Source organism: Petaurus breviceps, unplaced genomic scaffold (assembly GCF_028583685.1).
Source record: "Petaurus breviceps papuanus isolate PSGF00001 unplaced genomic scaffold, PetGlider_PUasm1.0 90784, whole genome shotgun sequence".
Lineage (NCBI taxonomy): Eukaryota > Metazoa > Chordata > Mammalia > Diprotodontia > Petauridae > Petaurus > Petaurus breviceps.
In genome coordinates, this window is record NW_027187345.1 from 12,761,207 (window position 1) to 12,826,199 (window position 64,993).

The 64,993-nt window shown below is 38.7% G+C and overlaps 1 protein-coding gene across 1 annotated transcript; it reads right to left on the reverse strand.

Moving 5' to 3' along the window:
• Positions 1–5,568: 5,568 nt before the first annotated feature.
• Positions 5,569–54,261, reverse strand: RAB32 (RAB32, member RAS oncogene family). The gene is made up of 3 exons (XM_069069730.1): positions 53,891–54,261; positions 13,099–13,376; positions 5,569–10,330 (listed from the first exon to the last, which is right to left on the reverse strand). The coding sequence occupies exons 1-3, from the start codon at positions 54,141–54,143 to the stop codon at positions 10,184–10,186; spliced, it is 678 nt and encodes a 225-aa protein (XP_068925831.1). The 5' UTR covers positions 54,144–54,261; the 3' UTR covers positions 5,569–10,183.
• Between the last annotated feature and the right edge of the window lie 10,732 nt (positions 54,262–64,993).

Sequence of the window (64,993 nt, forward strand, 5' to 3'; positions counted from 1 at the left end):
CCTCCCCCATTTACCACTCCCCTCTCTCCAGGGATTTACATAGTCCACATGGCTAACAGGAAGGCTGCTCCTTTGTGCATGTTTTCCTGCTACAGCAATCTCCTTAGCAGCACCAAGGGCAAGATCTGTGGGTTCTCTCCTCCTCAGGACACTCTTGCCGTTTTAGCTTTCCTTCTGACTCTTGAAATTGATAGGGAAGGGTAGCAGAAAGACAAGTAGGAGCTTAATATAAAGAGACATGATCTCCTTTGTGGAACCAGAAATATCAGTCTAAAATATTACACAATACTTAATATTTGGGGAAATTTATCCCAGCTAACTAAGAAATTTAGAGTCATTAGGAAGAAGCTACACATTAAATAAGAACCTTAAAGAAGTCAAAAGACAATTTCTCTCTTTTTTTTTCTCTACCATGAAGTTAACTGCTAATTAAGAAAAGCATCAGGGTGTGGCTAGGTGGTACAGTGAATAGAGCACAGGCCCTGGAGTCAGGAGGACCTGAGTTCAAATCCAGCCTCAGACACTTCACACACACACACACACACACACACACACACACACACACACACAAAACCTAGCCATGTGACCTTGGGCAAGTCGCTTAACCCCAATTGCCTTACCTTTCCCCCCCACAAAAAAAAGCAAAAAAAAAAAATTAAGAAAAGCATCAGTATCTATAGCACAAGGATATAGGAAACATCTTTTTTCCCTGTAACCTTGAGTCCTTGTATCCAAGCCAAGTGACTATTAGATCTTATCTCATTTGCATTTCAGCAATGGTTACCAGAAAGAAGGCAAAGATTCATTCTCCAGGGATTTTTTTTAACATGATTCATAAGGTTATAGTATATGCTGAAGTGGCTGGGCTGTCAAAATTCTGAGCTCATTCACGGAATAAATATTTCTTGAGCTACCTCTATGTGAGAGGAACTAGGAGGGTAACACAGGAGTATGGAGACAAACTCCTGCTTGAAAGGAAGATATAGCCTCATAGTTCTTCACTAACAGTTATGGTACAACAGTCTCTTCAGAGTCTCATACAGCATAAAGATGATTTAGAGTTATCCCACAGTGTAACACCAATGTGGCCAAATTTGTAAATACAGCACTTCTTGTCTTCCTCCTCCAAGAGGCGAATTTATAATAATTCTCAAACTTTGGAAAAGTGAAGAGTGCTTTCAAAGACCCCTAAGTTTTTCCCTTCTCCTAAATACCCTAAAAAAACCATGAGCATTCTTCCAGTGATACTACATGGCTACAAAGCATGGAATACTGATGGGGTACCTGGAGTCTAGGTCAGTTTGTGGAACCAATCTGTAAAACCAGTCTGTGCAGTTGTAACTGCAATTTGTATTGTAAAATTGTAATCTGTGAAATCCCTTTCCCCAGCCTCCTGCTCTGCCCCTTCCCCCTATCTGCACTAGGCCTAGGCAACACCTTGTGACTCCTTTGTTCTTACTTAATCTCTTCATGTCTCCGGTCTGGCCCAAATCTCATCTAAACTATCTATGTACTAAAGTCACAAGTTCCTCTCAGTCAGCTCTAACCTTTATCTATGCACTGAGGTCCCTTCCATCGGTCAGCCCTGACAATTGCAGCCCTACCCTTTAAAAGTAAAAGCCTGTACCCCTCTCACTTGCAGGTCCCCTAAAGGACTCTTGCCCACTTCTTATAGAAGTGTAACAATAAATTTCTACAACTCTCACTCCAATTAAGCCTGAGACCTTGAATTCTTTCCAGACGCTATAGCAGGTTTTCTGGTCTTAGAAAAGATCAGAATTCCTGCTGAACCTAGAGGGAGCCATCCATCATCAATACCATGGTCTCCAAAGTTTCCCCTATCCACCGCCCCAAAATAGCAGTCCCACAGGATATCCCCTCCTCCAATCTCCTCTCTCCCATATCTTCTCCCATACCCCCTTAGACTTTTCCAGTAGGGCAGTGTGGATCTCTAGGCCCCAGTGCCTGTATATCTTATTTCCCAATTACACATAAAATAGTCGCCAATCACTTGACCCCTGGGCTTTTTGCCACAGGTTAGTCTAAGGGTAACAAGATTTGGGTATAGATATTTTGGGACGATCAAGGGTGGAGGCTAGCTGGACAGAGGAGAGCTAGACTAGTAACATTTTGCCTTTGCCTAAATTATCCTCCCCGAAAACCTGGAATAGTCACCCTAACTTCTCCTTCTTGGAATCTGTTCTGGAATGCTTCTGGATCAAGTGCCAGCTCCTAAACAAGGCCTTTTCTGATTCCTCTTATCCCCTCCAATGATTAGTGGTGCCTTATCTTCCTTTACTTTTTATTTATCCATGGATGTATTTCCTCCTCAATTATATTGTAAACTCCTTGAAATCAGGGATGATTTTATTTTTGTATCTAAAGTGCCCAGTATTGTTTGGCACATTTAAAAGTAATTAAATGCTTCTTGAATTGAATGACTTGTCCGCTTTCCCAAAAGAGATATTTAGTCACCAATTCTAGGGGCTTTCTTTCTCGTTTAACTATCTGAAAGTTATAACAAAGCATTATACATCTGTCTAGCAGCAGCTATCTACTACTCTCACCTAAATGCATAAGGTGTTTTGCCACAAAAGTTCATCCAAATTGACATAGATCCTCTCCAATGAGAAATCAAACAATAGTTAGCATATATATAGTGCTTTTAATATCTGCAAAGTGCTTTACAACTATTATCTCACTTTATGCTTCACAACAAGCCAATTTTAATCCCCATTTTACAAAGATTTAGAAAAGTAGGGCAGTCAGAAGTCAAGCAATTAGCTTAGAATCACAAAGATAAGGTCTAGCAGACTCTAAACTAGGGCAGAATTCAACTCTTGGTCCAGTGCTCTATCCAGTGGGTCACCTGACTACTTGCTACTTAGATACCACCAAGATGGACACATGCAAATACAAGAGGGAAAAAAGAGAAAGATATGCTTTTAATTTTAGCAACATGCTGTGGTGCATTGCTTTAATAAAGGGCCATGTTCCTTTTGGAATTTTCCATTCTGGAAGGCATTCGGAATGAATGAATTTTAAACTTTCTGGAATGTCAGGAGAATGAATAAGACTTATAAGGTTTATGCTTGCTTGAGTGAGAACATCTCCCTGAAGGGTCATTGACACAACTGCATGAAAACCAGCAAGTTTCATTATGAAGCAAAGGGTATTTCCCCTTACGGAAAACGGTGAAAGATGAGTGTAATAAAGAGTTATATTCTACAAAGCGGTTTAGGGTATAGTCTGGAAAGAAATATTTAGTCATAGGAAATCGGTAGGATGGAAACAGCAATGATCAGAGAACTAGGGTTCAGATCTGTAATATAATGCCAAAAGAAAGGCAACTTCCCAGGTTCAAAATACCAGCATAGGTGCTCTCTATTTTATTTAGGACAAACCAAGAACAGAGAAGATCAAAACATGACATCATTCCAAACACAGCATTTACTAAGTGTGATTAAATAATCTCCAAATACTACCCCACCCCAGGACCTTCCAATCATTCAATCAATTACAAAGTCTCTGTTCTAAATACTTCTCCACCCCTAGGCTATACCTTAATTAAGTCCACCACAAAGCCCCTTTTCTCAAATGGAGATTAGTTTCCAAACATAAGGTCAAAAGTTCCCCACCCCTGGATCACAATTGAATCTACCCCAGAGTTACATCAAGTTTAAACACAGCACTTAATACCCAAATGGAGGTCTTTTCTTCATCTTGACACGAGGCAAGTTCTCAGCAATCTTAGTTCCTGGGGAGACAAGGCTTAGCAAAGCCACAAGATACATTGCCAGTCCCTTCATGAATTTATCCTCTGTCTGTAGAACAGTCCTAGAACCCCTGAACACATTAGCAAAGCCCTCTCCCAGGATTTCTGTAAACATACAACAAGAAAATCCTTCTTCAGGGCTTCTGAACCAACAGAAAGGCTCCCAGACCCCTGCAACAACAGCACTGTCCCTCACCAGTGGACAGTATTCACTCTGTCTGCAGGACAGTCTCCAGACCCCTGCAACAACAGCACTGTCCCTCACCAGTGGACAGTATTCACTCTGTCTGCAGGACAGTCTCCAGACCCCTGCAACAACAGTACTGTCCCTCACCAGTGGACAGTATTCACTCTCTGTCTGCAGGACAGTCGCAGGCCTTCTTAGCGAACAGCCAGGTTCCAGGACTTCTTCAACAAAAGGACAGTCTTTCACCAGTGGACAAATCTGGCAAAATAACATCAAAACAGACAGACAAAGTACCAGCAAAACAGCCATGTCTCCTCAGTCCTTGGCAGCTCAGGGGGCAGGTCTCAAAAGTCCAGGGCAATTCAAAGCGGCCACCAGCAATTCTCTTAGTCTCTCTCTCTCCACGAGGTGCTGCTTCCAAAAAGATCTTCCGCCTCTCTCCTATCTCTCCAAATCTACATCACCAGCTCCTCCCAGTTCAGGACTTCCTTTTCACATCAAAAAGTCCATCCCACAGGTGGGATTAACAAGCTCTGGGTTTTAATACAATCAATTTGAAAACCAAGCCCAATACAGGGGAATCTCCACATTCCATTACTATCACAAGATCTTAACTTTGGGCAACTCATTTCACTTCTAAGCCTCTGTTTACTCATCTGTAAAAGGGTTTGGATTAGACTTCTACCGTGTTTCCCCAATAATAAGACACTGTCTTATTATTTTTTTTGGACAGAAAAACACCAGAGGGCTTATTTTCAGGGGAGGGCTTATTTTAATGAACATTGACAGCAATTTTAATAAACAGGTAAATGTGAACAAAAAAATGTACCTTTATTCAATAAGCAAATCACTGGGGAAGAACAGGATGAGGCGCTCACTGCTGCAGCTCTGATTGGATGCAGCTCAGAGCACGGCGTGCGTTTCAGGGGGTGGGGGGGAACGGTGCATACAGAGGGTACCATAATGGCGCAGGGGATCACCTTCACTACAGTAGCAATCTCAATAGGGCTTATTTTCGGGGGAGGGCTTATTTTAGAGGAATCTTACACAGTAAGGGGACAGCTTATTTTCGGGATAGGTCTTATTATCGGGGAAACACGGTAAGGTCTTTTTCAGCCTTAAATCTATGATCCTATGAGCCCAGAATACATGTAATACAGGAAAGACCCTAAATTCAACTACTTTCTTTATGAAACAAAACATTTCTGATTCCCCTTAGAATATGACATGTCATCCAACAAAATATTTAGTAAGCCCTTACCGGGCTATGCTAAATTCTGGTGATACAAAGAAAGCAAAAACAATCCTTCAGTCTTGAGGAGTTCACATTCTAACAGGGAGAACAACATGCAAATAAATAACTATGCGCATACAAGATCCACACCAAGCAAAAGGAAGGTAATCTTAGAGCAAACGGAAGGGGGAAGGGAAATTCAAGGTCTCCCTACAAGAAGGTGGGATTTGGGTTGACCATTGTCGACCAAATGGTGATTCCTCACCCCTGTCCCCCATTCACCCAACCTTTTTTATAAGTAACTCAGAAGTATTATTTGGGTCAGTACCTAAAATTAAAATGGTTCAAGAATAACCCCAACAAAATTAATAGTGAAGTGAGAAGTCATTTCATATTTTATTAATGAACAATGTATTTATTTTTAAAGAATGTGGTTTTATCATACATCAAAACAAAAATTGAGACTTTTATTATGTTTTCTCTCACATACATTTTCAAGCTTCTTGCTTGGGCTCATTCCATAATTAGTATTTATTTATTAGCTTCTTTAGTCCTACTTCAGAAATAGCAAAGGTAACTTGGTAATTCTCTTTAAAAGGGTATGTGGAGCAAAGATGGAGGGATGAAAGAGGTGGTGAAAGACTTGTCTCAAAAGACTCGATATTTCTCCCTTTTTCCTAGGGTAAAATATACAGGTGAGTATAGAACTGTACAGATAGGTTATGCCCAAGATTATTTTTTCCTGAATTCATAAATTAACCTATGTTTCAAAAGACAAGTACAATTCTTTAGTCATAGCATACTGTCCCAGAATTCCCACCTCAGAAGTTTAAAGAACTGCCCAACTTTGGCTTCATGAAATGGCAATTTAACATCACAAGTGTTTACAGAGATACAGCATTTCAGAGAGCAGTGGGAGAGGGTGCATGGCTGGGGAGTCAGGGATACCCAAACTAAGATCTGACCTCTAACACATATGAGACATGTATAACATGGCCTTATTAGGACAGGATCACAGGTCTAGAACTGGAAAGGGTCTCAGGGGCCATCTAGTCTGACCTCATTTTAGAGATGAAGAAAATGAGTCCCTGGGAGTCACTTAACAGTGACCTGCCCAAGGTCACAAAGGTAATATCAAGGTTGGATCTGAACCCCAGACTCTGACTCAAAAGCCAGGTCTCTGTTATATTTCATTGCAACCCTTTAGTTGACTGGAATCTTTAAGCTGCTTATGAAATATAGACATGGTTATTGTGAGGAAAAAATGAGAAAATATTTGTAAAGACTCTTGTAAACTTTAAAGTGCTATATAAATTCTTTCTATTAATCAATGAACATTAAGTGCCGATGATGATGATGATGGTGCATTGATAGGGAGATACACTCATTTTCACTTGGCTAGTTGATCTGTGTTTCTTAGTGGGTTTCAGTGCCTTAAGTGATATAAAGGCAGCATGATGTAGGAGAAACAGCCTGGGAATCCAGGAAGAACTGAGTTCAAAATTATTAGCTGTGAGACAATAAGCAAGGTTCTTGACCTCTTGGTCTTAGTTTCTTGCTCTATAAAAGAGGGATAATAACTGGTAATACTTTAAAAGGTACTGGTGAAATTCAAATGAAAATGCATGTTAAAAAAAACAAACCTCTTTGTAAAGCCGAACAAATGCTTCTCCTTTTGAAACAGAACAAGGAAGCAATAAAATGCATTCCTTCTCTTTATGAATGCTTGACAACACCTACTTTAAATTCAGGTCTCCAGTTATAAAAATTACACAGAAGGAAAAAAACAAAGTCTTGGGGACCTTTGCTCATACTTTTCATCCTAAAATGCCTCCCTATGATCAGTTCCGACCCTCAGAGCTCCACCTGTGGAACAACAAGCAGGCACTGAAGACCCAATTCAAATATATGTAATCTCTATATTTTCAGAGGCTTCTCCATTCCCTCAGGCTGTGATTAACATCTTCCTCTGGTGAACTGTCATGTTACTTTTTACCTCTGCTTAGCACTACCTCAAATTATAGTATAGCCCATAATAATAGTTAATAGCTAGCATTTGTTGTTGTAGACCACACTATTCATGGGGACTTTCTTGGTAAAGATACTGAAGAGGTTTGAAATTTCCTCCTCCAGTGGATGAAAGCAAACAGAGGCTAAAGTGACTTGCCCAAGGTCATACAGCTAATAAGTGTCTGAGGTTGGATTTGAATTCAGATCTTCCCGACTTCAGGCCTAGCACTCTATCCAACGAGTTGAGAGATCTAGCTGCCCAGGTAGCAGTGACATAGAGCTTTTAAGGTTTTCAAAGTGCTTTACCTAAGGCAAGTGGGAGCTATTACTATCATAATCATTTTACAAAGGAGAAAACAGAGGCAAACATACATTAAATGAATTGCCTGGGGTCACACAATAAGTATCTGATACAGAATTTGAACACAGGCCTACCCTGATTTCAAGTCCAGCACTTTATCCCCCATACCACCCAGGTGCCCACATGCCTTACTTCCCTACTTATGTTAGGCACTGCAAGAGCAAGGCGTAATCTTATTTACTATATTCTTCAGAAGGTCTTGCATAAAAAAGTATACAAAGAATGAAAACACTCAAAAACACAGACATTTCTAAATGCTGTAGCCCTGAAAAGACTGTATCACACACTCTGTTGTATTCACCCAATGTATAAAAACACAATAAAGCAAATATGAAGTAAATTCAACCTCAAGCTCCAGGAGGATTGCTGTCATTTTCATATAGGCACAGAAAAAGTAGAATGCTCAAACTGACAAAAATAAAGTAAGGATCTGGAAAGATCACAGATCCCTTGATTCTCAAGCCGGTATCAATACTGTAGTCATGATGAATCTTTCTTAGATAGTAACATACACACTTGAAGCAATAAATATATAGGGTGACTGTATTTAATAAGATGATTGAAGTCATATAGTTATCCAGGTCACTATCAACATTTCCAATTGGGTAATACCCACTTCAGAGCTCATCCTAACACATTTCTTGTCTAGTGTGGGCAGAAAGTACAAATGTATTTAAGACTCACTCAAGATCCCTATTCTAAAGACAGGTTTTGAAAAACTGAAAAACTAAAAAACTATACAGGAAAGCAGTGGTGGCTTACTGTTAAAATGGCAAACGTCAGTTGGTTAATACCCTAAGATTCTCTTCTATTGTGTTAACTTGAAAATCAATTTCGATATCATGGATACAGGCCTAAAAAAGTTCAATATTTTTCATTTGTGCTTGATTTTCTTAAATAAGAACCTTAAGTCTATACTAATGACAAAGGCTGTAAGACATTTATAAGGTATTTCATGGCCTCTGACAATTGAATCCTTTTCCCATGAAAACTAAGGCAATGCTAAAGCCATTTTTTTCTTCTGTTCCTAATTATTCATATACACACAATAAAAAGCACAGTAGTTGGAGGCTTTTCAATCCTAGATGCTTATACACACACACACCCCTCCTCTAAGTGTTCTCTCTAAAAATAATGACTTGCCAATATCCATATCAGGTTTGCAAAACACTTCATATATTTCCTCATAATAGCCCTATGAGGTAGGTTCTAGTATCACCATTGACAGTTGAAGAAACAGGCTAATAGTGGCTAACTGACCTTGTCCATGGTTATATTCCCCAATTAAGTATATGAGGCAGGATTTGAATTCAACTCCTAACTGTAATTGCAGCATCATATCTAATATATTATATTACCTATCTGCCTATGGGTACACTTTAAGTAGTAATTAGGAAATAGTTAGGTTATAAGAATTTAACTACTGCACAGTATTTAAACTTCTCTTAAATAAGGCAGAAGACATGTCTATCTGAAGCCAGTGAATCCTTTAAAACAAGATATTTTAACGTACCAAAAAATTTAAAAACTTTCCTTGTTACCCAACAACCATATTAATCTTGTCAAAACATGTACTCTTTTCCAATAAGTGACAATTTCACTCAAAAAATAGGTGTGTATAACAAGGTACTTTGGCCTTGAGTTTCTAAACTACTGTGTTTTAAATGACAACAAAATATTTAAGGTAGGGCTTACATGAAAGCTTATAATGCAGAACAATTTAGTCCTTTTGCTTGTCAATTCATTCTCCACTGACCACAATTTTTAATTTTGTCATCTGAGTTCACCAGGATGTCATTAGTGGTACGGCTTATACCATTGATCAAATCTGAAATGAGACCTCCTTGGTAAGAACACACACACACACACACACACACACACACACACGATATAGGAGAATAAAGAAAAGGCTGTCTAAGCTTACCTATCAAAGTTATCCCCTGGAAAAGACTAGATCCCTAGGAAGTCTCCCATGATCAAACCCAAATTAAGGGAGTAATGAATGCTTTAAATGGATTAGAAGCTTCAATACAGAATCACCATCACAACGTTAAAATTATAGACCTTTAAAAGGTTTAATATGGAATGCAAAACGTTTGAATATATGTTTAAAAAACCTAAACACTGTCAAACAAGGAAAATGCCCTCTTTTGTGACTAATGGTAGTTATAATACCTAAATCAATGGGATAAACTACCAGAATATCCTTCAAGAAAAAAAACAAATTATATATAAACACTGTTAGCAGTCAGGATTGTAAAGTTTTCTTCTGTAGTAGTAATCTTAATAAAATAATTCAACTTTTAAATCTTTCCAAACATGAAAGAATTGTCTGCTTATTTTTTTAAAAAGGAGTTTTAAAAAAGCATAAACATTTTGACATTGTTTAAAGAAGACGAGCTTTGAACACATGTTCTCGACCCAAGGCATGGAAAAATTTACTATAAGTTCCATTTCCAACCAAGTTCAGGCACCCTGGGGTACCACCATTTTAAAGAACTACCCACACATAAAGTCCCGATATAGCAGTTCATCTGGAATCCAGTCACAGTTTAAGTCTTGATAGGTATAAAGTCAGCCATCATTTTATAACCAAAAAAGTAGTAAGGGAAACAATTAACAGCACTGGGATTTACTCTCTGCTCTCAAAGTGTCCTGGTCCAGCTTTATTTTGCCCATGTCATCTTCATTAGGAAAATTTTTATGGTTTGCAAGAATATTCTCCACCAAGAATCGAACTGCTTCATCTATGTTGATATTATCCTAAAACGAAGAAAAATAAAATCAATGCTGTATCCTTCAAAGAGTACTAAAGTGATTTAGGAAAATCAGAGAAATGACTTCAAGAACAGGATTAAATGCATTCTAGAAAATTAAGACTTTGTTGAATGCTCCAAGGGCTCCTTGTTTTAAACATGTCTTAAGTGCTTGATTACTACAGGGAATAAATACTGTGCTCTGTCTCCCTAAGGAAGAAACCAAGTTTTGTTAAGACATAATCCTGCCCTCATGGAATTTACAGTTTAAAAGAGGGATAAAATACACACACACAGAGTAAAATAAATATTCTTTTAATAGTAAAATGCATTTTATCATTGGCCCCAAACACTCATTAAGTTTTCCCATTCATGTTATTCTGGGAACTTTAGGACAATCTTCCTTTTTCCAGACTTCCCAGTTCAACTATTACCCATGTGTCTTAAAGTCCTTGAAAGAGGCAATGTGGTATGGAAGAAAGGCATGTGATATAAAGACAAAGTTTGTATTCATATCTTACATCTTTTGTTTTCTCTTTGCATAACTTAATAAATCACTTTTAACTCTCAGTTCACAACCAGAAAAGAAATACTTGCCATTTCAAGAAACCTATGCTGCATTGTAGATCAATTATTAACAACCCTACCATGCCAGGTGCCTCTGGAGATCTTTAATTGTTTTCTGAGGTTTACTCGGTTTTACAACAATAGTTTGTAAGTTCTTGATTTTCCTGGACTCCCCAACCTCTTTATTTTCCTTAGCACTTCTGTGCACCTGACTCTCCCTTCATGGTAGGCTTGAAGATGGCTGAAATTCTTTAATTCTCCACAAGTACTCTAATATTCATTGAAATGTACTTTTTAAAAAGCTAAAACTTTTATATCTTTGGATTAATGCTGTTCTATGGTTAAAACATAGCAAAAAATAGCCTTTTAGTGGAACAAAATTTATCAAGACTAACTAAAGATTGGGCAAACAAGCTCAGTCTGGTTTCATCTGGTCATGATCGTATGTTCCAAGTCATTGGTAGGAGCACATGAATATGAATGAGTGTTAATGACACAAAAATAAAAGCATGTCAAACTACAGTCTGTCCCAATTAAATTCACATACTACTGTAGCTCTTAAATTCTATGATCTAAAAGAAGTCAACATCACACTGTTACTAATCTTGTTTCAGTCGTGTCCAACTCTGAGACCCCATTTTGAAGGTTTTCTTGGCAAAGATATTGGAGTAGTTTGCCATTTCCTTCCTTCTCCAGGTCATTTTATAGATGAGGAAACTGAGGCAAACAAGGTTAAGGTCATACAGCTAGTAAGTATCTGAGGTCAGATTTGAACTTAGGAAGATGAGTCTTCCGGACTCCAAGTCTGGCATTCTTTCTAGCCACTCTACCACTTAGCTGCCCACTCCTCTAAGAGACTCACTTAAACTAAAGGAAAACGTTCAGACAAATGTTTTATTGTGAGACCCCCTTTTCCCCAAACATTGAGTATACAAGGTGAGCTGGTGGTGATAATATTTCTAATGGTCTCTTCACTGAAGCATATAACAAATTCTACACACACAATCACTTTTATTTTTCCTCCTTAGTACAGATTGTTGTTTTTGGGTATCATGCACAAATGAGTTAATTTTGAACAGTATGATACCTGTGGAGCTTTGTTAAAAAACATCCTAAGGAATCAGTAGCTATCACAACATTCTCCTCTGTGATTTATAAGTTGTCATTAGATACACAATGGGTAGCACAGAACAGAAGCAATGCTTTTCATCCTTAGGTACCCCTCACAGCGCAACAACACCAATTAATTTTACTCATTCCTCTAGTTGCGAGAAGTGGATAGTTTTGACTTAAGTAATATGCTTGGAAAACATGCTCTCAAAATGTTTAGCTCAATGTAATGGATGTGTTCCAATAACACAATAACAAATATTTTATTTTAAATTTGGCATTTCAAATATCTATTACTCTCACAGACTAATAACTAATTTCTAAAGGCAATTTTTATTCATAACCTTCACTCTAGAGAAATCATTCATTGATAATCAATTTCTACAACAACTGATGCAATAACAACCTTTTAAGTGGCTTCCAAGATGGATATTCCTCTTTTCAATATCTCCCACCACTGAAGTTTCAGGAGAAATGGAGACTAAATTCCTCATGCTTATGTTTTGGCCCAGTGATTCTATTAATCAAGTGCCTATTCAGAAACTGAACTGAAATCTATGGAGATGAATTATTTTATTATAGCCTTACCATCTAAAATTGGTCAATAAAACCATTCTGCATCATGAATATTATGCCAAGAAGAAAAGATCTCCTTTCCTCCATTTGTTAGAACAGTGGGTTTTACGAAAGCATCATATATATTTGTGAGTTTACAGAATCTCAGAAAAGGGATCTCAAATGCCATCTAGTCAAATATATACCTGAAAAAGTATTCCCTCTACAAGCCATCTGGCTTCTGCTTTTGAATAGCTCCAATAGTTTTTTTATAAATTATATTTAATATTAATTAAAAACAAAATTTGAGTTCCAAATTCTCTCTTCCTCCCACCTCTCACCCCCACCTATCGAGAAGACAAGCAATGTATCAATTAAACATGTGAAATTTTGCAAAACATTTTTCGATAGTAGCCATATTGCAAAAAAGATAAAAATAAAAAGCAAGAAACATAAAGAAAGTGACAAAAGAAGGCTTTAATCTATACTCAGAGTTTGTCAGTTCTCTTTCCTTGATAGCCACATGAAGATCCAGTTTCTCACCTTTGCAGATGTTTCAAACCATCCTGTAAAGCCATTTTCTTTGCAGAACTGGTCCATCTGAGAAGGGCTATGGCCACTGTCCTTGTTCTGATCACATTTATTGGCTAGAAGAACTGCAGGGATTGGGACACCATTTGGAAGCTGAACCTTACTGTCCAAATCATTTTTCCATTTGAGAACTGCCTCAAATGTTGACCCTCTTGAGATGTCAAAGACCACAAACGCACCCATGGCTTCTTTGTAGTATACTCTTGTCATGTTTCCAAACCGTTCTTGACCTAAAAAATACATTTACAAGAGAGAATCTTCAGGATGAAAGAAAAATAAATCCACGATTCAAATGTCTGTTTTTTTTTTAAGATATCCAAATCAAACATTTATGGAGTATCTCATATATCCAAGGGTTTTTTCTAGGTATACCAAAATAAAAACCAAAATAATGCTTGCCTTCAAGTAGCCTATACTCTACAGGGAGGATAAAAACATGTACACAGATAAGTAAATGCTAGGTACTCTGAAAAGGGAGAGAGCAGAAATAAATGGGAGATAGGGTGGGGGGTAGGGTGGAATGGGGATAGAAGGGTGGGTGGTGGTAGAATGCAGAGCTGGGGAAGGTTGGAAAGAAAATTCAGCAAAGGCTTCCACAGGAGGCAGACCTGAGCCCTGAAGATAGCTACAGATTCCAAGAGGCACGGGACTCATTCTAGTCATGGGAAACAGCATATGAACTAAAGGGATAGACAGAAGTGGGAGATAGGGTTGTCGCAAGCAGACAACAGCAGACTATTAGGGCTAGAATGTTCAGAAGGGGAAGGGGAAGGAGTAAGTATTTATATAATGCCTACTGTGTGCCCAATACTGTGCCAAAAACTTCACAGATATTTCATCTGATCCTCAGTGCTATTATTATTCTTATTTTATAGATGAGGAAACTGAGTTCGATAAAAGTTAAGTGACTTGTCCAGGTTTATACAACTAGAAAGTGTCTGACATCAAATTTAAATTCAGGTCTTCTTATTCTCCAGGCCCAGAGTTCTATCTTCTGAACCATCTAGTTGCCTCAGTTAGCAAAGGGGAATAATATAAAATAAGTTTGGAAAGGTAGGCAAAAGTCAGATCGATGACACTTTTAGATGACAGGCTAAATTTATATTTCATATTAGATAATCACTAAAAAGATTTCTCCCACTGGAACATAAGCTTCTTAGGGGCAGGGATGATTTCAGCTCTGTCTCTGTATCTCCTACACTTAGCACACTGCCTACCACATAGTATTAATCAAGCAATCAAATTTATTAAGCACCTCTATGAGCTAAGTGAAGGCAAGACAAAAAGAGGCTAAAGACAACCCCTACCCTCAAGGAGTTTACAATCTAATGGGGGAGATATATAGAAGATAGGATTTTAGTTGGGTCTTAAAGAAGCCTAAGGTAGCTAGGTGGGTAGAGTGCTGGGCCTAGAGTCAGGAAGACTCATCTTCCTGAGTTCAAATCTGGCATCAGATATTAGCTGTGTGACCTTAGACAAGTCACTCAACCCTGTTCGTATCAGTTTCCTCATCTGTAAAATGAGCTAGAGAAGAAAATGGCAAACCCACTCCAGTATCTGCCAAGAAAACCCCAAATGGGGTCAGAAAGAGTTAGACATGACTGAAAAGCAACTGAACAACATATGGTACCACATGGTCTTTGGATTCCCTTCCAATTCAGACTTACCATACCACATACCATACTGAAGTATATATTCATGATTCCATAAGCCCTGGTGGTAAGGTAGGTTTGAATTCTGCCTCGGACACTTACTAACCATGTGATAAGTCACTTATCTGCTGCTTGCCTCAGTTTCCTTAAATGCAAAATGGGAAAAATAACAACCCTTACCTCCTAGATTTGTTGTGAGGATAAAATTACATATGTATATATACACATACACAAATATAAAATAAATGCATGCTACCCCATAATCACTTTAAGTATCTAATCTAATCTGAGCACATGGAACAAGAAGATTCAAATCATACATGCCCTACACAGTGTTGGGGAAAAAAGCAAATGAGAACTGCCTTTTTTAAGACTAAGAGACAAGAGGGCCAGGTTAAAAATGAAGAGAGCTCCAATAATAGCAACAAATGATTGTTTCAGAAAGATGATAAAAGTAAGAGACTGATAAAGCTCATCAGAAGATTAGAGAAGGAAATTTTGAAAGAAAAAAAAAGATATGATTTCTCCCCTTTTAGCCCATATTCTTTAGTCATCTTCCCTTCACATCTTGGCCTAGGCCTCTGGGGTTTTGTGTATTTGGTTTTCTGAAACGATGGCATAGCTGTTCTTTTACTGCAGAAGTCGAGGTGAAAAGCATATATTAGGGAGCTATATTTGCATTTCAAAGTGAATCACTGCTTAGTCTCTCTAAGCAATAAGAGTCTGTCATACAGTAAAAAAAAAAAAAAGGAATGTACAGGGGGCAAGAGCTCTGTAGCACCTACAGCACAATAAACAAAGACCTTGATTTTTTAAACAGTGCTTTGGACATCTTTCCTATCAATTACCTCATGGGATCTTCACTCTGAGATAGAGAGTTATCTTCATTTAGAGGAAAAGAAGTTAAGTCATCTCAAGTCACCAGGCTGGTAGGTGGGATCATAGCTTGAGCCCAGGGTAACTCTCAAGCAGGGTATTTCTCTAGTGGCAGTGCTCAGAGTGCTGGGGTCTGGAATCTGGAAGATCTGAATTCAAATCTTTATTCAGGCACTTGTTAGTTACCCTGGTCAATTCTCTTAACCTTTGCTTGCCTCAGTTTCCTGGGCTGTAAAATGTGAATAAGAAGAGTCTCCATCTCTCAAAAGAGCCTGGCACAAAGCAGGCTCTCAATAAATGACTGTTTTCTTCCTTCTCCATTAGAGAATGTTATCTTATGGATTTAAACTTATATTTTTCCTTTTTAATCTTATGAACTTTTTACTACAAAATCTGTTGGCAAAACATCACTAGAGACACTGTAGTAATGCCAAAACTGCTTATGGTCTAAATCTGGGGTCCTTAACCTGGGGTCTATGACCTTGTTTTTAAAAAATATTTTCATGATTGTATTTTATTATAATAAGTTTCCTTTGCAATCCTAATAATTGTAATCCTATGTATTTATGCACTCACAATTACTCTCAGAAAAGGTCCACAGACTTCAGACTGCCAAAAAGGTCCACGATACAAAAAAAGGTAAGAACTACTGGTCTAAATGGTATCTGAAACACACACTGTCCATAGGGCCTTAGGTAAAAAAAGCCTTCAAAAAATAAAGAGTACCAAAACAGCTCAGATTCTTTAACAATCATCCAGGCTAATAAAATCTGGCTACCAAGAATTACCTTTTTAATTGAACATCTGAATCAAAGTGCTACAAATAGGTTATAGATCAAGCAGGCTAGGACAATAACAGTTGTTGAAGATGATGGAAGACCAAGATCAATGCAAAGTTAAGATGATAATAAAGGGGCAGCTAGGTGGTGAAGTGAACAGAGTCAGGAGGAACTGAGTTCAAATTTAGCCTCAGACACTGATTGGCCCTGTGAACCTGGGTAAGTCACTTACCCCTGACTGCTTTAAAACAAAACAAGATGATAATAAAGCCTGATCCTGCGCTGTTAGCACAGCCAAGCAATTCCAAAATGTGTAGATGCCCCAAATTTATAAACCTCTATACATAACTTTAATACTCTTAAAAGTATTTCATAGTGGAAGAGTAGATAAAGAGGAAAAATACTAATCAAGCTAAGATGGCTGATTTTAATTACCTTTTGACAAGTCCCTCCTTCCAGAATCATTTGAAGCTTGGCTTGCCACAGTAGGAGTCAAACTTATTACAGTAATTGGTCAAATATGTCTAATCCCTATACATGAGTATGGTCTCATTTTCATGTTCATATTTTATTACTAACTTAAATCTGGGCAGCCAACTGTTTAGTGTGTGATTTCACTACATATGCTGACATTTTAAAATGGTGGCATCATTCCATTTTCCATTAACATTTAATATGCACCCATAGCGTATGCTGAGCTTGACACAGAACACAGCCCTCAGATCAAAAGCAACTTGACTGCTTTGCAAAAATGGTCTTATTGGTATTCACTTCCATTTTGTTTTGAAAAGGCTTTCCCTATTTCACTTCATTATTAGGGCTATGTTTTTGAACCTCTAATAAAGATAAGAATGAGATTTAAACTTGCCTCACTGAGACACTGTTTAAAAATATTAGCTATACAAAAGGTTTACTTTTGGCTTAGCCATTTAATTTGAGAGTGACATAATAAAAGAATCTAGAAAACAGGGATAAACATGGACCACAGAAGATATCCAAAGAGATTAAGGCTGCATCCAATGACTACCATTTTGTCCCTTTAGTAAATCACATGATTGGCCTTCATACAGATGCTTTTGAACAAATTATTACGGCCATTCAACCATCACTTAAAAAGGGTAAAATACTGTTTTAGGTAATGGCAGAGAAAGAAAGATAATTATGATATAGGTCCTGCCTTCATTGAGCTTACTGGTTATGTTATACATGGTTTAAAAGAAGACAATGTGGTAGGCACAAAACACCATGAAAATAACGAGAATGGTATTTTAGACTGAGGAGATTAATAAACTGATTCCTGGAGGATGTAGGAGTTAAATTAGGCTTTGAAGGATGGGTAGGATTTGGAACAGCATGAAGGGGGGAAAGCCCTATAAACAGTTGATAGTATGGGAGAAAGGGTTGGATTTTTAGTTGGAGAGTAAAACCCATATAGAAGTGGTTAGTGAGAGAAATTTGAAAAATCTAGGTGACATGTGGACCCAGTTAGGAAGAACTGAATTCAGATCTTGCCTCAGAGGTACTAACTCTATGACTCTTACGGAAGTCACTTTGTCTCTATCCGCTTCAGTTTTCTCATCTGTAAAATGGGTGGTAATGAACTCTGCTAGGGTGGTAGCAGTTGGGGTTGAAAAGTTTGTATAGCTTTGAGAGATACTGGGAGGTGGAATGGAAGAGAATTTAGAAACATTTGTACTTGATACTCTCATATTCACTGAAAAAATGGTTACAGAGAAGGCAATTTTATTACCAGTTATGAATGATTAACATTAGAGTCGGCAACTGGTTACCATCTTAATGAGTGGCAATAATTTTTCTAAATGTATGCTTTCAAAAACATGCCTTCTTAAAATTAAATTGTTATATTTTATCTGGATATTTTACAGGTGAGAAAGGCAAGACAGCGAGAGAGTAAGCTATAGTATGGTCAGTAGCAGAGCCAGGATTTATACTTTGTCCTCTGGTTCCAAGCTCAGCATTCTGGACAATAAAATACCCCTATACACCTACAGCTTCCTCAGTCTGCCCTTTGGGGCTAAAGCAAAAAAGTCTTTTACGTAACTATCAATGGCCGTGGCTGTCACTCTGCCTCCCCCCTCAACCCACCAAAATTCTCTTTTCTAGACTGTATCATCCCCAGTTCTTTCAAAAATATCCACCAACCATTAGCAAATGAGTTACTTGGGAACAGTTTACAAGTGGAATCAAATGGTTTCATTGATACAGTTAATGTTTTCATTATAGGCTGCTGGCAAAACAGGATGATTGTGAAGTCTGGTAGATACTGTTCAGTATAGATAGTAAAAACAGGTAACTGTTGAGAGTAACTTTCCTGTTTCCTCTAATCGTTTATTCCTCTAATCATTAACCTCTGATAGCTCCCTATTGCCTAAAGAATAAATTGCCTATTTTGAACCTCCGGAATCCTGCTCCAGCCCATCTATCCAGCCTTGATCAGTGCTACTCCCCCTCATGCATTCTGTATTCTCCCCAGCCTGAAAAAACCCAACCCACCATTTGTGGTCCTTAGTCTCCTCCTAACATTTCCTAATCTTTGCTCAAGTCATGCCCTACAGCTAGAATAGACCGTTAAAGCTAGAATACGACTGACCTGGGTCTGTTGAAGTCCCTTCCTTGCTTTAAATCTCAGCTTGGATCCCACATAATTAAAGACACATTGAAATTTAAAAAAAAATTCACTAACCATCTCTTTAATATGTTCTATTCTGCCAGGAATCAAAGTCTAGCACACTGGATTATAGTTTGATTCCATTATCTTCCATTTTTAGGAACATTGCCATTCTCTAGTCCTATGGTATGTCTGATTCTCCATGATCCTTTTTAAATTTGTAATTCAATTTTATTTTGTTTTCAGTTCTATATTCTTTCCCTCCCCCATCTACTGAGAAAGCAAGGAAAATAAAACTCATTACAAATGTGTATATCATATTTCAACATGAGTCCTCTGAATCACATTTCCTTGACATTATTTCCTCTCCATCTCAAAACAAAGGAGTGTTTTCTCCCTTCAAATTTCTCAGCAATTTGCCTGGACCTATCTTCTGTACTTTGCTCTCCCTGGGATCAATTACTGGTGTATGGATCCCTACTCCCCTATTAGACTATAAACTTTGAAAGCATGGACTGTATTTTGCCTATCATAATCCATCAGGGCATAGAACAGTCCTTGTACATAATACTTAAAAAATTCCACAGAGTTAAACAGGACACTCTGACTGACAACAGCACCAGGTAAAAGATGGTGGGCATAAAATGTCCCAATCTGTGTGAGTCTGGGAAAAAGGGAGGGAGGGAGCTACTGTTTCCTGGAATGGGATTCACATCATGGTTGTGCTACTATACCTGTGGGGGCCCAGTTTCCTCATCTATGAAATGAAAGAATTGGACTAAATCATCAAGGTCCCCTCTAAACCTAAACCCTTTAAGTCTATTTCAATTAAGTCCAAGATGATATTTATAAAAACCGAATTTATAACCTCTGCTATAAAAGCATTGTGTGTGTGTCTGTGTGTGTTTTAAAATTTTATAGCACATATGTACTGTACAAGGTGCCAGAGAAGTTAAAGGTTAGAACTGTACAGCAAATGGCTAATATAGGACAGTTCTGATAACTAATGCCTTGTTGGGAAGAGTATGGTAGAGTCAACTGGAAAAAAGTAATCTTTTAATATGGATTATGTTTTAAGTAGAGCAATTTTCCCCGTGAATTATAGATGCTAATTGTTTATTTTCAGTGGTAATCCACTTAGAATATAGAAATAGAGAGCATTGGACTTGAGTCAAAAGACCAGAATTTGGATTATGTTCCAGACACTACTTCACCCTCAGGGTCTTCATCTGTAAAATACAGATAAATTACAGCACCAAACTCACAGGCTGTTGTAAAGATCAAATTGGGGGCAGGGGGAGGAGGGGAAAAGAAAGAAATAAGCATTAACACTATGTACCAGGCACTGTGCTAAGTGCTTTACAAATACCTCCTTTGATTCTCACAACTCTGTGAGGTACTTGCTGTTATTATTCCCATTTTATAGCTGAGAAAACTGAGGTAGATAGTAGTTAAGTAACTTGACCAGGGTCCCACAGCTACTAAGTGTCTGAGTCCACATTTGAATTCAAGTTTGTTTGATTCCAGGTTCAGCATTCTAGCCACTGTACCACCTAGAAAAGGAATGAAATTAAGCAGACCCAGGAGCAACTAAACCAGTAATCAAGAGCCTTTAATAAATGATAATAATAGCTAATACTTATATACCACCTACTGTGTGCTGAGCACTGGCCTAAGCACTTTACAAAGATTATCACATCTCACACTAATCCTTACAACAACCTTGGGAGGCAGATGTCATTATGATTCTCATTTTACAGGTAAGAAAACTGAGACTAACAGAGATAATCTGACTTGCTGGGATCCCCCAGGCAGTAAGTTCTAAGGCTGGCTTTGAACTCATGTCTTCCTAAATACAGGCCCAGTTTACATCTACTATGCCACCTAGAAAATGGAAGGCACTTGAGCTGACTTGGGAGTACCTGAGCCAGGAATCAAGAGCTTTTAGTCCTACTTCCAATTCAAGTGACAAATACTCTTTCCCCAAAAGTGGGGGGCTTATGGCGCCAGAAAGGCTGATTGTTCTAAACAAAAGCTAACAGTAACACATCTGCTATGCTCTATTTCACTGAAATAGGCCAAGGGCTATAGCTTAAAAGAAAAAAGTCAAAAGAAAGAAGGAAAAAGATATTTATACTAAATTCAGCTTATCTAGCCAGTTTAAAAAAACAACAAAGCATTTATTAAGTACCTACTATGTGCCAGAAAATATGCTAAGTGCTGGGGACACAAAGAAAGGTAAAAGATAAAAAAAAAATCGAGGGAGGTTGGGAAAGGTTTCCTGTATATAGAAGGGAGGATTTTAGCTTGAAGGACTTGAAGGAAGTCAGGGAAGCCAAAAGATACAGATGAGGAAGGGCAGTGCATTCCAGGCATGGATGGAGGCCAGTGAAATGCCTGGAGTGGAGAGATAGTGTGTCTTATGTTAGAAACAAGGAGGCCACTGTCACTGGACCTAAAACTACAACTTACCACAAAGACCCCTATACTTCACTATGTATTTTTGGAGGCAGGCTGACTAGTTTTTGGAGTTAAATATTTTTATTTTGATCCAGTTCTATTGGACCATATAATTTAAAGCTGGATCTAGTCTACTCTATTCATTTTACAGGTAAGTAAACTGAGGCCCAGAGAAATGACTTTCCCAAGGTCACAGGAGAAACTGCCTGCCTGATGGGGGACTAGCAGGTGGGGAGGGAGATGATGTAAGTTGTACACAAGCTTGTCCGATAGCTAATGGCAGGCCAAGGAACCAAATGCTATCCACAGCAGGAAGCCCCTAAATTTTCTATTTCGGACTTTAATTACCAAGCCTATTTTTGTAAACTTAGAGCTTCTGCCTAGGTTACAGGCTACTGCCAAACGAAACTTGTTTGGATGCCACAAGAACAGTACTGGGTCATGACTAACAAATCCACTTTCACAGCATCAACTATTCTGTGGGCAACTTCCCAATCTCTCCATATCCATGAACCCCTAGTTTTGAACCTCCAAATGCCAAGAGGACACTAAATGTCTCATCAGCTCAAAATTAACCCAATAGAAACTGCAATCTACCCTCCCATCCCTCTCTATTTAGGAAAGAAGTATGCCTGGGATACAGACATAAAAGAGAGATACTTCCTATCTTCCGGGAACCTACATTCTATTAAGGGGAGACTACACTAAGCAGAAAGAGTTTGCTTTGTTATTGTTCAGTCATATTTCAGTCTGTCCAACTCTCTGTGACTCCATTTAGGGTTTTCTTGGCAAAGATACCAGACTGCTTTGTCATTTCCTTTTCCAGTTCATTTTACAGATGAGGAAACTGAGACAAACAGGGTTAAATGACTTGCTCAAGGTCACACAGATAAGTAAGTGTCTTGAGGCCAGATTTGAACTCAAGGAGATGAGTCTTTGTAACTCCAGGCCTGGCATTCTATCCACTATGCCATCTAGCTGCCCAAGTATTTGCTAGGAAAGGGTGAAGTCAGTGCAATTGAGTGATACAGAAGAAAGGGTAGGGTTGAGTTGATTCTGTTCCCAGATTGATCAATTTGTTCCCAAAACAAGGGGAGGGGACAGGGACAAGGGGAGAAAATATGGCACTTTCATGGCAGCATGAGAAAAAGCTATAGACCTACCTGGTAGTATGAGGAGGGTCAGTATTATGACAGAAGGAGACGGATAGTATTACTGTCCATGACTAATGTTCTGTCTTGAAATCTGACTCATCTTTACTTCTCCCTCCTTATCTAGTCACCAATTCCCTCTTTACAATGACATTTTTACCCATTTGTTTTTTTTTTTCTATTGCTGCTGGTCCATTTTCCCCATATTTTCATCATAGTTGGACTTACTTTTCAATGACTTTCTAACCAGCCTCACTCTCTGCTTTCCAATCTATCCTATTTATATATACCATGGGGATTAGTTTCCCCAAAACGCTGCTTTCATTATAATCAATTCTTCTGCTTAAAAGCCTTGAATAGTTTCCTATTACCTACAGGATAAAAGGTCTCTAGATCCTGATCCATACTATTTTTTCATTACTCAAAAGTGCCTTTGGTTCTAGCTTGGTAGGCCTACTTATTTGTTATCTTTATTTTTTCTTTCGCTTTTTTGGAGGGGGGAAGGTTGGGCAATTGGGGTTAAATGACTTGCCCAAGATCACATGGTTAGTTTTTTGTGTTAAGTGTCTGAGGCTGGATTTGAACTCAGGTCTTCCCGACTCCAGGGCCAGTGCTCTATTCACTGCACCACCTAGCCAGCCCCATTTGTTATCTTTAGCTGACCCACACCTCCCAGACACCTCCAAGTCCTTTGCATTAGTTTACTTCTAGTCTTCTACCCAGGAATGCCTACCCACTCCTCTCCAACCAAGTACACCAATCTTCTAAGGCCCAACTCAAGTCTAACATCTTCCCCAAAATCTCCTACTGATCATGGCAGCCAGTGTTCTTCCTCTCCTCTACATGCCATGCCTGCTTTTCCTCACTTTTGGTTTTGCCACTTTACTCATTTGCTGCTACCTAATAATCACCAAAATTTCAAGCGGGTGATATAATTTGCTAGAAACAAACAAATACAGTTGTAAATATTTGCTAGACCTCATTTAGCAGTTTCTAAGAACATTTTTTAACATCTCATATTATTATTTAACTTCTTAGTCATAAGGCAGAACAATATAGCATCCATAAAAGAGAGGCAACAGGGCTGGAGACAAAAGAAGTAGGCTTGAATACTGGCTTACTCTGTTTTACTAGCTCAGTGGCATGGTCAGGCCTCTTAACCATTCTGGTCCTTTGCTTTCTCTTCTGCAAGACAGATTTATACTCATACTACCTACTCTGACAAAATTTGTGAGACTCAAGTAAGAGAATTGCTCAAGCTGTGGGAGCCCTTCAGGGTTCTGTCCTGGGCCCTTTTCTCTTCTCTCTATTCTATTCCTCTTGGTGATCTCATCTGCTCCCACTGATTTAAAGACCATTTCTACTCTGATGATTTTCAAATCGACTTCTCCTCTTTCCTTAACCTCTCTGCTGAACTCCCATCTCACATCTCCAACTACCTTTCAGACATCTCCAATTGGATACCCAGTAGACATCTTAAACTGTTATGTCCAAAATGAAACTCATTATTCTTCCTTCTAAACCTTACTCCCTTCCTACTTTCTCTATTATTATAGAGGGCAATCCCATCTTCTGAGGCCCTCTGGCCCACAACCTCAACCACTCATTATCTCTCACCCTCCATATCCAAGTCATTGCCAGGGCCTGTCAATTTCATCTTGGTAATGTCTCTCGAATATGCCCCCTTCTCTCCTCTGACACTCTGGTGTGGGCCCTCATCACCTCAAATTATGGCAGTAGCCATAATGGGTCAGCTTGCCTCAAGTCTCTCCCTATTCCAATCCATTTGTTATTCAGTCACCAACATGATTCTCCTAAAGCACAGGTCCAACCACAGGTCATTTCCCTACTCAATAAATTCCAGTGGTTCCCTTTTGCCTCTAGGACCAAATACAAAAGGCTGTTTGGCATTCAAAGCCCCTCATAGCCTAGCCCCTTCCTGCCTTTCCAGCCTTGTTATATCTTACATTCTGGACTTCTTGCTGTCCCACAAATAACCCCCTCCATCTCTCAACTGCCGGCATTTTCATGGGCTGTCCCCAATGCCTGGAAGGCTCTTCTTCTTTTACTCCAACTACTGTCTTTTCTGGCTTCCTTTAAGTCCCAACTAAAACCCCACCTTCTACAGAAAGCCTTCCCCAACTCACCTTAATTCTAGTCCTTTCCCTCTCTTAATTATTTCCTATTTATCTTATGTATAGATTGTGTGTACACATTTGTTTGCTTGTGGTTTGCCCAATTAGATTATAAGCTGCTTGAGGCCTGGCATGGTCTGTCTTTTGCCTCTTAATAACACCAGCATTTAGCACAGGGTCTGGCACATAGCAAGCAATTAATAAATGTTGACTGAGAATGCATGTAGCCAAAACAGTGCTGTATGAATGTTAAATATCATAACAGATACTCAGGGTCTAGTCTATTTTTTCAGAATTATAAGCATGGACAGTAGTAATGGACCTTCAAATTCTAGTCCAAATACCCTTATTTTATAAATTTGGAAACTGCCTCATAATTGTTAAGTGACTTGGCCAAGGTCAGAGAGCTGGTTAAGTGGCAGATACTAACTCCTAATTCAGATCTTCTGGTATTGTTCTCTGTGCAACAGTGTGAGATTGGTGCCAGACAGAATACAATGAAGAATGTCATATGGGACTCACCCTCAAAGAGCTTACATTCTAGTAGAGACAAGACATGTCTACTTCTTCAGTTTTAAAGGATCTATGATTCTGTTGAAGTAGGTTCAGTGATCATAGTCTCTTCCAACTTCATAGATGGTCTTGGAGAGTTGCGAGGATCCGTAAACAAGGCACTCATAAGATGTCTGACAACAATCCTCTCTAAACCTGGGTAGGCTGATCCATCACACCAACTCTACTCTTACTCTTACCCCTTTTCAGTTTGGTAAGGATGGCCATGTCATGATGCCATAGCCTTGATGAACCCAGGGGCCACTTCCTTTCCATGAAGAGGTATAGAAACAAGACATAAGACAGCCATGTGGTAAAATGGATAGCACGCTAGCTTTGGAGTCAGGAAGCCCAGAGTTCAAATCCTATTTCAGACAATCACTTTGGGCAAGTTACATAATTTCTCTCAATCTCAGTTCTCTCACCTGTAAAATGGGGATAATAATAGCACCTACCACACAGAGTTGTCATAAGGATCAAATGAGATAACATATGTAGAGCATTTTGCAAATCTTAGAACACTATACATATGCTTGCTATTATTGTCCAAATACTAAGTACTGAAATATAATTACCTATGTATAAGAACACCTGAGTTTTAACTCTAGCTCTGTTACTCTGAGCATGCACTTTTACATATGAGGAAACTGAGGCTAAGCTGTTTGTCTAGGTTAGCCTTTCCCAAGCTAAATTTAGCCATAAAACATTGTGGGGCTTTAAACGAAATGTTGAAAGCTGGGAGAATTACTCTGAGTCTAAAAGGAAACTGGGGGGAGGGGAGGAAGACCAGGAAGGTTGCTTTGGAAAATATTGGTACAAAATATGAAAACAGGTTTAGTTTTCTCTAGACCTGCAAAGGTGGGGGGCAAGACAATGGAGGAGGCTACCTTTATGTTTCAAATTCATATGACTTACATTGAACACCACGAAGCCAAAACTGGGTCAATATTTTTTTTTTTTTGCCAAAGGGCAATTATATTTAAGCGACTTGCCCAAGGTCACACGGCTAGTTTTGCTTGTATGTTAAGTGTCTGAGTTTGGATTTGAACTCAGGTCCTCCCGACTCCAGGGCCGGTGCTCTATTCACTGCACCACCTAGCTGTCCCCAATATTTTGTTAACACCACTGATTACAGTAAAATGCCAGGCTAAGGTATTTGGACTTTGAGTAGGGAGCAGGAAGTAAGAGAGTAAGTCATGATTTAGTTCTAATGGTAGCACAGGTTGAATCAGAAGGTTGGGGAGGCTAGAGGAAAGGAGACCAGCTAAGGAGGTTATTTCTGTTCCAAGATAATGAAAGCCTTCCCATACTTTGCTCACTGTTAAGAATTGAAAGGGATAAACACCAAGGACAGAAGGGGTGAGGATGCATTGTTATTGTTGTTTTTAACTATCCCCCACTGTTTTGTGTATTGCTGGAAAAATATACATATCATTATCTTTTCAAGTTTAACATAGAAAGTCAGCAAACTATGGTCCATGGTCCAAAATATGGCCCACCACCTATTTTTGAACATTTTAAAATGAAATGTACTCATTCTACTGTATTGTAAAAACCATTCTTAGTTCATGGGCACATGATCTAAAAACAGGTGGCAGGCCATATTCTGAGCCTGCAGTTTGCTGACCCCTAATCTGACAAACAGGAACTTCTATTGTAAAGATATAATTTCAAGTGCACAGTATACTCTTAGAGAAGGGCCTTGCTTAAATCCAATTCATGCAAGAGTCAAGACACCACCCTATGATGTCACTGGTCCTCTTCTAAAATAAAGGACAAAACAACAACTGAGTAAATGCCATCTGAATAAACTAAACTTTTGCAAAGGTGGGGGCAAGACAATGGAGGAGGCTTACATGACTTACCTGCACAACACAAAACTGAAGCTGGACCAATATTTTGTTAACACCACTGATTACAGTAAAATTCTTTCTCCTTAAGTAGTTTTGAGAACAGGGATAAGCAAAAAAATAACTCATGATTTTATTACACATTCTTACCTTCAGCAGCCCTTGTACATAAAAAAAGAACTGAAATCTCCAAAAGCCAGACCATCCATCCTAGGAGAACCCTGGCTGACACAGTACTTAGATAAGTTACTGCATCAATCTGAGTCAAACATGGACAAAGAAATGGGATAGATGTGCTAACAGTACTACAATTATTCAGAATAAAAAGGAAAGGGGCAGAAGGTGGACTCCCAAATCCACAGAGGAGACTACTAGTTCAAGACAACTTCAGTGTCTTGGAGCATAAGCAAGCCTACTGCAAGTTAGAGATCACTGAGACAGAATGAATGCCCAGTGATTTTTGACAGTTTGTCTTTCAGTGAATATGTACTCATTATATTTAACAGCCATGTGACAAAAGGAACCTACTTCTGCCCAAACTTTCAAGTACTTTTGATTTCAACTCATTTAACCCAGATGAGAAGTAGGTCATGTGTTAAGTAGGTTTCAAACAATTCTGAGTTATTAAGTAATTTTTAATCTAAATAATTACAAAGTTATAACCAGCTATCACAGTGCTATACAAATCATCAGTATATCACTAGAATGATTGTTTTAATCTAATTATGAGATCTGGAGGAAGGTAGATGTAGAAGGGAAAAAAGAATAAAATCTAGCTTTTCCTGAAGCACAATAACTTTCAAATTTCAATAGCTTGATCTGGGCAATACATCCCAAAGAAAGATATTTTTATCCCTAAAAGCAGGGGAGCAAAGTTTTTTTTTTTTTCAGTGTCCCACATTCCCGAGGAGTCAAGCTCATGAACAAATGATTTATCTCGACAATGAAATTGGGTAGGAAGAAGGGGCTTTTGCTTAATTTAATCCAAATTAGTAGAAGAAAGAACTATTATGCCAATAACAGGCACCTATTGGGTGTTCAGCAGTCTGTGCAAATATCTCATTAATATGTGCTCTCTAACCATATAGAACTTCCAATCCATTAGGCTGGAGAATGTGACACATATAGTTAACCACGATATACAACATTACACTATGGATACAAAAAAGGGGAGCTAACTTGTGGGGTATAAAGGTCATTACCAATCTAAGTGGAGTGGGGGAAGATAGAAAATTAGGGAAAAGAGGCAGCATTTGAGCTGGGTAGGAGGAATTCAACAGGTAAAACTGGGGGAAGGAAAACATTTCAACTATATGGAATAGCATGAGAAAAGGCAGGGAGGTAGGATAGTAGGAAAGAAGAAAGAAAGGTAACAGGCTTTTATTAAGCTCCTACTACTATGTGCTGGGTACTGTGCTAAGCATTTTATAAATGCTATCTCACTCAATCCTTATACCAACCCGGGAAGGTAGTTGCTATTATTATACCCATGTCACAGATGGGTTGTTTTTGGTGGTCTTCATTCTCAAAGCGGACTAATGCCATGAGGTGTTGTCTTGACTTGCATGAGAATTGGGTGTAAGTGAGGCAGAACTAAGCAAAGTCATCAGCTTCACTCTTTCCTCCGAGCCATCAGGGCTGAGTAGCAAGACAAAAGTCAAGAAGACTGGTGATGGCCCAGGATGCAGTGCATGACCTTAGTCTTTTAAAATTAAGGTCTTTCCCAGTTCTCAATCTGTCTGAAGTAATGTACATTCAATGACAAAGGACTAGGTAAGAACTGAGACAAAAAATAGAGTATACAGAACACAAAAAAGAATTCTAAGAAATAAAACAAGATATAAACAGCAGACTTTGGGGTTAGTTTTGCTCAATTTTTTTTTCTTTTCTTCCTTTTTATTTATTATTAAGGATGACTCTCTTGGGGAGAAGGGAGAGAGATACACTGAGAAATGGAGGTCATGTAAAAACAGCAACAAAAATCTTTTTTTTTTTTTAAGAGAAAGCTACAATGTTAAGTTGATACCAAATTACAGAGGGCAGTGATGGTTTGATAAAGGAGTTTGTACTTATCAGGCAATAGGCAGACAACCATGGCCAAATCGATGTAGAAAGATTGGTTTGAGAAAAGTTAAGAGGGGGTGGAAAAAGGAAACCCTAATGAGACAGTTCAGATCATTGATAATGAGGAACTCTATTAAGCTGATGGCAATGGGAATGAATAAGAGGGAGAGGATGCATGTGAAAGATACTATGGAAACATCATTAATGGGAAGTATTACTTTATTGAATATCATAGGTAAGGGAGAGAAAAGTGTCAGAGATGAGCTAAAGACATACAGATTTGGTAGTCATCTGGGTAGAGGTGATATGCAAAGCCATCAGAATGAAAGACTATTGATCACCATCATCATCACCAAGAGAAAAGGCTGATATTAAAGAGTCAAAGAGGATGAGGGTGGGGGACCGAAGGGAAGAGGAACAATAGAACAAGTGATAAGAGAACCAGGAGAACCTAGTACAAATCCTGCATCAAATACCTGGTGACCCTGATAACTTTTATCACCCTCAATTTCCTCATCTGCAAAATGGGCACAAAAAATAGCCTTTGTTTTCCAAGGTTGTTGTAAGGACAGAAGAAGATAAAATATTATAAAGAGTTTTGCAAACTTTAATGCCCCCGCTGTTATTACTGTTGTTGTATGACCATTACATTACATGACATTACATTAGAGGCAACTAGAGTGCTGGGCCTGAAGTCAGGAAGCCTCATCTTTCTCAGTTCAAATCTGACCTCAGCACTTATTAGCTGTGTGACCCTGGGCAATAACCCTATCTACCTTAGTTTCCTCTTCTGTAAAATGAGTGCTGGAGAAGGAAATAGCAAACTACTCTATTATCTTTGTGAAGAATACTCTAAATGGGGTCGTGAAGAGTCGGACACAACTGAAAACAAATAAAAAAGTTATTATTTCACAAGGGAAGGAAGAATATCCAAAAGAAGGGGTGGTCATGTTTTAATATTAATACAAAGACAATGAGGACCAGAGTAGGGAGGTTGGGAAGGCCATTCGATTTGATGGATTACAGATTTTCTGGTAATCACTGTTACATCAGCTGAGACAGAGAAAAAGCTATCACAAAAGATGTTGAAAAGATAAGAGATAATGAAATACAGTCAACTTTTCCCCTCAAAAACTACCAATGAGAGAAGAGGGAGACAAGGTTGTAACTGGACAGGAAAAGAGGCCAAAAGACTTTTTAAAACAGAATTTGAGAAAACTACACATGCTGACTGAGAGATGGAAAAGGACCCAGTAGAGAAAGATGAGATGACTGACAGAATGAGATTCTGGAGGAGGCAGGAAGACATGAAGTCAATGGCATAGACAAAAGGAGCTTAAGATGAAGTAGTGATGAAGGTGTGGGTAGCTAGGGAATTCAGAGGATAGAGCACAGGGTTTGGAATGAGGAAGACATCCTTCTGAATTCAAATCCAGCCTCAGATACATATTAGCTGTGTGACCCTGGGCAAGTCGCTTAACCCTGTCTGCCTCAATTTCCTCATCTGTAAAGTGAACTGGAAAAGGAAATGACCAACCACTCTAGTATCTTTGCCAAGAAAACCCCAAATGGAGTCACAAAGAGTCAGACACAACTAAAACAACAAAATAAGAAGTGATAATGTTGAGAAGTGCTAAAGCCCAGGGGAGGGGAGATGAAAGCATCAAATTATCTGCAAGGGTTACGGCTGAGGACTACAAGAGAGAGGAAAAGATAGGGACCAGTTATTTGTAGAGAGTAAGATAGGAAACTGATAAGAGCATCAGAGAAAAATGATCAAGAAGGATCAAAAAATTATCTTAAGAGACTCACTATGGTGACTACAGTGCTACTTATTACATTGGAAAAGCTTTGGTCAGTGTCCTAGAGGTCATCCAAAAAGCAAGTGTGAATAGGCTGCAAAAATGACAGAGATTTTGCAGGAGTAGTATAAAGGAGGCCAGAGAAATGTAGGACCAGCAAAAAAAAAATGGGCTAGTTATATAGGAGAGTAAGGGACAACTAAGGGTCAAGCTTGCATGCTCCCCAGGATGCACGCAATAAAAAACAAACAAGGTGCCCGATGGCAAACTGATAGGAAGACGCAGAAGGGAGTCACACAGGACTGCCATGCATGGAAAAATTATCATCCGTATCATCAGAGAGCTTTCCAACCTTAATGAGATCCAAAATCCCTGCAAGGACTGAAGTCCTCCAGCATGGACTGACCTTTATTTCCAAATATATCCTTCTCCATCCCCAGTGAACCATCCTTTGACACGAAGATTAAAAAAAGAAAAATAATTCTGTGAAATTAATTCATACATCAGTAGAGTCTGAAAGCGTAAGCAACTGTCCCCCACCTCGCTGAAAAGGGGAAGGAAGCATCACATAGTTTTCAAATAGGATCTTTGGCTATGATGCTACAAGGAACAATTCCCAACCCAGAATACTACAGCAGAGAGAGTGAAATCCTGAGACAAAGGACCCAATTTCAAATCCTGCCTTTCATACCGGGGTATCAGTTTATTTCCAAAGTGAATGAGGCTGGACTAGCTCTCTCCTCAGGATTGCTTTCCATCCTTAGATCCACGATCTTAAAGAGTCTCAAACAAATATTTTCTCATTTGATCCTCACAACAACCCAGGGAGATAGGTACTAGTATTATCCCATTTTAACAGCTGAGGAAACTCAAGCAAGCGAAGAGGTCGAGTGACTTGCCCGAGGTCATACAGTTAGAAAGTGGCTGTATAACTTGGGGCCTTCCAGACTCCAGGTCTAGCATTCAATCCACTGCATCACCAACTGCCCCAACCTGACAGGGTTATTGTGAAGAATAAATGAGGAAAATAAAAATTTAGAAACCATAAATCTTGAAACATTTGCTATTATTGTTTTTGGAATAAGAAATAGAGATCGAGAGTCAGTCAATTTGGCTGGAACACTGAGTACATAGAAGGAAAGTAGTTTGAGGAAAAACAGGAAAGGTGAGTCTTGAAAGACAAGATAAGGAACTTATAATTCATGGAAATCAGAGAGGATCCACCAAGAGTTCCTTGAAAGAGGGGCATGATATGATCATGGTAACACAGTAGGAAACTGCCAGGATCAGGAAAGGTACTAAACGATGGAAGGGGGGGCTCATCCAGTCCAGCCTCCCTTCCAATTTCATGCTTGGGGAAACTGAGGCCCAAAGTGGTTAAATGATTGCTCAAGGTCACACAGGTTTTAAATGGCAGAGCCACAATTTTAAATTAGTTCTTTCAACTTCAAATCCAGTGTTCCTTCCACAGTGCCATGAAATTCTGTGCCACTAATAAAAGCAGACGAAATTACTGCTGCTTGAAATATAATTTGCTGGGGTAGCTAGGTGGCGCAGTGAATGGAGCACCGGCCCCAAAGTCACAAAGACCTGAGTTCAAATCCGACCTCAGACACTTAACACACAAAAAAAAAAACTAGACGTGTGACCTTGGCCAAGTCATTTAACCCCAACTGCCCTCCAAAAAAAGCAAAAGAAAAAAAAAGAAATATTATTTGCTCTCTTTTGGGGGAGAAAAAATGAAATAGCTTTGAACCAGTCCTACCAGATATTAAGGCACTCTAAGATCTTCTAATTAACAAGGCATTCGTTTTTAAGTCCAAAAAGGCACTTTAATAATATACTGTCAATTTAGAATTTGAGTTACAAGTTGTCAATGACAATGCTAAGGATTTATCTTAATATTTTTGTACTGAGGCAGGGTTGAGAAGGGAATAAGCATTTATTAAGCCCCTATTATGTACCAGGCATGGTGCTAAGTGCTATATAAATGTCATTTCATTTGACTACTATGCTTTATGTGAACAGTTTTTAATATAAGCAATTTTTAGATTTATGAATGGTAACCAACTAAAAAATGATTAGAAAGTAAGATATAGTGTTAGAAAGGGAATACTATAGACAGCTAAGACATTTCTTCTTCTGTAGGTACTGGAAAAAGAGTCAAGATTCCCAAACATCAGCAAGGATATGTAAGCAAGGATGGGGATTTTCTGTTATCTATATGCCAACTTCAGAGACGATATGGCATCGTAGTTGGTATACTAAACTTCCTGCCACAGGTGCAGGCTGCATGACCACGGGAAATTGCGCTGGCTTGAGGCACTATCTGAATACTTTCAGCCCTCTTAAGGGGGCCCTATACAGGAAGATGTGGCTTTCTAGCATTTGCTTATAAATTTACAACCAATTTTTCACTGAAATTCTGTCTCTGAAAACAGTCATGTCATGGCTAAAAAGGTCATGAAAGAGCCTTCAATGGAGCAGTGTGATTATTTGAAATAAATAAAAATTATCCAATGTTCATCCTTTAGGTTTTATAGGTGCACATGTAAAGACGTGCTAACAAATTCATAGTAGTTATTGAATTAAATTTATAAGTTCCTCCAACAGACATGGTGGTGACACAGCAGACCTTTCAGTCTGGACAGACAGAGTGGAAAGACTATTGAGTCTGGAGTCTGATGATCTGGGTTCAAATCCCCGCTTTGACACTTTGCAATGTTGGACATATCACTTGACCTCTCTGAGGCTTAGTTTCCTCATCTGTCCAATCTGATGTGTTGGATTAGATGATTTCTGGAGTCTCTTGGCACTCACATAATCACATAACCATGGCTGGAAGGGATTCAGCAGCCATCTACTCTGACATATACAGAAAAGGAATCTCTGATTTAATATCTGACAGGTGGTAGTCCAGACTTTGTTTGAAGACTTCCAAGGAAGGGAAACCCAATACCTCCAATGACAGCCCATTCCACAGTTTCAAAAACTCTGTTAGGAAGTTTTCCCCAATATCAAGCATGAGTTTATTTTTTTGCAACTTCCACTCACTGTTCTTGGTTCTGCCTTAGGGGCCAAACAGAACATGTCCAAACCCTGCACATGACAGCCCCTCAAAGAACTGAAGATAGTTATTACCATACACACCACACCCCCAGTCTTCTCTAGGTTAAATAGGCTCACTTCCTTCAGAGCCTTCACTTCCCTCATATATACTTGGGTAAAGGCTTGGATGGATCTTCATCATCCTGCCAAGCCTCCTCTGTCCAGCTTATCAATATCCTTCATAAACTGTGGAGTCCCATAAATAGTCCAGATGAAAAATGAAGGGGGAAGAATACAGGGAGACTGTTGTCTCATTATTTCTGAAAGCTATGCTACTCTAGCTTAGAAGCAGCCAGACGGTGTGGGTCTGGAGTCAGGAAAGTGAGTTCAAATTCAGTCTCAGACACTTACTAACACTGTGTGACCCTAGGTGAAAGTCACTTAACTTCTGCTCAAGTTTTCTAATCTGTAAAATGGAGTTAATAATAGCAATCACCTCCCAGAGCTGTTGTGAGGATAAAATGATACAATAATCATAAAGCATTTTTTGTACAAGGCCTGTGTATAAATATTAAAATATTTATGTGAACATATAAACATTAAAAATATATGTATAGGGGCGGTTAGGTGGCACAATGAATAGAGTACCGACCCTGGAGTCAGGAGGACCTGAGTTCAAATCCGGCCTCAGACATTTAACACAAATACTAGCTGTGTGACCTTGGGCAAGTCACTTAACCCTAATTGCCCTCCAAAAAGCCCAAATATATATATGTATAAACAAATATTAAAATATTTGTATAAATACAAAATATTTAATATTATAAATATGTAAAATATATAAATATTGTTAATTATTTTAAAAAATCTTAATATAGTCTAAGATTAACTTTTTTGGCTTCTATATCATAATGTAGACTCACATTGATTGAGCTTATCAACTTTGTTCCATATCTGTTTTCAGACAAACTGTCATCTAACTATGCCTTTCCTATCTTGTTCTTATAAAGATTTTTTTATACCTATGTGTAAGACTTTACATTTATCCCTAATTCTTTTTTTTAGATTCAGTCCAATGTTCTCATTTGTCAAGATCATTTTTGGATCCTTATACCACTAATCCAGGTTTAGTTATTTCTCTCAGTTCATAAGATTTGCAAGACACATCAAGGCCTTTACCCAAGTAATTGATAAAAATGTTAAATCCCAGCATAGATCACAATGGTAAAGAACCATGAATAACGATTGGTTGAGTCAGGCCTTCCAATCCAATGCTGGATCCATCTAATTATTATCACCAATCCTCTTTTCTATAAGAATTGTATGAACTACTTTATCAAAAGGTTTGCTGAAATCTAGGTAAGCTATATCAATGTCATTACCCTCATGTACTAATAATCCAGAAGGGGAAAAAAGAAGGCAATGAGATTAGTCTGGTATGACCGATTTTGAATGAAGCCATGGCGGGTCTATGAAATCACTGCTTCATTTTCTATCTATTCATCAACCATCTTTTTAATGATGTGGTCAAGATTTTCCCCAGGAAATAAAAGTCAAGTTCATTGGTCTATAATTTGCAGAATTGGTTATTTTTCCCGTTTTCTTTTTTTTCCCATTTCTCTAATCTCATGGCACCTCTCCCATTTTCCAGGATTTTGCAATGGTTTTCGGTGGTTTATCACAATGACCTGTTCTTTCAGGACCCATCTGATCCAGTTAACCTGACTTCATCAATAGCGGCTAGATAATCTCTTTATCATCTATTCAATTATCTTGGATAACAACTCCCCATCATTTTTGCTGTTATACTTAATATAAAGGCCATTCTCCTTTGCATAGAAGAGCAAAATAAGAATTAAGCAGCTTATCAGTTATCATTCCATCTGCTCTAAGCAAAGGTCCTGTTCCTTCTTCAATCCCTTTTCTCTCAACATGTCTTTAAAAAAGATCCAAACCCGTTTTTGTTCCTGTACCAGCTTTAGCATTCCTGACACTATTTTTACACAATGATGATGATTATAGACGATAATATTAGCTAACATTTATACAGCACCTACTATGTGCCAGGCACTGGGCTAAGTGCTTTACAATTATTTCCTTTGATCCTCGCAACAATCCTTGGAGGTAGGTACTATTATTATTCCCACTTTACAGATGAGGAAACTGAGGCTAACAGGGCTTTAATGATTTGACTGGAATCACACAGCTAATAAATGTCTTAGGTCACATTAGAACTCAGGTCTTCCTGACTCCAGGAGAATGGCTCTATCTGCTGAACCACCTAGCAGTCCAGGATGACCAAGTCAACATGCCTCAGAGCAGGGGTAGGGAACTTGCAGCCCCAAGGTCACATGTGGCCCTTCAGATCCTCAAGTATGGCCCTTTAACTGAATCCAAACTTCATAGAATAAATCCCCTTTGAAAAAGGATCTGGGGGCGGCCAGGTAGCACAGCGAGTAAGAGCACCGGCCCCAGTGTTGGGATGACCTGGGGGATTGAATCCGGGCTCAGATACTTAACACCACACCCAGAAATAACTGGCCGTGTAACCTTGAGCAAGTTACTTAACCCCAACTGCTTAAAAAAAAAGAAAAGAAAAAAAAAAAAGAAAAAGGATCTGCTCTGTGAAACTTAGACTCGGTCATAGGCTGCACCCAAGGACCTGGAAAGCCACATGTGGCCTTGAGGCCTCAGGTTCCCCACCCCTGCCTTAGAGTTATCCCCTATTGTTACCTAATCTTGTTTATAATATCTATACATTCCTTTCGGTAAATCAAAGTTGGTGTCTGAGTGGCTTGTGTATCCACATGGTATCTTCAGACAAATCTCTTTTTTTCCTCCTCACTGGAATTGTTTCCTTTTCTGTCTTCATAATTCTATTGGTATCTCCCATTCTTGAAAAGGAATTGTTTATTAATTTCCTACTATGTTCCAAGCATTTTACAAATATTATCTTATTTGATTTTCACAGCAATTGTGGGAAGTAGATGTTAATGTTAACCCCACTTTACCACTGAGGAAAGTGAGGCAAACAGGTTAAATGACTTGCCCAGGATCACACAGAACATTTCTGCTGCCAGATAGGAATTCAATTCTTATTAATTCCAGGTCCAGAGGTCTACCCACCAGAATACCCAGCTGCCTCTTGGGCTAAATTTCCTGATACATTTTACTCCACAGGATGCTACCAATTTTTCCTCTGAGCTCTCTAAAGTCTACTTTCCTGAAATCTAGGGCACATGACAGACTAAGCCCATACTACTTGTCCTCCAACATAAACTTTAGGATGGAGTGCTCATCTCCCACCAAGATTCCCAGCATTGCTGCCCCAGCAATCAGTTTCTCTCTATGAAAAAGAATCACACCTAGAATAGAATTTCATCTTTTTTCCACCCTGTGAAGGCTTAAATCAGCACTAAGACAAATCAGGAAGTTATTAGTTGCTCTGCTTCTAGCAGAGAGCTCCAGAAGATGCCCAAATAACTGAGGTCCCCCACCCCTACTATATTTAGAATTTCATCTTTTTTTCCACCCTGTGAAGGCTTAAATCAGCACTAAGACAAATCAGGAAGTTATTAGTTGCTCTGCTTCTGGCAGAGAGCTCCAGAAGATGCCCAAATAACTGAGGTCCCCCATCCCTACTATATTATGTTATACTATTGTGCCTGGCTTGTAATGTTTCTCAAATTCCATTTGCTCTTTCTGTCCAAGTGGTTTATAATATATGCCACTGTAAAAATTACTCATGTCTCTCCCTGTCTCTGCTATCTCCTTCTGGGTTCTGAATTTCCTCATGAGTCTAAAATCTTAAATTTATGCTATACTACTTTACCATTCATCTATTCTATTTTAAATTTTTTTTTTCAAAAAATAAGGTATATCCATTCATAGCACAGTCCTATTATGGGTATTGTCCTACCAACTCTGAGAACACTTCCTTCTTCCTTTTGCTTTTCTGCTTGTTTCCAAAGTTCCCCTTAAAAATAACCTCTAAATGAGAACTGTTCTGATCACCCAGTTGTTAGTAAGTGAGCTTGTAAAGTCTAGGGATCAGTTCATTTTTGGTCTTTGTATAACCAGTGCCTAACACAGTGTAGGTTCTTAAGAAATACTTGTGAAAACTAAAAAGAAATTAATAAAAAGAAAAAAAATTACTTGTCAATTGATTACCCTTGTTCCTTAGAGATGGCACCCCAAATTGGCTGTGTTCCTATTCCCTCTGATTATGTAAAGGGAAAAAAGATCAAAGGAAAAATTAATTTAATTTGGTTTAAAAATACATTAAATGTTATGCTTAGTTTTAATAGAAACCACAATAGAATACATGCATGTAGAATTGAAACTTGACCTCGATATGGAAGATTTGGCTGGCTGAACTAGATTAGACAAACCAGAGCTGCTAATCATGTCTCCAGAAGGCAGAACCATTCATTCATTGTAACAAAACTTGAGGGAACCCTTTGATCAGAAGCCTCGGGCCTTCTGTCCTAATTTTTCATGTTTGGAACACTGTCATTGCTTAAGAAATACAATATAAAATACCAAGTCCACAATGTCGCCTATTTTAGCTGTGCATTCTAAAATGATCAGTGATACTTGGGATGTCAGAGGGAAAGACAGAAATTTGCTTAGTAAACATTCTAGAAACAAGGGCATACAGTATTAAAGACAGTAAGCTAGCTTGCATCAAAAGCACACATTCAAAACTTGGGTTGACAGTTCAGTACTCCCCAGTGGCTACTTAAAAAAGGACTGTCCCATCCTCCAAATTAGCAGGGCCATCTTACTTTGTGCAAACTAGAACTACTAAATAACATGGTACGGACCTGGGTACTGTCTGCCTAATTACTCCCCTCCCCCATAAACTTGTATCCTTGGTACTTTAGTAAGGATCAGAAACTAAAGAAGGGAAGGGAGAGAGGAAGGGAGGAAGGAAGAGAAAGAGAGAGAAGATTGAGTGCTAAATAAATGAATGAATAAATAAATGTGCTAGCCAAAGACTATTAAACTAGTAAAAGATACTTCTACCCGTAGGGTTTAAACTGACATTTAAATATTTTAAAATGCTTAAATCCTAATTATAAAATGACTTATAATGGTTTGAACAGCCTGGATTAGAATAATTTGATCAAATTATATGTGTAAAATTTGTTATATGTTAATTTGATCAAATTACTCTAATACTGACTGATCAAACCACTATAAGTTATTTCTTTTTTTTTCTATTTTGTTTTTGGATTTAATAATAACATCCTTAATTTCAAGGAGTAAATGAGTCATTTTGACTATTAAAAATACCCAAATTAACTACAAAGGACATATGAAAGATGCTATCTGCATCCAGAGAAAGAACTGCTAAACAGAAGTATATATAGAATGCTTTTACATATGTACACACATACACATTTTTGTCTAATGGTAGCCATCTTGGTGGGGGGGTGGCAAGGGAAAAAAGTGGAAAAAATCTGCATGATAACTTTATTATATATTTAAAAGGAATAGCAATTGTATATAATTTGCAGTTTTATGTGCACTTATCCTTTTTATTATACTGTGTTATGGAAATGTTCATTTTCTTCCATAAATTATAAATAAAATAAATAAAAATTAAAAAAAATAATATATCATGTAAAATAAAAGCAACCTGATCCCTGATCAATGCTGAGTGCAGAGTAAGGCATAACCTTACTCTCCATTTTGAGTGTTTCAGAGGAGACACTGAGAACTACATCCTGGCAAGTCTCATTTCCTTAGAAAAGTCCTAGAATCTACAATTAAAAAGGCTCTTTGAACACATGTATAAGTCATTTCACAATATTTATATCTATCTCTCTCTCTCTCTCTATATATATATATCTTGATCAAATTATATTATTCATAATTTGGCATAATTATATATAACAAATATAAATGTGTAAAACATACATATATATAATTTGATCAAATTTTCTAATTAAAATTGATCAGACCACTATGTCATTTCATAGCAAGTATAACAATTTAAATATAGATAATTTGATCAAATTATCCTAATCCCAGCTGATCAGACCACTAGAAATCATTTCATAATGAGAATATAAACATTTTAAAGTATTTAAATATTGCTTTAAACTTTATGGATAGCAGTATCTTCTACTAGTTTAATATGGTCTGTAGTCAGTACAAAAATAATTAGCACCTATTTGTCATGGGTGTTTTCTAAATTAAAAAGCAAAGCAGTCAGATATTCTAAGAGGATAGTATTTATTTACTAAGATAGATATTTTTTGTCCACACTGGAATAAAATGTGCTGTCAGAAGAGACCATGGGGCTCACATTAAAGATTATACTGAAAGGTTTCCCTTGCATAGGTTTTGCTATTTTTAAAGTACCAAGTTAATAAGACATCACATCTAGAATATCAAGGGAAATGATGAAAAAAAAGAAATAGAGCTGAAGGAGGGATAGCAGCACTTCTAGGCCTCAAACTATATTATAAAGGAAGAAAGGAAAGAGGGAATAAAGGAATGAAGGGATAAATATTTATATAGCACCTGCTAAGCGATAAGCACTGTACTAAGAGTTTTTTATAAATATTTTCTTACTTTATCCTCACAACCCTGTGAAATAGGCATTATTATTATTATTATCTCCATTTCATAGTTGAAGAAACTGAAACAGAGGTTAAGTGACTTGCCCAGGGTCACACAGCTTTCACGTGTCTGAACCCACATTTGAATGCAAGTATTTAGGAATCTAGCTCCAAAGGTCTACTACTACATCACCAGCTGTCTCTATGGGAGCAGTAATTGAAACCATTCGGTGTTAATTAAAAAACAGAGAGACCTACAGATGAGTGGAACAGACCAGAGAAGGAAAAGTCAAAAACAATGGAACTCAATAACCCAGTATTTGATAAAATGGAAAACAAACTATTTAGGAAAAAAACTTCTTATTTCATAAAAATTGCTGAGAAAACTGCAAAGTAGGCTGGCAAAAAAAAAACAAAACAGACTTAGACTAATACTTTACGCTATATCCCACAATATAGTGGACACTGGGAATACTATGATGATGTAAGAAACAGAGGACATAAATAAAAACTTACTTAAAAAAGACATTATGTTTCTATTTTCTGAAGCTTTTTTCTTTAATTCGGCAGGACACTTAGATATTTAGCATGCCAAAATTATACAGGTTGTTAGAATGAAAACAAGTATCTTAAGCTTTAAGGTGCCATGGCATTTCAACGGGTCTGGTATCTCATCAGTGAGGATGCCCCCTTCATTGGGACAGATCTGATCCTGTCCACACCTTTCTCATAACATCCAAATTCTTACAGGCATCCATCCAATAAAGTGCCTTCCACGTTCCTCTCATCAAGCAGACGGCAAGTCGTTATCTCTCAGGTCAGAAAAACAAGTCCTGCCAAAGAATATTTTTTTTTTCTTAAAAGAGATTCATTTTCTACCATGAATATTTAAAAGATAATGCCTGCATCAACACTATCTTCCATTTTAACTTGCCTCCTACAAATTTATTAAACATCATCTACTTGAACTGCAGCAGTTCAGGTTAAGAGATGAACACATTTTAACATTGCAATCACAAATACAATGAAATGGAAAGGGAATGATCATTTATTAAGTGCTTATTATGTTCCAGGCACTGTGCTAAATGCTCAACAAATATTATCTCATTTTATCTTCCCAATAACCCCAGAAAACAATTGCTATTATTATCCCTATTTGACAGTTGAAGGAAACTGAGGCAGACAGAGGTTAAGTAACTTTCACAGGGTCAAAAAGCCGTGCCACCTGAATTCTAAACCAAGGCCTGAAGAGTTAGGAAGCTAGATGGCACAAGTATAGGGCCTGGAGTCAGGATGATGAGTTCAAATCCCATCTCAGACACTTATTAACTATGTGACTTGGGCAAGTCATCAACCTTTGTTTGCCTCAGTCTCCTCAACTGTAAAATGGGAAAATAAGAGTACTCATCTCATAGGGTTGCTGTGAGCCTCCACTAAAATAATATTTGTAAAGCTAAGACCCAGCCTACCACATTATCAGTGCTATCTAAATGTTAGTTATTATTATTATTCCCTCATCAAGGTAGACCTTGACATTATAAAATTACAATCTTATTCAGGTCAATCTGTTCTGGATTGTTCCTTACTAATTTGAGAGTCAGATTTTATGGGGTTTTTTTCCTATATTTCCATGGCTTAAATTCTACTGTATGCAACCATTTATGTCTTTCAGGTTGAATGTGGAAGGAAAACTAGATTTGAAAAATATGATTAGAAACGGGGTGAAAATTGGGTTACTGCCTTGATTAGTGTGTCCAAATTCACAATCTTCAAAGGGATTTACTTGTTGAAAACATCAAATAAAAGCTGACAAGAGGCTTCCCACACCCCATGAGTAACAGTGGCACAGCCTTCTCATATTAGGAAGTCAAACACACCAGGTATATGTCCACAAGCCATGCTCACAAAGTAAGGCACTGAGATAACTATGCATACAAGGAAGACGTAATCACCACTGTTGGTAAGTGATATGCGTAAAGACCTGGAAATGGGAACTTGTGGGGGGCCAGGGGCTTGTTCAGTTAAAGGGCTAACACTATTGCTGGAGAGAGATGATGGGGCAGTTGGCAGAAGGCCTTACAGTAGATAACTAGGGATTTTACTTTGGCTGAAGAAGCACCAGTTTTTAAAGTTCAAAATAATATTCTCCTTGTGTTATAGAAGAAAAGATCACTGAGTATGTATATGGGGGAGGGGGCAGGTAGGTGGCACAGTGGATGGATTACTGGAAGACTTATCTTCTTGAGTTCAAATTCGGCCTCAGACACTTATAGGTGTGTGACTCTGGGCAAGTCACTGAAATGCAAACCACTCCATTGTCACAAAGGATCAAACATGACTCTTAACAACAAATTATTTGGGGGAAGGGCAGGAAAGACTTGGGGAGGAATAAAAATTGTAAAAAGAAAGGCATGGAATATTATAATTTTTAGACGTGAGGATATTATAACTTTTGCAGACTTGTAGAAAATAGACACAGAAGTGTAGCTATGAAAACATGGTGGGAGAACTGGAGTGCGGCAATTCTAGAGGACTCATGATAAAACAAGGCAGTCCATTGCCCAAAAGAGAAGTGATAGACTCAAGATGCAGACTGAAACATATGTTTTATGATCATGGCCAATGCAAAAAATGTTTTACTTAACTATGCATACTTACTATAAGAACTTCCTTCTTTCTTTCCTTTTCTCTTTATTTTTCAATATTGGGCAAAACAAGAAGTGGGGAAAAAAAGAAAGTGGATTTTATTAAATGAAAAAAATGAATTTAAATCTTCCAAAAGAAAGAAAAAAAATTAGTCAGAAATCCAGACTGCTAGATCATTTGCTTTCAGAGTTGGAAAGGGCCTTAGAGACCCTCTAGTCCAATCCCCTCATGTTTACAGACTTGGAAAAGGGAAGTCCAGTGAAATAGAATTACTAACACATGTTAAGAAAATTCTTGGAGAATGCAGATTTTTCTGACTCATCATTCAGTGTTCTCACTAAAATTTATTTAACCACATTTAGGTGTAGTGGTAGAGTGCTATGCCTGTAGTCAGGGAAATCCTGAGTTTAAATTCAACCTCAGACACTTCCTGGGTATGTGACCTTGGGCAAGTCACTTCACCCTTTTTGGCTCAGTTTCCTCATCTGCAAAATGAGCTAGAGAAGGAAATGACCAACCCCTACAATATCTCTGCCAAGAAAACCCCAAATGGAGCCACAGAGAGTTGGACAGGACTTAAAAAAAGACTGAACAAAATGCAATTAGCTGAAAGAAAGGGAAGACAAAGTTCTGGTTGACATTAATAGGGCATGTCAAAGGAAGGACTTTACAACGGGCTCTGAGTTTTAGGTGTTAGACTTTACACACACTAAGAAATTCAGTACTAGAATGACACTCAAGGGAGACCTTTTCCTGATTTCTTCAAGATAGTTATGTTCTCTCCTTAGAATTTTCAGAGTGTCAGTCAATACGTGGCAGAATTGGCTATCTGCACCCATCTCCTCTCTTGTTAGATTGTAAGTTCCTTTAGGGTAGGAGCGTATGTCTTATTAATGTCTGGCTACCATGGAGTTTTCTCCACCGGTCTCCTTTAAAGCTGACATTCAAAAAGTCTGTGGAATGAGTGAAAGTAAGTTCTAGAGATGTTGTTTTAAAACTGTCACTATCCTACCAAAGTGATTTCCCTGAAGCACAGATCTGATGGTCACTCTGCCATTCAACAAAAGAACATGACCACCACTACTGCTAGCATAAAATACCCAATCTCCTGTTTAACTATGGAAGTCCTTCACAAACTGCATCTCAGCTTCATTATATATTTCTCCTGTTCTGGCATTCTTCAGTTCAGTAACATTAGTCTTTTCTCTTTTCATCATACGCAAAAAAAAAAGTCATTGATTCTATCATAAATGGTCTAATGGGAATAAAACATTTTTTAAAAAATTGTTTTTTAAGCTTGTTTTTTAATAGCAGTGAAATATGTTGTTATATATATAAATATATCTAATTATATATTAATATACGTAATATATATTTATATATAATAATATATGTTAATGTTAGCTTTTAAACAGTAAACTTTAGAGTTCCAAGAGACATCTTTTGGGGTTCCCTAAAGAGATATGTGGTCATGATGTATTAAGTACTCTTCTGGCAAATTGCCAAATTCTATTTTCATAGGTCATATTTATGTATTACTTTGTTGTTGTTTTCCTTCATTTTGGAAGAGGTCCAATGATGTCAGGAAGGCGATATCATGACTTGGAGGTGAACTGGATTTAAGTGAGGCAGGGCTGTGAAAAGTCACCAGCCTCACTAGATACATTGGGAAACCTTCGCCTTTTTAAGCTAAGGTCTTTTCCAGGCCCTAGTTTTTCTGAGGCAACACCCATTCTGTGTTTAAGGGGTAGGTAAGAATTGAGGCAAAAGATGGCTTAGTTTGCTTTCATAAAAGAATCAATCTGGGAAGGGAAGACCCTCAGAGTTCCTGGCCAGAACAGAAGCAAATGTTATTTACACTCTGTCTGAGCCATCAAAATCCAAACAATGACCAACAGAGGCATTTACTAAGGAAGATCCCACTTCCCCATTGCACACCCCAACCATCCCAACAGGCAGAATCTGAATCATTGCAGGAAGTTATCTTTGCCTAGCTAGACCAGGTTCCTATATTACTTTAAGAGTGTTTACAGACACTTGACCTTTCTGTTCATTTTATCCTCACAGTAGCCCTGTCAGTAGATGGTGAAAATCTCACCTATTTTACAGATAAAGAAACTAAGTGACTTGCCTAAGCTTACAAAACTATTAAATATCAGTGCTATGATTTGAACCTGGTTAATACCATAGCAGGAGTTTCAGTATTTTATAGCCCTGAGGAGAGAAAAAAAGTTTCACAGACTCATCATTTAACATAGTCTTAGACTATTGATACAGGGAGCAGAAAAGAAGGTTTCTCCTCTTTTTAAATGAATATCCAATAAATTTCTTGCTGGTCATTTATTTCTTTTCCAGAAAAGTCACATAAAAAGAATTTAACTGCATAGCCTTCTGGGCAGTATAATGTGGGTTCCTTTCTGCAAAATTAATTATTCAATAAAAGACCAAAACAATCATCTCAAAACTGCTTGTATCACCTTCTACTTAAAAACAAACCAAAAAAAACCCCAAAAAAACAAAAAACAAAATCCTTTCCCCAGGATCATCCCCATACCTTGGCTTTTCATAATTCAACATAGAATTTCTATATTAGTAGCATTGTAACACTTCAACTAAGTTGTCAGCTTCAACCCACTCTCTCCCACTTTCCCCTAAGTTTATTGATTGGATGTGAAGGCGTATTCTTTGCCACTTTCAGGAGGCGGCCTAGGAATCACACAATATAAAGCTTTCAAATTCTCCTCCACATCAGAAGAGTTCTGCAAACACAGCTCTAAAGACTACAACTTCCTCTAAGTACTCCTGAATATTTTGCCTTTGGAAGAGGGGTTGTTAACCTTTTCTGAGTCACAGACCCTTCCGGCAGTTGGATGAAGCCTTCAGGATCTTTCTAGGAACGTTTATAAAGCCATAAAATGCGTAATAGATTTATAAAGGAAAATGATCAGAATGAATATAGTCATCAAAATATTTACAAAAAAAAAATCATGGACCCCAATTCAAGAACCCCCTTTTTTAAAAGAATGCTAAGCACCAAGGAATATTAAAATTTAAATCCAAAATTGTTTGAAGATGTAAAGTATTCTCATGCCTGTATGAGTAACCAGCTTGCTCATGAGGTCTCTTCTTAATATATAATATATGAATGTGAGCTATGAAGGTTATTAGGAGTAATGCTTTGCCTCAACCTATGGATTAGTCCATAAGGTAACATCTTAAGATGGTCTCTAACAACAACAATTGATTAGCAAATTACTATCTCAGTCACCTTCAGGTAAGCAGGTAATTCTCCCCTTGATTGGTTTATAAACTCTTAATTGTATCATACTAGATAAATAGCTGGAAGGCAATAAATATTTATTAATGGGAAGACAAATATAAAACCAGTTAGATGGATGGAAAGTAAAGCAGAATCAATAGCTGTATGTAAATTAAAGCTTGCAGAGCCTACGCATGTTGCCACTAAGTCATGCATTGGCCAATTTAACATGTGCATTAGAACTCTTACTCTTGCCCTTTGTAGAGCTGGAAGTCAGAAGATGTTAAAGACTTAGCTGTATGACTCTGGGCAAGTCCTTCAATTTCTTTGTCCTCAGTTTTCACATCTGTAAAATAGATATTCTGATAATGCTGAGATCTGGGGGCATGGAAAGGTCAGAGAAAAATAAGATAACTCATCTAGATAACCCTTTCTTCACTTCCAGTGAGTTAAACTGTGGGTGTAGGTATTATCATTTGTTTTATAGATGAGCAGACTGGAGCCCATAGATGTTAAGTGACTTGTCCAACCATATACATCTAATAAATGGCAGAGTCAGAACTTTAAACCAGGTCATCTGACTCCAAGTCCCTTCTTCTTTACAAATACAAAAACCAGTTTCTATGACTCAGTGAAGAAATCATGTTATAATGACATAGGGTAAGAAACATTCTAGTGATTGGCCAATGGGCGTTGGCTCAATATACTACAATGATGGCCAGAGTTCAGTTAGTTTCATTATACTGTGAAGAGATGAAAGGTGCTAGGCTGGACACAAAGGCTTCTTCCTAGAAGATTCATAAGGTATAACAATTGGGCAGAAACGAGCACATAAGACCATGTCCCAATCTAACCCTTGAGACAACAATTCAAAAGTTAAAAGAGTGAATATTTCATATTCACTCTTCAAGTCTAACATTGAAACCGGGTAGAAAATTTATTTATGTGGCGAATTGGCTAGAAAGGGGAATTTTCTGACTTCTGATCCCTACTAATTTCTTTGAGCTCCCCCTAAACTGCCACATACCACAAGATGGCTTGAAATTGATAAACTTTGTCTATGGCAGCCATATTAATACTCTCCCATTAATGACCTTGAGTTCTGATGGTTATTTAGGGCTGGTGTCACAAGTCAGTACCTTTCAATGATGAGCCCAATCATACATGGGCACTTGGGACACATTATCTCACTTTTGCCTTCTGTCTACTGCAAAAAGTAAGGACATTTCTCCAAAAAATGATTGTCTACCACAAACTTGGCCCTAGATAGACAGAAGGCATATAGGGGATGAGAAAAGGGATCAATATTAAATGTTATTAAAGTTATCAGACTGAGGTAGCCAAATATGTATGTTACACACACACACACACACACATAGTGTGAATGTGTGTATGTATATATGTATATACATACATGTATGTGTATATGTGTGTGCATATCTATCTATATCTATCTATCTATCTCTTGGCTATTCAATATTAATTTGCATCTAAGTTTTCCTCATAAAACAACCCTGCAAGGTAAAAAAAAAAACCCAAACATCCCCATTTTACAAATGCAGAAACTGAGGGTCACAGATTAAGTAACTTGCCCCTGTTCAAACATGCAGTTAACTGTGTAAATTTTTGTTCAAACTCAAGCCATTTAAAATAAGTCTATTTCTCTTCCTACTCGATCACACTGCCTTAATTACTGAATATATCTAATCCATAATGAAAAATCCCTAGTGTTAAGCCTCAAAGATAGAGAAGAGCTGGTAAAGAAACTTGGCAAAGAATAAGACATGTTGTTAAATAGCGAGGAAATTGACAGAAATGCATAGCTATTTCTAACTGATACTGATGAGAGTATTTTCAAAAAGGTCCTGTTAGTCACCCTCAAAGTAATTGAGATATACGTACTTTTTACATACTGTTAATATATTTCGTACTCCAAAGCTTATCTCACAAAAGTTAAACCCCCTTTATCCCCCATCCCCTACTTTATTATTTCTGTAGAGGGGATTCCCATCCTTCCAGTCTCCCAAGTTCGTAACTTTTGTGTTCTCAACTCCTCATTTTCCCTCCTCCTGTAACTCTAATCAGTTACTAAATCTTGCCATTTTGACCTTTTATAACATCTTTCCAACCTAACCCCTTCTCTCTACTCAGGTAATGATACTTGTTGCCTGGAATACTGCAATGGGGGGGCCATCTTCAGTCATCCTCATCTACATCTGGTTACTGGACCCAGAAGGCTCCAGAGGAGAGAGTGAGGCTGGTGACTTTGCACAGCCCTCCCTCACTGAAATCCGATTCACTTGTATGTCACAGCATCACCTTCCTGATGTCATGGTTCTCTTCCAGGATGAAGGACAAACAACAACTGCAATGACCTCCGAAATGGTCTCTCTCAAGTCCTCCCTTCAATCCACTGTCCATTTAGCCATCACAGTGATTTTCCTTATGCACAGATCTGTGCATACGGTCAGTTCCTAATTCATCAAATGCTATTAATGCCAGGATCAATTACAAAATTTCCTGTTTTGTATTGGAACTTCACCACAGTTTGGTCCCTACCTCTCTTTCCAGTCTCATTATAGATTACTTCCATTGTCCAGTGAAGTAGCCTCTTCTCTTTTCCTCACAGGCAACCTTCCATCTGTCATATCTATGCCATACTAGCTGTTCCCCTTCCCTAAAATGTACTTCCCTCCTCACCCTTCTATCAAGAATTCCTCACTTCCTTCAAGGCTCAGCCCAAGCATCTATAGAAAGCCTTCCTTATCTTATCTTCCCTCTGCCCAACTGTCAGCGCCCACCCTCTCTCCCTTGTACAAAGTTTTCCATTTATTCTGTATATATTTAGATATATATGAGCTCTCTCCCAATACAGTTTCATTGGGTGTCTTTGTATAGTTGGTTCCTCACACATAAAAAAAAGCAAGTGTTTAATAAATACTTGTTGACTGATTGAACAGTAAGCTAAATACTATTTCTTGTACATGAGGAAGCAGCAAGCAAAGATTAATCAGGCATTTTGATCTATAAAGCCCATCTGACTTCATCTTAATTTAGCAGGCATCCCTATAAGCTCAACTCCCTTCAAGATAATGTACTTCAGGCTTAAGAAGCTCTCTAGAGCCTACAGAGTGGGAAGCCCTTACCTTAATGAAGATCTCAAAGACAACTCAAGGTCCAGCAATAGCCTAACACTGAAATGGGATTTTAAATTTACATTATAAATCTGGGCTCTTCTGTATGCAGTGAGAAATCATTTACAGGTCTCATATCAGAATGACTCATAACTTTATTTACCCAAATTCTTTCCTGCCTTCTTTCACAGGAATTTTATAGTAATCAGCTCTGATAGTTTACAGAAAATATTAAATACTAAAGCCCTGCCACTCAGCATTAAAGCTTTCAAAGGCAAAAACATTTCTTGCCACTTGACTTGGTTAAGGAATTCCCTCTCCCCCTGCACAGATGGTAGGAAGTTCTATAACTAGTACCACAACCCCATTCTGTAGATTACTCATTGTGTTAGTAGCAGACTCCACCTACCTACCCTTTTGCAATCCACACTTCTATTTTTGAAGGAATTAATCAAGCCTCTGCTTCATGCACCATAGGGCCCATAAATTCAAAACATGAAGAGTCCCTAGATCTCTATAGGTACAATCTGGTATAGCAGAAAGAGCTCTGGACTTGGTAATCTGGGGACTAGGTGCAAACCCTCCCTCTGATATTCAATGAGTACGGAAATCACTCAACTTCTGAAGTTACTGCCCATCTGCACAACAGAAAAAGTGCTTGCACAAGATACTGGATGGGTCTTTGTATAAAAAGCATCTCCAGTCATCCTGATCTATATCTTGCCACTAGACCCAGATGGCTCTGGAGGAGAAGGTGAGGCTGGTAACTCTGCACAGCCCTCCCTCATTTAAATACAATTCACATACATGTCATGGCATCACTTTCTTGATGTCGTGGCGTTACCTCCTGCCGTCATGATCCTCTTTGAGGACCAAAGACAAACAATAAAAATAGCTCTGAGATCCTAAAGAATTACATAAATGGGAGTCATTATTACTACTCCATTCATGTGGTCTGTAGTTAAGTCATTTGATATAAACAGTCTTAGGTACCGCTAACACTAGCTTCTCCATCACCTTGCAAACAACTACGTCTCCCTCATTTTAAAATACATGTGTACACACACACCCCCATTCCCTCATTTTAAAGTACATGTGTACACACACACACACACACACACCCATCAGTCTCAATGGATCCAAGTACTTCAAGGGCAGTGACTGACTTTCTCATTTCTACCCCAGTGTCTGGCCCATAGTAGCCCTTTAATAATTGCTTTTTCATTAATTTGTGTAAGAACAGAGCAGTTAAACCAGGAATGCCCCAAACTTAATGATAGCCAATATGTTATATCTGCTATTTCCCTTTTTCCACTTACACATCAATACAGTTGAAAACTGATTTTCTTCCCCAAAAGTTCAGGTTTATTGATTTTTAAGAACAGTAGGATAGATTCTCTTTTGAGTTTGATTAAAATTTAGCTTCTCCTGCTTCAGGTTAATGATACCAGAGGAAGACATCTTGAAGTAGAGATTATTGAAGACTTACTGCATCTCTTTCAAAGATGAGCATATACTCTGAAAGTTATTAACAGGTAGCATTTGCATAGTACTTTTCATTTTATTTCATTTGATTCCCACAACGGTCCTGGGAGGTAGGTGCTATTATCATCCACATTTTACACTTGGAGAAATTGAGGCTGAGAGATACTAAGTGTCTTATGCAGGCTCAAACTCAGGTGTTCCAGAATCCAAGTTCAGCACTATGGGGCTATAGCACCTTTTTTTTTTTTAATCTAGTTATGTATGCTAAAGTTACAATAGTGGTGGGTTTCCCAATTTTACTTTTAAAAGAGTCAAAGGGCAGCTATGTGGTACAATGGAGTTAGAAGGATGTGAGTTCAAACAGGGTCTCAGACACTTGACACTAGCTGTGTGACGCTGGGTAAGTCACTTAGCCCCCATTGCCTCAAAAAAAAAAAATTCCATTTAGACAGACCACAATTGAAAAGAGGCCTCAAAAAGAATTTTGATCACATGATGAAGCACCATTTAAAAGGTCAGATTTTGTTAGGAAGCAAGGCAGTTATTAAGTTCTGTGCAATCACAGGAAGTGTTTCAAAAGAGAAATTTGTGGCTTACAATGATGAAGACTTTTCAACGTTTGGCTTCAGAAAAGCCACTGGCAGGAAGGCTGAGCCAAGGTCTGGAAACTTCATTTCACATTAATCACTTACTGACTCTAAGCAAAGCACAATTTATATGGACGTTTCCATAACTGAGATTAAAAAAAGAGGGAAATATTTTCTCAACCAAAGTATCTTTAGGCGTGGATTTCTAAACTATATAGGGCAGGAGCCTGGGGTTCTAAGAGTAGTTAGCTGTGTAACCTTTGGGAAATTATCTCTAAGGGTCTCAGTTTCCTTATTTCTATCAGTAAGAGGGAGGATCAGTTGACTGATAAGGACCCACTCAGCTCTATCAATCTCCTGTTCTCTCTTTCTGTGGTAATTAAGTGTTAGAGCACATACAAAATGTTTACGAAAAAAAAGTAATTTCTGGAAAGAATTCCTGGACCAATTCAATCCCCTCAAAGCTCGATGTAAACTTCATAGCACTCTATAAATTAAAATTGTGTGATTTATAGCTAGCTTAGATTGAAAGTTATTAGTTTTTGCCTTCTGCTCCTTAAAAAAAACATTTCCAATTTATTCTACCAAGACTCTCTCTGAACAAATTCAAACAAGCAAGCTCCTTGAGGACAGGGACTGTCTTTTCACTTCCTTTTATATTTGCAGTGCTTGGCTGTACCCAGCACAAAGTAGACACGAAAAGAAAGTTTAAGGGCCTACAGTCCTACTATGCTTAGGTAATTCACTAGGAAAGGATTTGAATACAAAGAAAATTGAAGATAGTCAAACCCCTGCATTGTTCTCTCTCCAGCTATGATTCCCATCCTGCACATTTTAAAATCTCATTAAATGCTCAATTCTCATCACCTCATATTTTCTCTAAGTCAGTGAAGAATTGCTATTTAAAAAGGTCAGAGAATTACCAATTTGTTGCTGGTCCTGCATTGACCAATTTCCAGATAGCAGATAATCTTACTCTATTTAACTGTTTGGTTCTCTCTCCTATCCCATACCTGGCAGGAAGATAGGTATACTCAGCATGGCGATTTGAGGATTTGGATTTTTAAAAAGAGAAGTTTCAACACCATACTAAAAGAGTTATGTTTCCCTACCAATCTTGCTATTGTTGTTGGTGGCTTTGTTTTTTGTTATCGTTGCTGTTTTCCCCCCAGTTAGCTTTCCAAACAGAAGGAAAAGTCCCAAGAAGGCAGAAACGAATCATTGATTTTTATTTATTTATTGGAAAGGAGGAAGGAGGGAAGGAGGGCTGTACTTACAATTTCCTTGGCACAGTGAACGCCCAGCGAGAAAACTATCAAAGTATTTCAGCACCAGCGCAGCAACTTTTGTCTTTAGGCAACTTTAGGTACTAACTACGGTTAAGTGACTTAGGTGATTTTAAGTGCCCAAGATCACACAGTACGTGCCCAGCTCAGAATTTGAGCCCAGGTCTTCCGGACCGATCTCTATACATTATGGCAGGCACTGATTAAATTAAATATTAATTAATTTAATTAAATAAATTGATTAAATAAAATAAATAAAATTTTAATTTCAAAACACGGGGAGCTGAATGTCTGCAGACAACTGGGGCCAAGTCCGAAATGGATGCCCCCAACCAAGCTGCCTTCCCCTGGTGGGGAAGCACTGAGGACAAGCAATTAATCAACAAACAGCTGACGCCCCCAAGCCTCCTCCAAGCCCGATGGTGAAGCACGGAGGACAACCAAACAAACCATAATCCATCAATAAACATTTATTAGGCACCTACCATGTGCCAGGCAAGGTGTTAAGAGCGATGGATACAAAAGTGGGAAAAGATAAGTGCTTGGCCTCGCGAAGCTTATAGTCCAATGGAGGAGATAATGTGGAAACATATATACAAAGAAAGTTGAGTACAGGATAAATGAGAAATACTTAACAGGAGGAGGCACTGGAGTTCAGAGGGGCTGGGAAGGCTTCCTGCAGGAGGGGGGCTTTTAGCAGGGACTTAAAGGAAGCTGGGGAGGTCAGCAGGTGGGGGTGGAGGAGGGAGGGCCCCGGTGGGGTCCCCCACCCCTTACCTGCAATATCCCAGAGCTGCAGCCGGACCAGGGTCTTGCTGTCCCAGTTGAGGACTTTGAGGGCGAAGTCCACGCCGATGGTGGCCCGGTAGTGCTGAGAAAAGAGCTGGTGCACGTATCTCTTGATGATGCTCGTCTTGCCCACCCCGAGCTCGCCGATGACCAGCACTTTGAAGAGGTGCTCCTGGGTCTCAGGCACCGCGGTGCCCGCAGCCGCCCCCGGGCCGGGCTCCCCAGACGCCCCGCCAGCCATCGCCGCCGCCGCTCGGAGCCCCCCAGCCCAGGGTGGCCTCCGGGAGCGTCCCGTTTCCCGATCCAGACAAGAGCGCACCCGCGGCGCCCGGCGCACCAAGAGCGCAGAACTTTCTTCTAAGGCTCCCAACTTTGTCAGAAAACTTTCCACTCCTACCCCAGCTGCTGACACACCACCTGACTCGAGTCACAGGACCCGGAACCTTCCGCCTTATAAAAGCCCCCTCCTACGGGGCGGGGAAGGGGCTGGGTGGGGGAGGAGACGGCCCCCTGGCCACTCCCTCCTCGTCCCGGCCTGGGGGCCAGTCCCGGGGCTCCTCTTTCCGCTCCTCCCTTATCTCTTCCCTTTTGTGGTAAGTAAAGCCATGAGCTCCCTTGGAGACGTTGACACTGCTCCCCACCCTGCAAATGCACCGCACGCCACACCCTCTCCTGGGCTGGGCAGAAATTAGGAATGAATCTGCAAAACAGGCCAGCTGATTCCCACTGCAGGCAAGCTCACACTTCCTACCTGTTGTACACCCAGGCTGACTGGGGCTACACTGAGCACGGCCACGGCCACGGGCAGACCGGGTTCCAAACCTAGGGAAGTTGCATCTTGTCCCCAGGATCCCTTAGAGCCCCCACGGGGTGCAATATGTAGAGGAGAGGGTCCCCACCTCTCTGCCCACAGAGGAATTAGGTAACACTGCTTCTAACCTATTAAGGAACTGACGCTGGTTTCGGGTTCTAGGACTGACCTCATCCCCTTTCAACCCTGGACTCAGACATTGGGTGCAAATGGGGTTCAGGCCCGGGGCGGGGGGGAGTCTGCTGTTTAATGAGAGAATAGTTGGGTTGCCTTTCGTACTTGCCAGCTCCTTAATTCTCCCTCCAGAACAGACCAGGGAGAAATGACTTAAAGATTGGGTTTGGAATGCATGTCTAGGTAAATCCCCAAAGGGAGGAGTATAAAAGCACTCAGCTTACAATATGACTTGTGTATGAGACAGGCATTTTATTCCTCCGGGCAAAAGAAATGCTAAACACAGATGAGCTCAGAGCAAACCTGTGCTGAACAACTTAAAAACAGAATTCAGCAACAACCTGTAACTATTGCTAGGAATATCCGCTGGGAAGCTGATACTTAAACCTCATCTGAATGTAAAAGTTTGCAGGGCTGCTCATGAAGCACTTTCCATTTCCCCGCAGCTCTGCATTGCTTCCTTAAAGTTCAAGTCCTCTGGCAAGCCAAGTCAGGGCCTTGGTCTCCCTTTATCTTGATCGTTTTCTTCAGGACAAAAATTCCCTGCTTCCCATCATGTTCTTTAAGGAACCCTGAACCTCTCAGCCTCTCTACCTCCAAGCCTAGATATGTCCTTCTTGATGCTCAGTCAGCTACTTGAGTGAAAGGAAACACGAAGTAGACAGCTAGCATTTATTAATGGCACAGTGCAGAGGCCTGGATGCAAGCTCTCCCAGTGGAGTCTCCTTACTTGAGTTGCCACAAGAGAAAGGTAGCCATGGATCTGGAGTGGAGAAGGGCCAGCCTGCCTATCTGAAACCCACACCTCTTACTGGAACAAATCTCTGAGTAATGGGATGCTCCCCTCAGGAGAGAGAGCCTGAACTTATCTCTCTTTTTCAAAGGACCATTCAGTCATCTGCCCCTCCAGCTCAGCATCCAACAAAGGGAGGGCTTCATCATATCAAAGCACCACGGAGACTCCCTGGGGCTAGAAAGCAGCCAGGGAGTTTGTCATCTCTGATTGACCACTTCCTTGGAGTCTCCAGAAATTTCTTGGGGAGCTCTGGGCACATGCTGGCTAAGATAGCCCCAGTAGGCCAATGCAATCTCTGATAAACTGATCCTAGCAGCTGTTTTAAGAGGGAGGACAAAGGACAGAGGAGACTGAGATCACTAGTTTTAACAAAGTCTTGTTGTTCAGTTAAGCCGTTTTTTCCTGTGATGTTCCACTCTTTGTGACCCCATTGGAGGTTTTCTTGGCAAAGATACTTCAGTAGTTTGTTTTTTCCTTCTCCAGATAATTTTACAGATGAGGAAACTGAGGCAAACAGGATTAAGAGACTTGCCTGGATCACACAGCTAGTGAGTGTCCGAAGTTGGATTTGAACCAAGGTCTTCACTACTCCAAGCCTGGTGCTTTATCCACTGTTTCACCTAGCTGCCCCTAGGACTTTTCCTGGGAGCAAAGAGCTGTTGGAATGTAAGCAGAAAATGCCTGGAGGGATCCTGAGGAAAGGAGATGACTGATTTTATTTATAAGGATTGAGGGTCAAAATGGTTACCTGGCCCTTAGTCACACATAGTAAATAGGAAAGCTGTGATTTCAATTTAGACCTTTTACTGATATATGCCAGCTATGGTCAGCTTCAACCCCTTGCCCTTAGGAATGTCCATATCTAATGTTAAAATCATTCACTGTATAAAGCTTTCAGAACTAGGATTATATCTCCTTAAACAGAGATTTAAAAACAAACTTTTACTCACTACGAAATTTTAAAACCCGAGGACCATGTATTACTAAAACCAAGAGCACTGTATCTCCCAAGGAGTAGAGTGCTCTTGGTTACCTCTTCCCTCAGGCCTCCTTCAGCTTCCCCTTCAGAAGGCCTGCCCTCTATCCATTGAGTTCAAAGACCCTGACAAAGAGGAGGCCATTTTGAGGACTCCTCTTTTGAAATTGTTTTCAAAACCTGTAGTACATTATTTTGAATGCATCAGTGGAAGGAAAAGGACTAACTATACTTGAAGGTAAGATTTGGGTTTTTTTGGTTTTTTTTTAAACAGCCAAAAGCCATTCAGGGTCAAGTCTGTTGTTAGAGGTAGGTTATCAGATTCGATAATGTTGTTTTGGTTAGTTAAATCATAGAAGTATGAACAGGAGTGATTTTCTATTATGACAGATGAACTGACTCATTTAATGAATGCAATAGTTTTTAAAAACAAACATAGAATTTTCTCAACTAATTACTTTGAAGAGAACAGTATTCATTTGTCTGTATGAGTTGTATAGATTTTGTTTTTCTAAATAGTGATGTGTATAGTTTCTCTCAGAATGCCACCTTCTGTGGTTACTCTCTTTTCTTCAAGCCCTGCCATCTCTTAGTCCAGGCACACATTATTATCATTATTATTTTGCTTTTTGGAGGGGGGAAGGCAGGGCAATTGGGGTTAAGTGACTTGCCCAAGGTCACACAGCTAGTGTTAGGTGTCTGAGGCTGGATTTGAATTCAGATCCTTCTGGCTCCAAGGTCGGTGTTCTATTCACTGTGCCACCTAGCCCTCCCTGCCTGCCCCCCCCCCCCCCATTATTTTTTTGTCTTCACTATAAGAGATACTGCAGTATAGTAGAAGAAAAAAAACTGACCTGGTCTCAAAGCCAGAACCCCTCTCATCTCTGACATTCACTGGCTATGTCAATCTGGGCAAGTTATCTAACTTCCCAGTTTTCTAGGCAACTAACTCTCTAAGTTGTATAGAAGGTGCTACTCTGTATTGGATGATGGGGTTTCCCTCACCTTATGCCAATAAAATCTCAAGTCTGTTCCCTATCTCCCTTGACTGTGATAATTTCCTCCTAACAGATGACCCTGTCTCCAGTGTCTGTTATTGTCTATCAGTCTGTCTTTTGTACAGCTACCAGAGACTTACCACAGTTCCTAACACATAGTTGTGGTTGTGGTTGTGGTAGTGTTGTGGTTTGTCCATTCTCAACGAGGACCATGACATCAGGAAGATGATTACTGTCTTGCAATTGACTTTGATTTGATTGAGGGGGGGCTGTGCAAGGTCACCGGCCTCACTTTGTCCTCCAGAGCCATCTGGGTCCAGCGGCCAGATATTGATCAGAATGACTGGAGATGACCCAGAATGCACATAGTAAATGTTTAATAAATGCTTATTGACTGACTACCAAAATACCTAAGACACAGGTCTGCTCTCACCACTCCCCTGTTCAAAACCTTCCCAGGTTCCTTAATGCCCATGAATTAAAAACTGACAGACAAATAAAAACTTGGCCTAGCATTGAAGGGCTTCTTTCTAGCCCTAGTTTATATTATCTCCCATCATACACTCTACTTTGCCGCCTACTTGGCCCCCTAGCTTTTTCTCTATCTCTTCTCACCTCTGTGCACTCCTATAGGCTTTCCCGAACTCTGGAACACATTCTTTCCCCTTTTCCAGATGTTGAAATCCTTTTCTTCCAAGGGTCAACACATATATTGCCTCCTCTATGAAACTTCCCTGATCCTTCCAGCTGGAGTCCCTCCTTTCTCACATGTAACTAGAGCACATTGACTAGATTTATTCTTTGTACCTTTCCCATTCTACCTGGTATCATTACTATTTTTGTAGGTATCACATCCTACCAAGAGGAGTTTATGTTCCTTCAAGGCAGAGATTTCTGTTTTTATTTTTGTATTGCCAGCCCACAGAACAAAGCTGTGTGTCCAATAGCCACTTAATAAAAGTTTGTTGGACTGAAAAGCACTTAAGAGATTATTTGTTAAATTGTTTTTCAGTCATGTCTGACTCTATGACCTCATTTCTTGGCAGAGAGACTGAAGTGGCTTGCCATTTCCCTTTCCAGCTCATTTTACAGATGAGTAACTGAGGCAAACAAGGTTAAGATACTTGCTCAGGGTCACATAGAAAGTGAAGCCAGATTTGAACTTATGAAGATGAGTCTTCCTGACTCTTGGACCTAACCTCCATCCACTGTGTCACCTAAGAGATTCAGAGTAGCTAATAATCGAGACAGATATAAGTATATCTCCTATTTACTTTATTTTGGAAACATGATGCAAAATAATTCCAGTAGTTTCCAGAAATAACAAATATTACATCTTATAAAATATAATTATCAAACCAATGGACAAGTGTATATAATATTGCACATGTATAACATAATCAAATTGCTTAGTACTGGGGAAAGGGGAGAAGGAAGAGAGAATTTGGAACTCAGAATTTATAAAAATTAATGATAAAAATTGCTTTTATATACAATTGGGAAAAGTAAAATATTATATATAAAGTATTGATCATGGCTAAATAATGTCTGGGAGAATGAAAAGTGTTCTAATTTATTGACTTTCCCTCATACGTCATGAGGCAGTGTGGTACAATGGATAGAGAGCTAGCCTCAGGGTCAGAAAGAACTGGATTGAAATCCTCCCTTTGATACATATGACTCCCCTTGATACATTGACTATGGTACCCTGACCAAGTCATTTATGTTCTTAGTAACCAAGAAAGCTCTCTGAGAGTCTAAGTTGCAGGGCAGATGTTGATCTGTATTGATAGAGTTATCTTCCCCACTAGAAGTTTTCTATAGTAATATAAATCTGAACTTGAGTCCTTATCTCCCTATCCTTCATATACAGTCCCAGGGTGGAAAGTCTGATTATTCAACAATTTTTTCCCCTTCTCCCTTCCTCCTTTTCCCCACCTGATATACAACCTTTCTTTACATTCAAGTTAAAATGGTCATTGACAAGACAGGGTGAAAGCTACATGTTCAGGCAAAAAAGATAAGTCTAAATTGGGTTGCTGATTGCTGAAGTAAAACATCCCTTCTTGCCTTAACCTGTAACTGGGACCAAGGTATTCTTAGCAAAAGCCCTCCTGCATTAGAGGTAATGTAATAAATGCAAATTATATCTTTCTGACAAACTATATCTCAAAGGTGTTTTTATTATAACACTTTATAAGGAGCTCATCCCATTATATCCTATGTCATTAAATATCTTAAATAGAACATGTTTCCATAAGGAGTGAATTTGATAAGAGGATTATGAGAAAAATCAGATGAGTGTCCCAACAGAAAAGTCTAAGATGTGTCCATTTCCACTAAAATTATGAGGAGTGATTTCACCATCAACAGACTCATAAGGGAAGATGAGAAAAGAGGGTGTGGTCACTAGCAAATGACTAAATAATACTTCTCAGACATTAAAAAAAAGGGGACTTCGACATATTTTAAATGAATGTTTTGTTTTGTTTTCAGTTTAGCTGTGTCTGGTGCAACACTGCAATTATGGGTCTTGGGACATTCCATTTCAAACTATTTTTTCCATTGCTTTTCCCTTTGACAGTTTCAGTTTTCACAGAACAGAAATGGAATAAGAATGTTTTCAGTGATATGCTTTTCTAACATAAAGAAGCCAGAATACATTGTTAAGTCATTTGAATTCATTTTACATTTAGGTTTGAAGCCTAAACAGTACTCCATAATAATAATAACTGATATTTTCATAGTGCTTTGAGGTTTGCAGATTGCTTTATATAGATGATCTCATTGGATCTTCACAATAACCTTGTGAGTTAGGTGCTATTACCTCCATTTTACAGATGAAGAAACTGAGGCAGAGAGGATTTAATGATTTGCCCAGAATCACCCAGTTAGGAAATTAATGTCTGAGGCAGAGTTTGAATTTGGTTCTTTCTCATTCCAACTCTGGTGCTTTGTCCACTGCAACCAATTCAAATTTATAAGAATAAGAATCATCCCCCAACTGATTAATGGTCAAAGATATGAATAGAGAGTTTTTAGAGGAACAAATCTAAGCTATCAATAGCCATATGAAAAAATTATCTAAATCACTAATAATTGACGAGATGAAAATTAAAACGATCCTGAGTTATTCCCTTGAACCCATCAGATTGGCAAAGTTGACAAGAAGAAAAATGACAAAGCTGTGGCAAAACAGGCACATTAACGAACCGTTTCTATTCTGGAAAGCAATTTGGAACTAGGCCCCAAAAAACCCTATTAAATTGTGCATGCCTACTGTTTGATCCATCAGTACCTTTGCTGGTTCTAATACCCCAAGAGATCAAAGAAAGAGGAAAAGGACCTATATATGCAAAAAAAAATGTTTATAGAACTTTTTTCTTAGTGGCAAAGAATTGTAAACTGAAGGGGTTCCCTCCAGTTGGGGAATGGTTGAACAAGTTATGGTAAGTGAATGTGGTGAAATGCTATTGTGCTGAAAGAAATGAAGGGGATAGTTTCAGAAAAACCTGGGAAGACTTGCATGAACGGATTCAAATAGAAGTGAGCAGAACCAGAAGAACAGTTTATATAAAATAACCACAATATTGTAAAGACAATTTCAAAAGATGTAGGAACTCAGATAAGCATGATCTCCAATCCCAGTCACAGAGGACTCATGATGAAATCCTCTACCCAAGTCTATGTGGAGAAGTGATATGACTCAGAGTATAGATTGAAGCATTTTATTTTTTGGTCATGAATAATGTGGAAATTTGTTATTTTTGACTATACATTTTTGTAATGAGTTTTGTTTTTCTTTTTCAATGGGTCAGGAAGAGGAGGAGGTGTGGAGAGAATTCAAAGCTAAAAATAAAATGAAATTGAATTTTCTAAAAACTTGATAAGTTAACATTTGGTTTTTCTTTTCCCATTCCCTCCCTTTCCCCACTGAGACCTTATTTAACATGTTGCTTTTTATTTACATGATCTTTGTTAACTTTTTTCTGTAGATCGTATGATCATATAATATAAAAGCTTTCACCACTACCCCGTCCCCATTCCATAAAAAGATATGTATCATTATAGAGGAAAGTTACTATGTAGATGTAAAATTTCTTTTAGTTCTAATATGTTGCTTAAGATACAGTTCATTCCCTTACTTCATGTTTCTTTCACTCTGGCTATTTTCCTCTTTACTTTGATTGTCAAAGCATCTAAGACACACCTAGTTGATCTCTAAGAGGGTGGTACTAAGAGGGTGGAATATCCCCATGATACCAAACCTTTGACTGAATTTCTAAAGGTGACAAGTCTCTGTCTTTCTTCCTCCTTCCAGAAAAGTGTGGAAAATGCATGTTAACCCACAAGAAACCATAGAAAGCACCCAATATCTAGTGCTGGATTTTTGAAGTTCAGAGTTCTATACACATCCATTATCAGTTTTTGCTATTTTCTGTTCAACTCAGGCTTGAACTGTCATAGTTCCCTAATCACATGACTTTCCTTATAGAATCAGCATTTATCTGTTAAAATGGAATTTTACTTTCGTGCAATAGGGAACCTCTTCTAAAGTCCAACTCTGATGCCTCATCAGGGTGAGCAGGTGATCTTTGCTTTTCTAAGACTACGTCAAAAGGATACAAACTCTGACAGAACCAACCAAGCCAGAAAGGCTTTGAGTATAGGCCAGGTGTTGGATAATTGTCTGTTTTTCAAGAACCTGGATGAGTTCAGCTTTATCACCAGGTCGGCCTGTATGATGATGAATTTTTCAGCTAGATGGTCTTTCAAAGACCATTGACCAAGTCGTAGAGGAGTGGTGTCTGTAGTGAACTAAGTACCCACACTGATGGAGTCATTGATCTTTAAAATATCCCAAAGTATCTAATAAAATAATTTTGGGTTTTAAGCCAGAGGACCTAGGATTCAATCATGGTTGCTTAATATTTGTGTAGGTTTGGCCAGGTCACTTCATTTCTCTTGCCTCAGTTTCAACATCTGTAAAATTGCAAGAGAAGGGAAACCAAATGTTCTGTAAGTTATAATATGTTTATATGTACGTACGTACGTATGTATGTATGTATGTACACATACATACATAATATATATGTGTGTACGTGTGTGTGTATATATATGTATGATTCCTAATCGTCCATGTGAGAACTCAGTGACATACATACATTTTATGTAAATAAGTAGTACTTTCTGTAAGGCGTTCTAGCTGTAACTCTCCCCCATCATGGTATGTTAAGGGAGGTGTTGGACTGACTTCTCAGACTTCAGTCTCCTTTTCTATAAAATGAGTGCATTTTACCAGTTAATATCTGACTCTTTTAGTTATTATATTGAATAAAGCTTTAATCAAAGTTGTAGAAGTAGATTAAACAATTCAGCATCAATGCATCTAATCAGTACAGTCCTCTTTAGAATCTCCTGTTGGCAGACTGGACAAAATCAATGGACAATTAGTTCTCCCCAACATGAAACTGTCCAGGACTATTACCCAGGGCTCTTCCACACAAGGCAGAAACTCCCAGGAGGTCACTGTCCATCCTATTACAGTGACTCAGGAAGCGTAGCTTATTGAATAAAGGGGCAAGCTTGGAATGAGGAAGACACAGATCCAAATCCTACCTCAGACACTAATGAGACTGTTGCCCTCCATTCTTCATGTGTAAAATGAAGAGTTGGACAAGAGAGCTACCAAGGTCCTTTTCCAACTTTGAGACCATAATCCTATTGCCCTGTGAATCTGTTTGGAAGAATGGTATAGGTGTAATAAACAGTCTACATGTGACAATTTCTTTTCCATTCAGAAATTCTGTCTAGAACTTTTCACAAGCACTGGACCCGGGGTCAGGAAGACCCAAATTAAGTGTGGCCTCAGACAATAGCTGTGTGACCCCGGGCAAGTCACTTAACCTCTGTTTGCCTCAGTTTCCTTAAAATGAAAATAATAATAGTACCTATGTCACAGGGTTGTTAGGAGTATCATTTAAGATAATTTTTGTGTAAAAAGCACTTAGCCTAGTGCCTGGCACATAAAATGTGCTATATAAGTACTTATCCTCTTCTCTCATCCAATCTGAGTCTTGACCCCCATTAGGAAGAGATGCCAAGCTATCATAGAACCAGACAGCCAGAGAAGAAGAATGCTCAGGGTGCCATTCCCCAAATCTTTGTATTTATTCCTACCTGTTTTCTGAATCCTCTACCAGACTCCTCAAGCATCACATGCTGATTATATATCCTGTGGCCATAACTCTCCCCCATTATGATATGTTAAGGGAGGTGTTGGACCTGACTTCTCAGACCTCAATCTCCTTCTCTACAAAATGAGGGTGTTGTACCAGAGATATCTGAGGTCTCTTCTAACACTGACTCTTATAAGACAGGAAGTGGAGCATTCATACATAATGTTTTGTGTTTAATACCCAAATAGAATTACAACTCAATATAAAATAAAAAATCAGTACTCCTGCAGGAGTTCTTCTCTTAACTCTTCAGACTTCTTTCTCCCATGCCACATATCAGCTTTCTCACCTCAGAGGATCTCTCTTCACCTGGGGCCCTTTCCTTTGATTGGTCATTTCATCCCTGAATGTCCATTTTAAAGAAAATACCCAGATCAACTTTCTTCCTCCCCATCCTCTGTTTCCCTCCCAGAGCTTTTTAAGTTCCTTCTTTGTGTTTTTTTTTTCCATTTAACTGTAAGCTGCTTGAGGACAGGGTCTGTTTTTCTTTTTGTTTATGTTTGTATTCCCAGTAATTAACACAGTGCCTGGAATATAGCAAGCACTTAATAAATGTTTTTACATGATTTGTTCTAGAATATGCTTAGAACTATGCTCTGTGTGTATATATTATATATACATATATGTATATACACACACATATATATATATATTCTGCATATTGATCTGTTTAAGTGGTGAAAGAAACATTCATGTTTTCTTCAATGTCTATAATGGCAACTAATATCGGGAATGGGACTTTCAGTGCAGGTATTTAGGTTAAATCTTTGTCACACATATTTCTTACATGTGTGCCTTATTACTATTAGGGTCAAAGTTTGAACTTATTCCTTCTATGGATGCGGTGTGTATTTGTGGGAAGGAGTGAATGAGGTTTTTTTAGGAAAATGTTTTATATTAACTGTCTTTACCATGTTATCTGAGAATAGGAGTAGCTGCTCTCAGGGGACCCATCCTGATAATTCAAACAGAAATTAACAAATTCTTCTTCTTCTTCTTCTTCTTCTTCTTCTTCTTCTTCTTCTTCTTCTTCTTCTTCTTCTTCTTCTTCTTCTTCTTCTTCTTCTTCTTCTTCTTCTTCTTCTTCTTCTTCTTCT

Excerpts from the sequence above, each read along its gene's own strand:
- RAB32 (XM_069069730.1), bottom strand. The coding sequence starts at position 54,143 with ATGGCTGGCGGGGCGTCTGGGGAGCCCGGCCCGGGGGCGGCTGCGGGC. Across the intron at positions 13,377-53,890 it reads GCAGCTCTGGGATATTGCAG|GTCAAGAACGGTTTGGAAAC; the intron begins GTAAGGGGTGGG and ends TGTATTTTTTAG. Across the intron at positions 10,331-13,098 it reads GGTTTGAAACATCTGCAAAG|GATAATATCAACATAGATGA; the intron begins GTGAGAAACTGG and ends TCTTCGTTTTAG.